Source organism: Lynx canadensis, chromosome C2 (genome assembly GCF_007474595.2).
Source record: "Lynx canadensis isolate LIC74 chromosome C2, mLynCan4.pri.v2, whole genome shotgun sequence".
NCBI classification, from domain to species: domain Eukaryota; kingdom Metazoa; phylum Chordata; class Mammalia; order Carnivora; family Felidae; genus Lynx; species Lynx canadensis.
In genome coordinates, this window is record NC_044311.2 from 147,098,661 (window position 1) to 147,168,948 (window position 70,288).

At 48.9% G+C, this 70,288-nt stretch overlaps 2 protein-coding genes across 8 annotated transcripts; both read left to right on the forward strand.

The window, feature by feature from the left end:
- Positions 1–3,023: 3,023 nt before the first annotated feature.
- Positions 3,024–32,632, forward strand: IFNAR2 (interferon alpha and beta receptor subunit 2). 7 transcript variants are annotated; one of them, XM_030328523.1, is made up of 10 exons: positions 3,024–3,236; positions 10,173–10,280; positions 11,159–11,246; positions 12,343–12,384; positions 14,474–14,597; positions 16,420–16,592; positions 19,106–19,266; positions 23,813–23,981; positions 27,537–27,667; positions 31,315–32,632. In XM_030328523.1, exons 3-10 carry the CDS (start codon positions 11,192–11,194, stop codon positions 32,017–32,019), a joined length of 1,560 nt encoding a protein of 519 aa, XP_030184383.1. In that variant the 5' UTR covers positions 3,024–3,236; positions 10,173–10,280; positions 11,159–11,191; the 3' UTR covers positions 32,020–32,632. The 7 variants fall into 7 exon arrangements, with proteins under 7 accessions (XP_030184383.1, XP_030184384.1, XP_030184382.1 ...); XM_030328522.1 differs by lacking the exon at positions 3,024–3,236 and adding an exon at positions 9,133–9,323; XM_030328524.1 differs by lacking the exon at positions 10,173–10,280.
- A 2,494-nt stretch (positions 32,633–35,126) lies between these two features.
- On the forward strand, positions 35,127–60,333 carry IL10RB (interleukin 10 receptor subunit beta). Its single transcript, XM_030329253.1, has 7 exons — positions 35,127–35,239; positions 36,856–36,979; positions 40,564–40,721; positions 43,070–43,236; positions 47,376–47,523; positions 53,127–53,281; positions 59,648–60,333. Exons 1-7 carry the CDS (start codon positions 35,191–35,193, stop codon positions 59,960–59,962), a joined length of 1,116 nt encoding a protein of 371 aa, XP_030185113.1. The 5' UTR covers positions 35,127–35,190; the 3' UTR covers positions 59,963–60,333.
- Positions 60,334–70,288: the final 9,955 nt, after the last annotated feature.

Sequence of the window (70,288 nt, forward strand, 5' to 3'; positions counted from 1 at the left end):
TTTGTCCTTGGTTTCCTATAGTTTGAATACGAAAAGCCAGCATGTAGACTTTTCGGTATTTATTCTTAGTATTGTCTGAGCTTCCTGAGTCTATGATTTGGTGTCTGTCACTAACTTTAGAAAATTCTCAGCCATTATCGTTCCAAATACTTCTACTCCGTTCTCTCTCATTCTTCTCTTTCTGATATTCCTTTCCCACTATGAATGTGATACCTTTCGTAATTGTTCCCCAGTTCTTGGACACTCTGTTCCTTTTTATTTATTGATTGATTTTTACTTTTTAGTTTGGGAAGTTTCTAATTTTTAAGTTTTATTTATTTATTTATTTTGAGAGAGCAAGAGCGAGTATGTGCATGAGCAGGGGGAGGTGCAGAGAGAAGGAGACAGAGAAAATCCCAAGCAGGCTCCATGCTGCCAGCACAGAGCTTTATGCAGGGCTCAGATTCACAAACTGTGAGATCATGACCTGAGTCCCAGTCAAGAGCTGGATGCTTAACCAACTAAGCCATCCAGGTGCCCCTAGTTTGGGAAGTTTCTATCCACATATCTTCACACTCACTGATTCTTTCCTTGGCTATGTCCAGTCTACTGATAGGTCCGCGAGAAGTGTTCTTCACTTCTGTTACAGTGTTTTGTTTTGTTTAAATTTCTGGCATTTCCTTTTGACTCTTTCTTAGAATTTTCATCTCTCTACTTACATTACTCATCTGTTTCTGTTCTTGTTGTATTTTTCCTCCCGACACCAACCAACTCGAATGCCAGCTGGTGTCCTAGAATTCAATTCAACGCTGACACTAAGTACCCAGAACTCACATCAGACTTGGCAGGTGTAAGGCTCAGTCCTCTAAGACTGCCCTCACTTCAGATACCAGTCACAAGTTTTGCGTTCCCGGTCCACCCACCCTTCTCTCCGACTTGACTACAGAGTCAGGGGTTCCCATGACCACCCTGCCAGGTTTGAAAATTCGCTAAACTGACTCACAAAACTCACCAAAGTGCTTTAGTTACCATTGCTGGCTTACTGTACAGGATACAACCTTGGAACAGCAGGAGTCAAGTGCAGTTTAACTTTTCCTACGGTTTCCAAGACTCCGGCTCCCTGCACACCACTTCTCTCTCTACATTGGTCTGCCTCTCCGGGTTTCCGGCTGCAGTTTGTGCTGTGATCAAAGAAGAGATTCACTACTGGATCGAAGAGATTTCCAGGGGCGCCTGGGTGGTGCAGTCGGTTAAGCGTCCGACTTCAGCCAGGTCACGATCTCGCGGTCCGTGAGTTCGAGCCCCGCGTCGGGCTCTGTGCTGACGGCTCAGAGCCTGGAGCCTGTTTCCGATTCTGTGTCTCCCTCTCTCTCTGCCCCTCCCCCGTTCATGCTCTGTCTCTCTCTGTCCCAAAAATAAATAAACGTTGAAAAAAAATTAAAAAAAAAAAAGAGATTTCCAGTTGGCTCAGCTTTTCTCTTGTGAAATGTGGAGTGACAATTTCTAAGCACTTTACATCTTGGAACAGACTGTGTTTGTTTTTTAAAATCTCTTTCCATGGGACACCTGGGTGGCTCCGCCGGTTAAGGGTCCAACTTCGGCTCAGGTCATGATCTCACAGTTTGTGGGTTCGAGCCCCGTGTCGGGCTCTGTGCTGACAGCTCAGGGCCTGGAGTCTGCTTCAGATTGTGTCTCCCTCTCTCTCTGCCCCTCCCCCACTCATGCTGTGTCTCTCTCTCTCTCTCTCAAAAATAATAAAATGAACATTAAAAAAATGTTTAATAAAATCTTTTTTCTGATTATATAAGTAAAAATATTTGGAAATTAGACATTTGGAAAGTGAAAAGAAGAACCTAAAAATCACCTTGAGCCGCCCAGTCTATAATTAATCATTGTTAACATTTTTATATATTTCTATTTGTCATGTTTCTATTTGTGGGCATATTTATATTCATAACTATGTTTTTATAAAAGGATGGAGTTCTGTATTGTCTTTCCCCCACTGTCAGGGACTATTTCTGAAGCTTCTCTAAAACTGCTGCTGAACATATTTCCAATGTTGAATGTCTTCTGTGGGGACCCTGACCCGGTGGCGAGTTCCCTTCAGGTCTTATGGGGCTGGTGACAATTCTCCTCTTGAAGACTGAGGGTCACACATGAAGCAGACTGACATTCTCTCATGATCACCTCGGTGCCTATTGTAGGGAGGAGGGTCAGCAAACATTAGTTGACTGGACGGGTGCAAATGTCCCCTTTTTCAGCTACAAAAACTATGAAACGTCCTCCTCCCCCTTTCCTCAGAGTCCAGAAAGCCGAAAGTCAGATTGGATGCTCGATGAGAACTTACGGGGTTCTTGTATTTCTTTTCCTTCTCCTTCGAGGGGATTTTCAACATTTCCATAGGAGTAGCTTTAATGTTCCAAGCATACATACATTTTCCTGAAAGTTACCTTATATTCTATTTTGAAAATCGCCAATATAAACCACAGATACGCAAAATAACGGGGGACTATCTTTCCTCTCCTACCCGGAACACTTTGATCCGTGGGGGACTGGGGAAACAGGAACGCAGAGGGGAGGACTCACCGATGAGGAGGGAAGCTAATTGACAATATCGGCAAAGGCCTGCTCCAACCTGGAACTACACCAAGCCTTTGCAGCTCGATGGTGGCTACTTTTATCCCTGTTTCATCGACGGGAGCACTGTGACCGGAGTGGCTTAGAGAACCGGCAGGTGCGGGAGCCAGGAGAGAACCCATCCACTCCTTCATTCGTACACTCATTCATTCATCCCACTTTTACTGAGTGAATAAAAGGTGCTAGCGAGGCTTTGTTCCCAGGGCCAAGCACCGCTCTAGCCCCTGAGGATCCCGCAGGAAACCGAAGCGCACACCCCTTGCCCCCGGGCCCCACGCAGCCCGCGAGGGGAGGCCGCTGGGGGGAGTGGTAAGAGCTGGCTCCGCCCCCGGCCCGCGCGCTCCACCTCCCCTAGCGGCCGGAGGCCGGCGCTCGGCGCGCGCACCCACAGCGGGGACTTTCGCCACCCCGCGGATCGACCCCGGTGTCTTCCCCCGGCGGAGTCTGCGGGCAGCCCCTCGGCCCGCCGGCGCCCGCCGTCACTGCCGCCGGGGCCGCCCGCAGCGCGCATCCGAGCCGCGGGGCTCCCGAGCCCCGTCCGGAGGTGCGAGGGCGCCGGCCGCAGGGGGTGGCTCGGAGGCCGGCACCCCCGCGGGAAGCGGCGAGGCGATCCTGCCGAGGTAAATGGGCTGGCGGGGTCGGGGGATGGGGACCGCGGGTGCGCCCGCCACCCTGCAGCCGCCACCGGGCAGCCGCTTCCCGGCAAACGCCGCCACCCTGCAGCCGCTTCCCGGAATCCCTGCACGCTCCTCGCCTGCCCCGGCTCCTCCTCCTGCTCCTCCTCCCCCCGCCCGGTTCCCGGCGCGCCCCCCCCCCCAGCCCCCCGCCGCCGCGCAGGGCGTGCCAGGCCCCGACCGCTGTGCCCCGCGTCGTCTGTTCCTCGCCGCCCCCGGGAGCCTTCTTTCTTTGCACCCGGCCCTGCGCCCCACTTTCCCACCAGCGGCGCCGGGGACACCCGGGCACTCGCGGCTGCAAGATGTGAGCCGTGGTGAAGTGTGAGGGTCACACGCCTCAAGATCCACCGGCCTTGCGAAACTGGGCTACCCTCTCGGGCCTCGAGTTCCATCCCCCACCCCGCCAAGAGAACCCCTGGAATTAACCAGCTTTTGTGGCCTAGCGGGAGAGGGTCACCGAGGGGCGACGGGGGTGGCGTGTCCGGCGCCCTTCCAGACTCACCGCTTGGAAGCTGGGAGGAGGAGAGGGCGGGGAGACAGAGGAGCGGGCTCGCTGCGGGGGGTGGGGAGGGGCCGGGGAATTAGGGGAACCCGGTGCGAATCGATACTGGAGTTCACCCCGGAGAGATCAGCCGGTTGTGTGCAGTTAGGAGTTCGATTCCTCAACACGCTTAGGAGGTGAGCGGCGGCGTTGTTGAAAGACTCTAGACACCACGCCTCATTTTTTTTTTCCTTTTATTATTTGTTTGATGTCCTTGCTTTTGTTTGGGAAGAGGTCTTGGAAGCTAGTATTACGCGCCAGAGGGCTCTGATCGGAGCCAGAAGAGCCCGCCGGGAGGGGCAGACTCCGGGAGCCCTGGAGACGTCCTACTGACTGTCCCTCGGGGACTAACACCCTCAGGCCACCCCCTGCCCCACCCCTTGGCGAGGTTTCTAAGCACCCTCCCCCGCCCCCCCCGGCCCCGAACTGTTCGGGTTTGGGGAGCAAAGGGGTTCAGAAGGGGAAGCCACACCAAGATGGGCTCTGAAGAAAACATCTTTTAAAATTTCCTAGTAATATGCGCACGTTGATAAAGTTAGACCCGTTTGTTCCAGGAAATGGCTTGAACTTTTTAAGTCCTGTAGTGCACAAGCTGGTTTTTCATTTTAAAGTATCAAAAATCTGCACGGCCCTTTTGGTCTTAGCTGTATTTCCTCTCAAATTCCTCCTGTATTTATTTAAAAAAAGTTAAAATGTGCCCGAAATTGGGTTCCTGGTGCTTTGTCTAAAAACATTTTAGGAGAAGCACAGCCCCAGAAGTAGTCTTAGAAGTGAAACTTTTTTTTTTAATTGTTGTTCGTTTTTAGAGAGAGCGCGCACGCGGGCACAAGTGGGGGAGGGGGAGAGAGAGAGGGAGACACAGAATCCAAAGCAGGCTTCAGGCTCTGAGCCATCAGCAGAGAGCCCCACGCGAGGCCCGAACTCACCAACCGTGAGATCATGACCTGAGCCCAAGTTGGGCTTAACCAACTGAGCCACCCAGATGCCCCTAGAAGTGAAACTTACCTCATCCCTCCTACTTGCACACAGAGCCTTGGTGAACTCATTTTCCCATTATATTGATAAACCCTCGACCTATTAAAGAACCAGCAGCATATATATTCTTGGCTACCAGTCATCCTATTTTACTAAAACTAAATGCCACTGAGTATAGGATGCGCTTTTATGTAACCAAGTAAGAAAAAAAAAAACATGCATTCTGATTTCGGAGGGGTTTGGATGTCAGAAAGAAATGCACATTTTATAATCTGTAAAAGGTAATCTGCACGAAAGCAGAGCCTGACAGTACTTTCCCTGAGGACTCTTCATTCCTAACGAGAATGAAACCTTGGAGACATTCATGACTCCCTGACGACCAATGATATGCCAGGCGTCAGGCCAGATAGAAGAAAAGACCGTTAGGTTCTCCACCAGGGGACTGGAGGCAGCAAGTTCCTTGAGGGCTGTCTGTCTGTCTGCATGTTCTAAATGGCACGCGATCTGGGAAGAATAAGAGAACAATAGTTCCCTGGGAGAGCAGGTGGGCTTTAGTGACAGTCATGAGAAGTCCAAAGAAGAGAAAAAAGAGAGAGAAATGTAGAAGGGAGCAGTTGAGAGCCACTGAACATTGTCTCTGGAGCCAGGAGGAAAACGAGGGCACTTAGTTTCCCCATAAGCCAGGGTACATAGGCGAGAGATGCTTAAGCATCATTCTTGTTCTAATGCTGAGGGTTTAAAAAAATTTTTTTTTAATTTGAATGTACCCATCCACCAGAAACTTTCCTGGTAAGTCAACAACAATCTTAAAAAGGCTCCCTAATACACAGGAAGGAAGCAAACAGGGCCTTCTGAGCAAGGGGCAGTGGTCAGAGGCAGTGAGATGGGGATTGTCAGCTAGGGGAGGGGGTCTCGGAGAAAGGCAGTAGCAGAGGCAAAACCATTCCGAGGACCCTGCGGTTGGCCCTGCCTCGCCTCCCCCTCCCCCCACCCCCACCAGAGGGAGGCCCTACCTCACCTTCACCATCCCAGCGTCAGGCCTTGGGGCTCTAGAAACTGCCCCGTCTTTACAGAACAAACTCGAATCTGGTGTGGAAGGCAAGGAGGTTAAAATTTCAGTCCACTCTATCACAGTAACCGATGACAAAGCCATCTAAGTACCAGCAAGGTGAACAGAAGTGGGGTGTGGTGGCTGGATAAAAAGGAAGGGAAAAACAAAAACAAAAACAAAAACATAGTCTGCAAGGAGTCTTACTAAAAAAATAATATTACTCCTAGATTAGTAGAAAATTGTTTCCAATAGCCTTATATCCTACGACTTGGTAAAAATACGAATTCAGTAAAGTAAACTCAAAGGTTAGAATATTTTAAAATGTGATGGAGACGGAGTTGCAAACTTAAGCAGATAATTTGAGCACCCTAGAAACATAATTGCAGAAGAAATAAGAAGAAAGAACAGGATACTTTTGAAAATAAAGACATTTTTAATAGAGGAAAGGTTTGATTTAAGCCCAATGAATGCAAATGAAAAGAAAAAAAAAAGATCAAGTCAATTAGGAAGAATCTCCATGTAGAAATTTAAAAAAAGCACAGTCAAACATTAGGATAATTGGGATCCCTGCCACACAGAAACCAGCAAATGGGACAGAAGATGCAAATAAAAGTAAGATAAAAGAACTTTTGAAATGAAGAAAAAAATGGCCTGTAGGTCAAAAGAACATTTTTTCGGGAAATTGCCATTTTCCAAATATTCATATGGGAATGCTGAGCCCCAAGATATCTTTAGTGATTTCATTTTTTTTTTTAAAAAAAGAAGAATTCTTTTAGGAATCCAGGAAGAAAAAGTAAATAAAAGAAGGTCAAGCCAAATCAAGCTGGCCTCAGACGTTCTAGTGCTAAATTCCAGAATATGATGGTTCTGAGAGAAATATTCTAAATGGAGGACACTGTCCCCAGGAGGGTATTTTCATCCAGCTTAGATGTCACTCAAGATAATCAATAGGCAGGCCTTCTCAAATATAGAAGAGCTAAGGGAATTCAAGACCCAGTGAGCTCTCTTTGGGGGAGGGAGGGACTACTGGATTAGAAAAATCCAGCAAATAACAAGTTAAGAAATAAATCAAACTAAAGACCCCAGACGTAGAGAACTCACGCTCAAAAGGACTGTTGATGAGTATTGATCTAAATGTAGAATTAATACCAGACATGTTTGGAAATTGTAGGTAGAAAAAAATGTGATCATTATATAAATCTAGACACAAAAAACAATAAAGCAAAAAAATAATAACAATAGGAATAAGGAAATAGGGGAGGCAGATGGGAGGAAAAAGGAGAGTGGCAACATTCTCATCTTTGAAAGCACAGATCAATAAATACGGTTTAATAGTAAACAGTGCTGGGGGCGCCTGGGTGACTCAGTTAAGCATCTGACTTCAGCGCAGGTCATGATCTCACGGTTTGTGAGTTCAAGCCCCACGTCAGGCTCTGTGCTGACAGCTCAGAGCCTGGAACCTGCTTTGGATTCTGTGTCTTCTCTCTCTGCCCTTGCCTGCTCACGCTCTGTCTCTCTCAAAAATAAATAAGGATTTTTTAAAAGTAAACATAGTAAGCAGTGCTGGGAACATAGGATATCCTAACTTCCCAATGTCTTCCATAACCGTTTTTTCTAAACCTTAGAAGAATATTTTAGGAAATTACTCTGTCTTACAGAAGAAAATAATTTAAATTTCAACCATCCCTTCGGTCTTTCCTTCAGTTTTGTTCCAAGTACAATTAAATTTAGACAGAAGTGTGTGTGTGTGTGTGTGTGTGTGTGTGTGTGTGCGCGCGCCCACACACGCACATGCGCATAGAAAGATGTCTGGGATTATGTTCACCTAAAGTTAATGATGGAAACATCTGGATGCTGGAATTTGTACTTTCATACATTATTTTTAATGTTTCTTAATGAGCACAGAAAAGAAATTTTACAGAAACAAGAGAGACGTTTGAAAAATAAACTGGAAACCAACATGCCAAGATGCTACCAGTGGTTGATGCTGGGTGGTGGAAATAAGGATGATTGTTACTTTCTTCTTTGTGCTTTTTTGGGGTTTTTTTCCCCTAATTTCCAGGAAAAAATTATGTAATTGTGTTTGCGTAGCATTTCTGAATTCAGTTCATTCATGACTCCCTGACGACCAATGATATACCAGGCGTCAGGCCAGATAGAAGAAAAGACCGTTATGTTCTCCCCCAGGAGACTGAGGCAGCAAGTTCCGTGAGAGCTGTCTGTCTGTCTGTCTGTCTCTGCCTAGGAGGAGCTGGAATTCAGAGAAGGGGCCCTGGACATCAGCAGTGTTTGTTGACATGCCAGAGGCAAGGGTTGCTCTGGGCGAGCCGCACCCAGAGCTGGCTTGCAGGGGACAGTGAAACCTAGAAAGGCTGATGACAGCCTTGAATTCAACCTGCGACACTTGCTTGATGCCTTGTTAGGTGACAGTGAGCTATAGACGGGGCTGGCCACAGAATTTGCAGGGGCCAGAGCAAAATAAAAATGCAGGGCCCACGTGTTTAAAAAGCAAGAAGGCATCACCGAAGGCATTAAAATACAAAGCTTTTTCTTTTCTTCCACCTTCTCTGTCTCTCCCCTGGTCACTTTGGTATTTGCCATTTAAATGTCGTCCTGAGTAAAAAAATAAATAAAATTTGAAATTATCAGCAGGAGCTTCAACCTTTCTGCTTTATAGGGTGCAAACGCACAGATCTAAATGCAAACGTAAGCGCGTTTAGTTCATGTGGGGAGTCACCGAATTACACAATTGGCATCTCAAGCACATTTTGAGAGGGTACCTCGAACTAGCCAGGAGAAGCAAACTCAAGCCAGACGAGGGAGGGTGGCAAGGAGAAGAGAGGTCCCCCCCAGGCACACAGCCCAAGAAGCATTCCCTGGGTTACTGTCAGGGCCAGTGAGGCTCCCTGCAGGTGCCCGATGCCACTCTGCCCCTTGCGACTCTGGGCCCACATGCACTTGGGCCTGAAAGTTGCCAGGATCGCTCTCTGCTACCCGCCCTGCACTCCAGCCTGGGGTGGGCTCTGGGAAGTCCAGCCCTGAATCTCTCCTTCCCAAGGACCTGCTATCTCAACCCATAGCTCACTGGCAATGCCCAAAGGTCTTTAAACCTCTGCCCCTGGACATGCTAGGTACCTGATCAAGGCTGACCTAGATGCTTACCACCCCCAGTCCAGCTAGTCGCCCCCCCACCCGGGCAAAGCAGGGCCCTGCCAGCCTGGCACAGGAGCAAATTCCACTCTGCCTGTCCCCTTCTCTGTCTGCTTACACACCAGGAGGGCGTCAGTGCAACGTGGGACTTTCCAACAATGTGACCCAGCTGCCACCCCACACGAAGGGCATCAATGGTGCCCAGCGTCCAGAGGCGGCGGGGGGCGGGGGGTGAGACCAAGCGTGAGCTGAGACTACAAACTCACCATGTGTCCAATGGCCCATCAGACTTCACTACCAAAACAGAAGTTCAACGGTACAATTATTAAGAATTTCAAGGCAGCCATTGGAGAGCAGTAAACCGAGGGTGGACCCTTTTTCGTGTAGGACCTGGGCACAGAGATGGGGGAAGAGCAAAGCCAGCCCTTCCTAATGGCAACAGCTTTGCCCTAGAAAGCTGATTTGTAGTCAGGGAGAGGTTTAAGGCACCTCATTAACAACCCCAGACAGGATGCCAAGACAGGAAATGAGATTTTCCAAGCAAGCAGGAAATCTAGTTACTAGTCATTGGATTGGAAGTAGAGTATGGGTCATCAGGAATAAAGGGGAGGCGATATCCCCTGGCCCACAGGGGGTGAGGACTTATAATTGTGTAATTGTGTGTGTGTGTGTGTGTGTGTGTGTGTGTGTGTGTGTCAGCCATTGAATAAACCTGAATGTTCCACAGATGTAGAACAAAGGTGAAGACGTACTGTCAGGCAAAGACAGAGGGTTGAGAAGCCGCAGGGCAGATGTTCAAGTGTAAGGGAGTCCCGTTCCCCCCAACCCCCCTGTGGCATTCTACACTCTAGCTGCGGCCAGCTTCTAGGGAGTATCCACAGCTCTGCAGGCCCTCCTTCGGGGAGTAATGGTGGGAGATGACGTCATGTGTCTCAAAGATCCCTGTAGACACTCTAAATGGGTGCAGTCTTGTGGGACAGGTTGTAAGCAGAGGAGCCTAGGTAGCTCATGGGTGGGGGAGTCTGCAGCAGGGAAGCCATCTTTGACTTGGAGTCTCTCGGATTCCTGTAGAATACCCGGATGGGACCTGTTACCTCATAGTCGAGAGGACTTTTTCATGTTTTGAGCTTGAACTCAGGTCTGCCGCCCTGTGGCCCTTTTCCAGTTTCAGCGCGGGGGCTTGATGCCTGCTACAAGTGTTGGGAGGACAGGACACCCAGAACCTATGGGGCGCAGTTGCTTGGATGGAGACAAAAGCCCTGAGGCAGAGAAGGTAACTAGGACTCACAATGCAGATGCCAAGAAACAAAATACCTTTAAATCTGAAAACAGACAACTCAGAAACGAATGCATGAAACTAATGAGTGAACTTGGGATTCTGTGTCTTCCTCTCCCTCTGCCCCTCCCCTGCTTGCACTCCGTCTTTCTCTCTCTCTCAAAAGTAAACATTAAAAAATTTAAAATAAAATAAAATAAAATGGAACACCTAGGGGCGCCTGGGTGGCTCAGTCAGTTAGGCATCCGACTCTTGGTTTTGGCTCAGGTCGTGATCTCAACTGTTTGTGAGTTTGAGCCCCCCATCAGGCTTCATGCTGACAGCATGGAACCTGCTTGGGGTTCTCTCTCCTTCTCTCTCTGCCCCTCTCCCCGCTAGCTCTCTCTGTCTGACATCTCAGAGCCTGGAGCCTGCCTCAGACTCTGTCTCCCTCTCCCTCTGCCTCCCCCCCTGCCCCTCCCTCCCGCGCACGCTCTGTTTCTCCCTCTTCTCTCTCTCTCTCAAAAATAAAACATTTTTAAACAAGAAGGAGAAATAATATATATTTGGTTTTGCTTATACATAAAGATGTTGTGAAGGACTCACCAAAAAATTAATAGAAGTAGTTTTCTGAAGGAATCAAGACCTTTTGCTCTTTGCTTTTGTGTATTTTTGGAAGCGAGTAACTCTGTCGCCTATTCAAAAATTAAATTTAAAACTTCTCCCGGAGCTAGATAGGGAACTGGTCCCAGGTCCAGCTCCTGGGAAGGCAGAGGAAGCCTGGAACAGGAAAATTCCTGTTCCTCCCACGTTGTCCTGTCTTTGTCCTTTTTTATCTTTTGTAATTTAAGTAAACACTTCAGCATTTGGATCACCTGATATCTATTTCCTTTCAGATGTGAAAGTAAAGAAAAGACTTGATACCAAAGATGCTTTGGAGCCAGAATACTTCCTGGATTAGACCTCATGATTTGTATCCCGTGGGTAAGCGTCACTTTTGTCCCAGTGCTCCTAGGACCAAGCCAGCAGTCACCCCACCACCCGGAGCCCTGTTGGGGGTAGCAAACGGCTTTCCCTGATGAGGGGCCCAGTATCAGCCCATCCGGTGCCAAGAGCCAAATGGAATGTAGATAGGAAGCCTGTGCTGACTGATGGTCTGGATTCAGTAGGAGCACCTGCCCTACTATTAATTTTAGGAAAACAAACAACTAAATAAGAATGACTTCAGGCTCCACAGTGATGGAGAATATCCTCGTGAGCAACCTGAAGAGCCATTTCTCTTAATACCCTCATTCTAATCCAGGGAGGACTTTATCACTCGACTCCCATACTTAGGAGGAGGCCAAACCCCTTATCTCCTAACCATGTCACCAGACTGAGAAGTCATTCCTGAACTTTGGCTTCCGTGTATCTATCATTGATTTTTTTTTTCTCACTCTGTCATCCTGGTCCACTTTTTCTCTACCTTTCTTTTGATTGTATTTCACTATCACCGTGTCGTCTGTTCCATAGCTCCATGGGCGGTATACTTCTCCCCTGAACAGACCGCCTAGGCACGGGGGCGTGTAACCTCCTTGGCCTCCGCGTCCTAAAAATGCCTGCAACCCCTCCCCTCCCAAGTCACTGTGTCATCCCGAAAACAAATGAGGGCCCCCAAATCCCATCAGTTTTCTTCCTACACCTCCTACACCACCCTTGGCAAACACCTTTACCTTTAACGTTTCTTAACCAACAACATGCCTGTGTGTTCATATTCTGAGACTTTTTCCAGGCAGGTAAATGCTTCTCGGGACATTCTCTCAACCAACCAGCCCTGGTATTAGCATCAGCTCCCAAGCAGAGCTTATTTTGGATTCACTCAGGTTGAAAGCCTTGGGCCATGTGCTGCTGATACAGACAGTGACCTTCTAAGAACCCTTTACTGGAGCTTTTTTTTTTTTTTTTTTTTAACACATGGATGTCGCAATCCAACGTTAATTAAGCCATGTGTACAAAAGAATGCCAGACCCAGAGCAATAATTACAAATTGAGCCTGGAGAGAGTATTTTTGCTGGTCTAATATTTTTTTTCTTCTTCCTAGTGTATATCGGCCTCATGGTTGGTGTGGTATCGGCGTGGCCTGGTAAGAGATTTTCTTGGCTTGGCTGAATTTCGTGTAAGGGACAGAGGATTGGGGTGACCATTCAGAAGTCTAAAATGCGGGGAGCTTGATTTCTGATCCCAGATCTGTTGCCCATTTTTGTCTGAATCCTTTTTCCCAGATTTTCTCAAATACTCTCCTTTTCTCTGTCAAAGGAGCCAACAGTAGCCACATTTTCTCATTTGTCTCTCAAAACTCTTACAAGAAATTAACACCAGAGATCATTTTACTTATTTTTCTTAATGTTTGTTTATTTACGTTCAGTGGAAGAGAGAGTGCCTGTGAGCAGGGGAGGGGCAGAAAGAGAGGAAGAGAAAGAGAATCCCAAGCAGACTCCACCCTGTCAGCACAGAATCCCACTCAGGGCTCAAACCCACCCACCCAGGATGACCGTGACCTGCAAGGTCACAACCTGAGCCGACATCGAGTCAGACCGGTAACCGACTGAGCCACCCACGTGCCCCACACCAGAGATCATTTTAAAACTCCTTAAAAGAATTTTCAGGGGTGCCTGGCTGACTCAGTCGGCAGAGCGTGTGACTCTGGATCTCAGGGTTGTGAGTTCGAGCTCCATGTTGGGTGTGTAGATTACTTAAGAATAAAATCTTTAATAAAATCTTTAAAAACATTTTTAAAGGAATTTTCAACTTAAAGCCCTTTCATCGAAGGTTGAGGAGACAGACTGTGCCAAACAAAAAACAACCTGGACATAATTTCCCTTTATTTTTTTTTTAATTTTTTTTTTCACGTTTATTTATTTTTGAGACAGAGAGAGACAGAGCATGAGTGGGGGAGGGGCAGAGAGAGAGGGAGACACAGAATCGGAAGCAGGCTCCAGGCTCTGAGCCATCAGCCCAGAGCCCGACGCGGGGCTCGAACTCACGGACCGCGAGATCGTGACCTGAGCTGAAGTCGGACGCTTAACCGACTGCGCCACCCAGGCGCCCCCATAATTTCCCTTTAATTTGCATTCTTACACCTGTTATCTGGTGCCAGGTAAAGGAAAATAATTTTTTTGAACTAAACACCTTGCCTACATATAGAAATCCGCCCCCATAATCTCACTGTGCATTAACTATATATCCAACCTTGTGATGAGCACAGAGGACGAAGAGTTCAAAGTCAAGAAGCAAAGGCCCTAGGTCCTAACTACTGGAAGCTTCAAGAATCATAAAAAGTGAATTTGGGAAAAAAAAAAAAGACTTGCATTTAAACAGGATTTGACAACTATAGCTTTTTTTTTTAATGTTTTTATTTATTTTTGAGAGAGAGAGAGAACAAGCGGGAGTGGGGACGGGAGAGCGGGGGAGGGGGAGAGAGGATCCAAAGCAGGTACTGACAGCAATATGGGGCTCGAATTCACACACTGTGAGATCTTGACCTGAGCCGAAGTTGGACACTTAACCCGACTGAGCCACCCAGGTGCCCGACAGGTATAGCTTCAGAGTCTCATTTACCGCTGCCTCTTGCCAGCTGCATAATATTGTATAACCCAACTCTCAGCCTTACAGTTTGTAGAATGAGTCTCTTAACAGCACCCGCTTCAGCATTGCTGCCCGGATTCAATGCCTGGAAAGGGCCAGTCTAGGCATACATTTATCTGTCCCTTCCTTCCATGACTGGGGGACAAGTGCGGTGGGAGATTCAGTGGAGGGAAGGCAGGCAGAGGGCTGAGCGAGCTGCGTAGGGGACTCCAGAAGGAGGTGGAGTGGAGTTGAGAGAATGAGGTGGCCCAGGACAGGATAACATAGATCATTTTGATTCAGCGGGCCACTGAGAGTCCATGATAATTAAGCGTGAGCCGAAATTCTGTTTACACAGTGCCGAGTTCCTGCATCCTAAGCTTGCCTGCCCTAACAATGTGTTGTTCATCAATTAGTTATATGACTTCATTTTTCATGTCCACCAGAACCATTTCCTTCCTGTGGTTCCAAAGCCCCTGGGGCTTCTGTGCTGGGAGTGTGGGCTCCAAATCCCAAGGAACAGATGGGATAGGAGCCATGCTATACCTTGAGTTCCACATTCAGCGTTTCTTTTTCTTTTTTTTTTTTTTTTCTCCTGTTTCCTTTAGATTTGTCAGACGAATCTTGTACTTTAAAGGTGACATTTCGCAGTTTCCGGCTTATCTTGTCATGGGAATTAAAAAACCATTCGATTGCACCAACTCACTATACGTTATGGTACACAGTCATGAGGTTGGTTTGACGCTTAGTTTTTTTCTTGCTAAAGGTCTTATCTTTCTACTAATTGGGGGGTGGGGAAGAGTCGTCATCTTACTTGTGATAAAGCCTCTCTCTCCTCCTTCTCTCTCTGGTTTGTATTCAGAGCTTTAAAAGTCCAAAGACAAGACACAAGTCCATTTTTAATTAAGCTGAGTAATGTCATATTCCAAAACCACTTCTAACAAAACTTGTATTTATAACCATTTCTACAGGTCAAAGCCTCAGACGCACAATAATTACGGCGTATGGTTTTTATAATTATTTCTCTGACTCAGTAAGTCTGAATGTTTAAAAGCACTGTTTTCTGAGGACAGGAGTCCAAAGATCTGGTGACCATATCGATGTCGTGGTCACTTTTCTTTACTCGGTGGGGGCCGGGGGGGGGGCGGTGGCACATCAGAGAGCTGCCTGGCCCAGACCAGGTCCACGGTCTGGCTTAATCACTAATCAGCCATGACCTTCAGGCACAGAGCTCGGCTTCTCTGAGCTCAATATCCTACTTATAGGTTGCCGCAGAGATTAATGCCATAATGGAGGGAGCCTTCTATGGCTCTCTTTTTCCGACGTCTGACATCACCCTTATAAGTTGTCACTTTGATCTAGTAGCTGCGTTCTTTTGTTTGCTGTTTATCTGGCTAACAGCTGTTACTACCACTGACTGGCGCATGGAAGGCCTCTTGTGAGTTTCTCTGGTGCCTGCCAAAGTCTTAGTTTCTCTCTGCGTTAGGTGGTCACGTGTATCACCTACTTACCTTTCTGAGGCTCAAGACATCAGACATCTGTGTTGTCCCTATAGAACAGGCTGATTTAGGCCTGGACCATGTGATCTTCAGCTGGAGAGAGAATGTGTCTCAGGGAGGACACTCCTGATGGTCTTGTAGGGGCAGAGAGATCTGGGACTTCTGTCATGAAAGTGTAACGTTTGCTCATTTATTCACCCAGCAAATATTTACTGAGCACCGACTACATTGCCAGGGGACCAACCATGAACCAAAGCCCTTGGTCTCCTGGAGACTAGAGCAGACATTCGGAAAGTAGACAGAAATACCAAAAAAACAAATAAAGATATAATGTGGTAGGTGATGGTAAAGGAATGCAGGAACATGAAGACAAGCGAGAGAGGGGGTGGACATGATGGGGTAAGGTGTTCCTTTTTTTTTTTTTTTTTAAGCTTATTTATTTATTTTGAGAGAGCGAGTGGCACAAGCAGGGGAAAAACAGAGAGAGGGAGAGAGAGAATCCCAAGCAGTCTCCATGCTGTCAGTGCAGAGCCTGATGCGGGGCTTGAACTCATGAACTGTGAGATCATTACCTGAGCTGAAACCAAGAGTCAGATACTCAACTGACTGAGCCACCCAGGCGCCCCTAGGTGTTCCATTTTATTTTATATATAGATATTTTTTTTATTTTAATTTTTTTAATGTTTATCTTGGAGAGAGAGAGAGAGAGAGGGAGAAAGACAGAGTACAAGCAGGGGAGGGGCAGAGGGAGAGGAAGACACAGAGTCTGAAGCAGGCTCCAGGCTCTGAGCTGTCAGCACAGAGCCTGACGCAGGGCTCGAACCCAAGAACCCGCGAGATCATGACCTGAGGGGAAGGCGGACGCTTAACCGACTGAACTACCCAGGCATCTTCCAAGGTGTTGCATTTTAAATAAGGTGGTTAGGGCAGGCGACCTGATACGGTGATGCTTGAGCAGAGACGTAAAGAAATGAGGAAGTGAGGCATGCAGTTAACGGAATCTCCGTCACATAAATACTAAAGTTTGCCTTTTCTCATGTCTTTTCCTTTCAAAGTAAACCAGACGATATGAAGATCGTGGAGCACTGTTCAAATATCACAGCATCATTTTGCGACCTAACCGATGTGTGGGAAGTCCTGCCAGAGACATACATCCCCAGAGTTGATGGATTCAGGGGAAACACAATGCTGGTCAGCTGTATCAGCGATTTCTTCCTGGCAACACACGGTGAGTTCATCTCTGCTTATCATTTTCATCATCATCATCAAGATCATCATTATTTGCTTTCCCGTGACATAGGCAGGTCTGCAGAGGTGTCTGAAACTCAGGGCTATGTTTACCAGCTGGCCTTGCCCCTTCGCGGCTCTGGACCTGTGAAGTGTTTGCTTCTCGGAGCCTTGGTTTTCTTATCCAAAAAGTGGGACGATAATCTGTCCTTTGCCGGTGATTCCTCATTGCCTGTCTAAGGCAGGCGTTCCGGCAGCAATGGTTGGTTTGTTCCGGTTCATTTCCTGTCACAACCTGACAGGAAGTAGGTCGGGAGGTCCAGAAGGCCTGTATCTGAGCTGTCCCAACTCTTTGGGCCAATGTTTTCCTTAATACGGTACCCCCTCCCCCAGATCATAAGCCAATAGTTCTTATCTATGTTAGTTCCCAAAACACATGTGCACCCGGGGCACTCGGAGACTGGAGCCCGAGAGTGGGTCTGCCTGTCTTTCTTTCCCTATGACTGGAGGCAGCTCCCTGTGGCACTTGTGTTAAACAGCTCCAGGGCGGCTGCTGGTGGCCCTCGGCCAGACTCCAGCTCTTCTTCGAGGTCCTCATTTGCAACTTGTTTCCAAGAGAAAGATTTGGTTTCAGCTCCCTGTTAAAGGCTGTGTGGATGTGCGTTCACACATTCGTGCTTAGCAAAGTGACAATAACCGAATCCCACTGTCGCAGACAAGATTCCCTGGGTTTGTGTGTGTGTATGTTTATGTGTGCGTCCAGAAAAGAAAAGAAAGAAAAGCACAACTTATAGATCGTGGCGCTCAGACGATTACAGAAAGTACATTACAGTAAGGATGAGACGTCATTTGTCAAGACTCAAAATGGTAAATGTCAAACACATGTAAATACCCAGGCTTAGGGGAAATGCGGAGAGTGTACTTTGGACATCTGAAAATCTGCAGCAGGATGTATTCAAATCTTGCCGTGTCCCTGCTCTCATCCAGAATTCCTCTTTAATGGTTTGTCCTACAGAAATAATTGTGGACAAATGTAATGATTTAGCTCTAAGAATGCTCATTGACACAGTGGGTCTATTCAGAAAATGTAGAGACAATCTAAATATTCGGTCTACGGCCATACCACCCTGAACGCGCCCGATCTCGTCTGATCTCGGAAGTTAAGCAGGGTCGGGCCTGGTTAGTACTTGGATGGGAGACAATCTAAATATTCAAAGCAACAGATCCGGGAGCCTGGGTGGCTCAGTCGGTTAAGCGGCCGACTTCGGCTCAGGCCATGATCTCGCGGTCCGTGGGTTCGAGCCCCGCGTCGGGCTCTGTGCTGACAGCTCAGAGCCTGGAGCCTGTTTCAGATTCTGTGTCTCCCTCTCTCTGACCCTCCCCCGTTCATGCTCTGTCTCTCTCTATCTCAAAAATAAATAAACGTTAAAAGAAAAATTAATCAAAGCAACAGATAGTTAAATTATAGTGCAGCCAGACGCTTAGTGGAATAGAGTCACCCCTAAAAAGTTAACAATGAAGATCCAGGGTCAGCCAACTTTCTGTAAAGGCCAGAAAAGAAATACTTTAGACTTTATGGGCCACATATCATACACCGTATCACCTGTCCTTCTTCAGTTGTTTTACAACCCTTTTATTATTTTGTAAGTTTATTTATTTATTTATTTATTTATTTATTTATTTTGAGAGAGAGAGAGAGAGAGCAAGCAGCTGATGGGAAGAGAGAAAGGGGGAGAGAGAGAATTCCCAGTAGGCTCCACGCCGTCAGCATGGAGCCCAATGCTGGGGCTCCCAAACTCATGGCTCATGAGATCATGACCTGAGCCAAAATCAAGAGTTAGGCTTAACCAACGAAGCCACCCAGGCGCCCCACAACTCTTTAAAATATAAAAACCATTCTGAACTGGCAGGCTGTGCAAAACTCCAACCCACAGGCCCATTTTCCACCCCTTGATATAGACAAATATGCATGGATATGTTTGTGAATTAAGTGAAATATATACCATGGAAAGCTATAGGTAAGAATGATTTAATTTTAGATGAGATGTGTGTGTGTGTGTGTGTGTGTGTGTATGCACTAGTTCAGTTTATATACGTGTGTGTATATATTTACACTGATACGATATAGACAAAACACGATTAACCACATTCAGGGACACTTGCCTACTGTATTTTCTGATATTTCTGCAATGGTTGGGTATCATTGTTACTGTGATACGATAAGAAGTCATTTTGTTTAGAATACAGGCTGAAAATTCCGAAAGGACTGACTTCCATCCTGGAACCTTCCGTTTCTTGTGGTAATAGTAAGCAAATCACATCACTTTTAGTCTCAGTTTTTCACCAATAAAAAAAAAAAAAAAAGAATACAACCCATGCCTCACCTAAGACCGTAGGTTAGAGAGAAGATGGTTGTCAAGAGGTCAGGTTGTATTACAGCCACGGGAGCGTTGCTGCGATGCAGTCATTGGCTGACATCATTGGGGTCTGTTTCTGGTTTCGTTTTCTCCACAGTGTCTTTGGAACCACCGGACTTTGATATTGTTGGCTCTACCAACCATATCAACGTAATAGTGAAATTTCCACCAGTCATTCCCAAGATACTAAATGGCGAGATCTTAGAGTATTACTTGCCGCTCGTCATCGAAGAACAGTCAGGGAAGATTGTTAAGAAGGTAAGTGGCTAAAACAGTTCTGAGCTGGCAGTGAATATATTTGACCGTCTTCTTAAAAAAAAAAAAAACAAAAAAAAACAAGGAAAAAGACATTTGTAATGATTTGAGCAATTGAGCCTAAAGGGTCTGAATCCACGGGGTCTGACTTTAAGCAAAGAAGTCTCTATAGTTCATTCATTGTGGAAATATGTTGACTTAGCCTAGCAGTGTGGTCTTCTTTCAAAGAAGAGGCCGCATGCGCAACATCGAGGGGCACACAGGAAAGGGATGTGGTGTGGACAAAGAGAACAGGCTAATTTCAGCACACTAGGGCGAAATTCCGGGGTGCTGGGATGAGTGGAAGTGGGCCCTCCCAGAACAGCAGCTGACATGTGCATAGCTCTTTGCCGATTAGAAACCCTTGCAGGTACCAGCCCACAAGTCACCAGGGCCAGGGGCATGTCAGGCAGAGGGCACAGGAAGCAGAGGTCCTGAGGCTGGAGTGGACCCAGTAGATTTGAGAATCAGGGCAGGGAGCTGGAATGGAGTAACCGGGACAGGAGACTAGAAGGAGGTGAGATCAGGGAGGCAGTGGGGCCCAATCTTGTTGGGCTTTGTGGGTCTGAGGCTTTGAAGTATCATGAAGCTGCTGGAGGTCCGGAGGCTTTAACAGGGCATCCTGGCTGGTGTATTGAGAATAAACCACAGGAGCCAAAGGTGGAGGTTGGGAGACCAGTTAAGAGGCTGTGGAGATGGTAATTGCTTAGTAGGAAATGGCAAATTACAATTTTCGCTGTAATATCTACCTGGATATAATCAACGCCCTAATCAAAACAAAATGGAAATAACAGAGGGAAAAAAATCAGCTTATGTAGCTCAGAGACTGTACGAAGCTTCTTTAAATATCATAAACCAGTCACATCTCATTGGTATTCAACCCGTGAGCTACTAACTCTGTTTGAGATTATTATTTTTAAAATAAGAAAGCTATGGGTATTAGGATATTGACAACACCATGAGAGGAAAATGACGGTTAATAAGCATCTTCTTCATTAAAGAAAAGTAATCTTTATTTATTTATTTTTTTAACGTTTATTGATTTTTGAGACCGAGAGAGACAGAGCATGAACGGGGGAGGGTCAGAGAGAGAGGGAGACCCAGAATCCGAAGCAGGCTCCGGGCTCTGAATTGTCAGCACAGAGCCCGACGCGGGGCTCAAACTCACGGACCGTGAGATCATGACCTGAGCCGAAATCGGAAGCTCAACCGACTGAGCCACCCAGGCGCCCCAAGAAAAGTAATCTTTCGATTAAATTAGACCAAGAAAAAAAGAAGAGACTACTGGTGTAATCCAGGTGACAGATGGTGGTGGCTTGGACCACTTGGCAGTAATGAGAAGTGGTTAAATTCTGCATATATCTTGCAAGTGGAGCTGACAGTATTTTTGGATGGGTTGGATGTGCCATGGGGTGAAGAAAGAGACAAGAGCGTCTGGATGGATGGAGTTTCCATTAATTAAAATGGGGAAGATTACAGGGGCACCTGGGTGTCTCGGTTGAGCGTCCAACTTCGACTCCCTCTCCCCCTGCTCCTCCCCCATTCACACTCTGTCTCTCTCTCTCTCTTTCTCTCGGTCTCAAAAATAAATTTAAAAAAAATTTAAATGGGGAAGATTACGGATGGAGGAGGTGGATAATTGGGTATCAGTAGCTTGGATCTGGATATGTTAAGTTTGAGGTGCCAATAAGGCATCCAGGAGGATATAGTGAGCAGGAGTTGGATGCTCTGAGTCTGGAGTTCAGGGGAGAGCTCCTCGCTGGAGAGACATCCCGGGGAGTCGTTGGCTTCTTGGTGCGTATTGATACCTTGAGACGAGGTGAGATCACCTGGAAGTGGATATGCAGAGAGGAAAGAGGACGTCCAAAGTCAGAGCCCCAGAGGCCCAAAATAGAGAGATCTGGCAAATGAGGAACCAGCAAAAGAGACTAGAGGGGTGCCTGGCTGGCTCAGTCAGTACAGTGTGCAACTCTTGATCTAGGGGTTGTTGTGAGTTCAAGCCCCACGTTGGGTGTGGAAGTTACTTAAAAATAAAACCTTAAAAAAGAGAGAGAGAGAGAGACTGGGAAGGAGCAACCAGCATGGTAGGAGAACAACTAAGTGAAAATGATGTCCTGGTAGCTGAGAGAAGAAAGTTCCAGAAGGAGAAAGTGATCTACTGAATCAAATGCTATAAATGGGACACGTTAGATGAGGACTATGGATTGGGTATTGGATTTAGCAACATGGAAGTCCTGGTGACCTTGATAAGAGTGATTTCAGTGGAGTGATGGGGTGAGGACCTGGTAAGAACGGATTCCAGAAAGAGAAGGAAGAGAGAAATTAGAGACAGTGAGGAGAACTAATTCTTCTAAGGAGTTTTTCTGTAAAGAGGAGAGATACTCTGTGGTAGCTATGGGAAGCTGGGGTCAAGAGAGAGGGATTTTATTTTATTTTATTTTATTTTATTTTATTTTATTTATTTTTAAGTTTATTTATTTTGAGAGAGAGAGAGAGAGAGAGAGAGAGAGAGAGAGAGAGGGAATGAGGGAGGGGCAGAGAGCAGGGGACAGGGAGAATGCCAAGCAGGGTCTGCACTATCAAAGCCTGAGTCGGGGCTGGAACATGAACCATGAGATCATGGCCCGAACCAAAAAAATCAAGAGTCAGACATTTCACCAACTGAGTCACCCAGGTGCCCCATAAGAGGGACATTTTAAAATGGAAGAAGTTATGGGGTGCCTGGGTGATTTGACTCTTGATTTCAGCTCAGATCATGATCTCACAGTCGTGAGTTCGAACCCTGTATCGGGTCGCATGCTGGGTGTGGAGCCTGCTTAAGATCCTCTCTCTCTCTCTCTCTCTCAAAATAAAATAAAGAAAAAGAAAATGGAAGAAGTTACAGCATGTTCATATGCAGATGGGATGTTCCAAAGGGATTGCTGGACCATGTGCTTGAGGAAGTGAGGAGGGATGGAATCTCATAAGCACAAGAAGGGATTGACCTTGGTGCAGAGCAGGGACTGTGCATCCAAGGCGAGTGCAGGGGCGGGGGGCAAAATACTCAGGCCTGCTTCTGTTTGCCTGGTGAAACAGGAAGTAAGTGTGGCAGACTTCATCAGGATCACACAATGGCAACACCAGGTGTGAAACCCAGATAGTCTGATTCTCAGCTACTTTTGGCTATTTCTCCTGGAGGCAAGAGCCCTCCCTCCGTGACAATGTTTCTACTTCTGCCCCTTTTTCTTCTTCACTGCTTATTGGCACTGCATGAGAGTTTAGTTTGATAGAGCTTGCTTGCTTTCTTTCTTTCTTTCTTTCTTTCTTTCTTTCTTTCTTTCAATTCTTCCTCCTTCCAAATAGAAATTTGCAGAAAAACGTTATTACAGAAGGCCGTATATGAACTGCTGGAACATCTTGATTCGTAGAACTGTTAGTATTTTGAAAACCATAAAACTTCACGCAGAAGTTGTTTTTCTTTTTTTTTTTTTTAATTTTTTTTTAATCTTTATTTATTTTGAGAGAGAGACAGAGTGTGAGCAGGGGAAGAGCTGAGGGGAGGGAGACACAGAATCCGAAGCAGGGCTCCAGGCCCTGAGCTGTCAGCACGGAGCCCGACGCGGGGCTCGAACTCACAGACCGCGAGATCGTGACCTGAGCCAAAGTCGGACGCTCAACCGACTGAGCCACCCAGGTGCCCCGAAGTTGTTTTTCTTGAAAGAAACTTCATATCATCTCTCTAATTCCAAAATGGAACAGAACTACCTAGGAACAGAAGGGGCAAGGTGTCTAAAGGGAGAAGATGAGGAATTAGACATCAGCCACAGTTCTGCCACACCATGCTGTGTGGCCTTGGAAAGTTACTTAACCAGTCTGAGTGGTAGTTTCCTCATCTGGAGAATGGAGATCGTTGCAACTCTGCGGACTGTTTTCATAATCACATTCGTTAATATGTATGAAGGCACTTCCTGAAGAGTAGACACATGTCATTAATGAAAAAAGATAATCTCATTTTTTTATGTTCTTAGTTTTGCAAGATTATCTTAATGCATGACAAAATAATCTTGTAAAAATGACATCATGGAAACATTTTCTTTTTCTTTTTTTCATTTTATTTGCCTGAGAGAGAGAGCACAAGTGGGAGAGAGGGGCAGAGGGAGAGAGAGAGAGAGAGAGAGAGAGAGAGAATCTCCAGGAGACTCCATGCTCAGTGTGGATCTCTCAACCCTTTAACCAACTGAGCCACCCAGGTGCCCAAACATCATGGAAACTTTTATTCCTCATTGGAACTTTTTCTACTCGTTATAAAGTGCAGTTGCTAGACTAGATTTCATGGTTTAAAAATGTGCATCTAGTTTTGTGCTAAATTGCTGGCCCCAAATGACTTAAAAATACTTTTTCTTTTCAAGCCTGAGATCTTTCTGTCCCCATTTAAGATCTGAAGACAAATCCCCAAGGAGGCTCGAAGGGCCTGCCTCCAAATGAAATTCTCACTCAAAGCCTTCCTGATTTTTTTGCTTCTTTTTTACAGCATCACCCCAAGCTAAATGGAAACATCATCGGAAATGTCACTTATGTCATCGACAAGCTGATTCCAAACGCAAACTACTGTGTATCTGTTTATTTTAAGTCTAAAGATATGGGAGCAATAAATAGATCTCCAGTCAAATGTACCTTCCTTCAACCTGGACAGGATACAGGTATAAGTGTTTGAAAACTCATGTTCTGCTTTCACTCTGAGGGAAAACCTGGTTAATGAAAAGAATCTGAAAGTCGTGGAGCCCTGAAGGTATTCCTTCCACGAAAAGCCCATCACAGAGACGCTTTCTGTTGGTCTCTACTATGCGGTGAAGTCACTTTTAAGTTGCCATAGCAGAGGGACAATCAGGTGTCTGTCTTTGTAAAGTCAGATCCTCTGAAGTGGCAACGCTTCTAGTTTAGCTCAGGGAGTCGGGATCGAATTCAGTTCTGGGTGCCCTTGGGTTGGCCATTATTCAAGCTAGCTGCTGGAGGAGGCAGGGTTACCGGGACCAATTGCACGCACAGGTATCAGAGGGTCAAACTGTGGAGGCTGGGTGTGGCCCACGGACGTGGCCAGCTTGCAGGAAAGTTCGCTATAGCTTGTAGATGGAAGGGAAGCTCACCAGTGCGTATGACATAGTCCCTCATGAAGACTAAAAAGTCCTGTTGCGAAGGCATCAGAACGGGAAACAGCCTAGTCCCCGAACCTTCCTCTGAGTGGAGAAATCTGCAGTGAGAACAGTCAGGCTTAGGGACGTTCATTGCTGATTATTTGCTTGGGAAGTAACGAGGCCCCTAATTGTTTTGCCAAAAGTGAAAGTCTCCACCAAAGAAGCCTTTCTGAATTTCCCAACCCTGACGAGAGTTTCTTTAATGGTCTGACTTACCAGAGTACAGACAAGATCAGGTGGGACAGAAGAAAGCAACCGCAATGGTATGGCTTCCTTGGGGATTCAGTGGACACAGGCCTGGCACCTAGTGCTTGGAGATGCTCAGTGTGATTTGACTCTCCCGTGTTCCGCAGGGTCCAACGACGCCCGGAGCGATTTTAAAGGAAAAAGTAGCTCCTTTCAAGTACCTTTTTTTTTTTTTTAATTTTTTTTTTCAACGTTTATTTATTTTTGGGACAGAGAGAGACAGAGCATGAACGGGGGAGGGGCAGAGAGAGAGGGAGACACAGAATCGGAAACAGACTCCAGGCTCTGAGCCGTCAGCACAGAGCCCGACGCGGGGCTCGAACTCACGGACCGCGAGATCGTGACCTGGCTGAAGTCGGACGCTTAACCGACTGCGCCACCCAGGCGCCCCTAAAGTACCTTTAAAGGAAAAAGGCATTAGCTTGAATCATTAGTATAGGGTCAGTCAAATATGGGCAAACCTGAACTTGCCTATAAATTCCTTATGCCTGTAGCTCTTAGGAAAATGGGAACCCCAAACAAATCTACATACCTATGCCCTAATACCAATTCTCCAACACCAGCCTGGTGTCCAGTGATTCGATTCCTTTCTGACACTCTCTGGAGTTAGCAGGCCCCACAGGTTAAGGGGCTCAGACTCAAGACTGCCCCCTCTTCGGGTACCAGCTGCAAGTCTGGCCGTCCAAACTTCTGTGCACTCTAACTACAAATTCAGAGGGTCCTACACTCCCCCTTCAGATTAATAACTCACCAGGACTCATGGGACTCAGGAAGCACTATACTTAGGATTACTTTTTTTTTTTTAATGTTTATTTATTTTTGAGAGAGAGACAGAAAGACAGAGCGTGAGCAAGGGAGGAGCAGAGAGAGAGGGAGAATCCCAAGCAGGCTCCGCACTAACAGCAGACAGCCCAAGGTGGGGCTTGAAATCACAAGCCATGAGATCATGGCCTGAGCCAGTCTGACACTTAACTGGCTGAGCCACCCAGGTGCCCCAGGATTATTGTTTTATCATAAGAATACAATGAACGGCCAGATGCCGAGGCACAGAGTCTGGAAGGGTCCCGAGTGCAGGAGCTTCTGTCCCCATGGAGTCAGGGTGCACCACCCTCCCAATACGTCCGTGTGTTCCCTGACCCCGAATCTCCCCAAGCCTTGCCGTCCAAGAGTTTATACTGGGTTTTATTACGTAGGCATGATTGATGAAATCGTCATCCACTAGTGATTGAACTCCCATCCCCAGCGCTCCCCCCTCCCCAACAGTCAGGGGCCAGCCGTTCCACTCTCTAAACACCAGGTTGGTTTTTCTGGTGACCAGCCCCCTTCCTGGAGCTATCCAGCACCCTCCCTTGGTTCATTAGCATAAACTCAGGTATGGTCCCCCAAAGACACTCCTGTCGCGCAGGAAATTCCAAGGGTTTTTAATGGTCTGCGCCAAGAACCAGGGGCAAAGACCAGATTTTTATTATTATTATTTTATTTTTCTTATTGTTGTTACTATATTTATATTGTTATTATTATTATTAGACAACGATCTTACAAACAAACGAAGACAACCTGGGACCAGTGTTATGGGTACAATACCCATAAAATCTCCCCAAGCACACTCACCACCCCCTAAACAGCCCAGTGTTAACTTCCTCAGACTCAGTGGCGAATACCACTAGCTTAGGGCATCACTCGTATGGGGGGAGTTTAGTCCAGAGATTGAGAGAAATGTCTCCCCTTTGGTCAAGTCCCAAATTAACCGGTTGGTTCTTTTGCTAAGGCCCTGAGGGAAAGCTGTGCCCGTCCATTTGACAAATATTTATTGGGGCCCCACTGTCTGCTGGATCCTCTTGTAGATGCTGGGGAAACAGCAGTGAACAAAACAAATAAAAATAACACTTCCTGACCACGTGGAACTTACATTGCAATAGAGAGACAGAAAAACAAAATTTAAAAAGCTACTTGCAGTCAGAGGGTTGCAATTCTCCAAAAGGAATTTTGACAAGAAACTTGAGGGGCACTCAGTAGGACAAAGCGGTCTCTGTAGAGCCCTGGTGTGGCCAAAGTCCAGCCTCAGAATAACCCAGTTGTTTTTCTCAGACAAACTCCCCGCTTCCACTTCTTTCTGCCCGTCATGTCTACTGTTCAATCGCAAACTTTCGAGTCCCTTTTGAAGATCTAATTAGCTTTATTGACCGATTTGTGCATTGAGCAGCATCCCATCTAGCAAGTATAAAGGAGCTCCAAGGGGCTGCAGAAAGAGAAATGCTTTTAAAGGCCGAACGAGGAAGTCAGACCAAAAATAGGATTATTTTCAGGTGAGGTCACCTCCCTTTGAGGGACAAAAGGATCTTATTCTGTTAGGTGGATTACCTCATGGTGCTGAGTTGGAAATTCCAGAATGACCAGTGAAGATTACAGTTTGGTGATGTGGGCCAGGCATAAAATGACTCCTTTTTGGGCCTTGAGTTTTCTTCTTAACCGTATTAACAGGTGGCTGTTGAGCCTTTGAGATATGGCCAGTATGAATGAGAAACGGGTTTTTTTTCGATTTTGATGATTTAAATTTAAGTAGTCACATATGGCTGATGGCTACTGTATCGCAGGGGGCAGTCATAAAACATCATTATAAACTGGAAGAAATTTCACTTTTAAAAATAAATCTGCCATTTTCGTCATTTAAGAATATGTATGCTTGGATTCCTTTCACTCTTTTGTCTGTAACAATAGTTTTCCCATGTTTGTTGTTCTTTGATATCTTATTCCACTCACCTGTGATAATTTATTGAATTTATTTTGAAATAAAGTCATTTCATTTTTCATCAACAGAGTCATCAGAATCCGCCAAAATAGGAGGAATAATTATTATGTTTTTAATAGCAGCTGTCTTCATAAGCACCATATTAATACTGAAACGGGTTGGTTATATATGCTTAAGAAATGATTTCCCCAAAGTTTTGGTATGTAGTCTTTTTTTTTAATTTCTATCTTTATTTTATAACTTAAGAATTTTTATTATATTCTTAACTATTTTCACAGAAGGAAAAAAAAACGTTTTCTAAAAACACTAAGATGTATTATCACTCTGGGTGACTTTTCCATCCCTATAAATATATATTTCCATTTGATGCTTTCTGTTTACAGAAACACTTGGCCCACGTGTTACTTTTAATGGTCACATAGTATCCCATTGTTATTAATGTCTTATTTTCCCCTTAATCATTTGCCAGCTGTAGGCCATCCGAATTGACTTCTTTTTCCTTTCTTTTCCTTCCTTTTTATTCTTTGGCCTTTATGAATAATGCGGTATGTTTCATTAACATTTTATAAAGATTTTCTTTCAATTTGGATTACTTCAGTGGAACATATACACAAGGTGGATTTATCTTTTTTTTTTTTAATTTTCTTTTAACGTTTATTTATTATTGAGAGACAGAAAGAGATAGAGCATGAGCATGGGGGGGCGCGGGGGGGCGGGAGCAGAGAGAGGAGGAGACACAGAATCTGAAGGAGGCTCCAGGCTCTGAGCTGTTAGCACAGAGCCCGACGCAGGGCTCGAACTCACAAACCCAGCGATATCATGACCTGAGCCGAAGTCAGACGCTCAAACCGACTGAGCCACCCAGGCACCCCTGGATTTATCTTATAAAAAGATAAAAGAATTAATCTGCCCCTCATTTGTCATTTTCTCCATCCCATTGCTGTCTTCCTGTATTCATTTTATCAGTTTCCATTCAGAGGTATCTTATTTTTCTCTAAACTCATTTCATCTTTTTCTTCTCATTTTTATAAACAACTGCACATTTAAATATTCCTCCCCAGTTGATAAAATTGTACTATTCTTTTTCTTTGTGATTTTACTCCTTCGGGTTGGGTTTGGGGGCTGTTTAGGGGGTGGTGAGTGTGCTTGGGGAGATTTTAATTACAATGGGTATTTGAACCCAGCCCGCATTTGGCCCCGCCTTAGACGCCTTAGACGTAGAGGACTCTGTATCGGGTTTCATCCACACTGTGATCCCTGCCTTTCAAGTACGGACAGTTTTGATCCTTCAGTGTAAACGTATCTTTCAGTCTTTTATGTTAGCTGTCAGTTGCGGCCTTATCGCTGCCTTAATCCACCTCTTCCTGTCTGCCAAGTATTTATTCCTTTGGCCTTGAGGTCTTAGACAAATCCTACCCCGATATGTCTCACTGTAGCCTTGAGATATAAAGGTCCTTATGACCACACCTACTCCCTTCTAGATAAATTCTCTGCCTGACTTACCTAAAATGGTTACTATTCCCCCCGCCAGGTCTCCCTGGGGTTCCTCCCATCCCGAAGGCGCGTCCAAATTATACACCAATTATAAATACGCCTGTTATTGTGTTGACCCCAAGTACTGAGAGGACGTGTTGTTATTGTGTCTTTCTCATACTTCTTCATGAAAAATTGTTGCTCTGTGTTTAAGTAAAAACTCTAGGAATGGCAAAGCAGAACACTCTAGGCCTCGTGTATTTGTGTGTATATGTGTTTCATCAAGAACAGATGTTAAAGTTTTTTTTTTTTTTTTTTTTTTTTTTTTTTTTTTTTTTTTTTTGCATTTAACAAATATTTACCGAGTACCTACCATGTGTTTACATGTTCTAGGTGCTGGGGATATAGAAAAGAACAAAACAAACAAAAACTTCCTAGATCTTAAAGTCTGAGGACTAAGGGTAGGGACTGTGACAATTTATAGATGATATAACTGGCAAAGTAAAAAATTCACATGAATCTAGAGATAAATGATTAGGATTAATAAGTTTAGTGACGTTGGTACATACAAAATAATCAATATAAAAAATGCTTGCGTTTTTATACACTAGCAATAATCAGAAAACAAACATGAAGCTGCTTTTCAACCTCCAAGAAATTAAGTAGGTTCACAATTCGTAGTATAAAGCCCTGTGAATTTTCGCAAACTCAATGCACCCATGTAATTCATGCCTAAATCAAGAAAGAGAATATATAATCAGCCTCTCCAGAAGTCCCTCTCCTGCCACCTTCGAGTAACTAACCCCCACCGAGGATAACCACTATCCTGATTACTAACAGCATAGATTAGTTTTATCTGGTTTTGAACTTGAAATCGTACAGTTAAGTGGAATCATATAGTTGATTTTAAATACCATTGCAATAGTAATAAAAAAATATTTTTTAAACATTAAAGAATGAATTTAATAGAGGATGTTACAGGTCGTTTATGGAGAAAATGGCTTCTTGAGAGACATTAACAAAGATTTGGTCAAATAGGGAGCCCAGAAACAGACCCACACGTATGGAAACATGTTTAATGATGAGTAGCTATTGCCATGGGGACAGGATTGGCTGGGTCAATAAGTGTATCTATATGGGAGAAAATGCAGTTGGAACTTTACCTCACGCCACACACAAATACCAGTTCCAGGTATATTAAAGGTTGTCCTATGAAAGGCACTGTAGGAGATTCTATGTGACCTTGGGGTAAGGAAGATTCTCTCAGACGCAAAAAGCAGACACCATAAAGGCTCGACATCCATACGTTTTCTTACGTTAAAACTAAGAATTTCTTGTCATCAAATGTCCTCACAAAGAGAGTAAAATGGTGAACCACGGGCTAGGGGAAAACACATGTGACATAAATAATCAGCAAACAATTAGCATCCAGGTGATCTGAAGCGCCCTTAGGAATCCTGTGGGAAAAAAGACGAACAACCCAACAGAACAATTGTCCCTACGCCTGGCTTGGGTAGAGTAGGGGAAGAGCAGGTTTGCCCAAGTGGGCAGCCCAAGTAGGCCTTAGGAAAATAGGAAGATGGTGCTGATGACGATTCCAGGTCTCTGAAAGGAGTCTCCTGACCACCTCCTCGTTCGCCCCACCGTAGTTAACCTAGAGACAGACCCACCGACGGGGCAAGACTCAGCCTTGTTCTCCTGTGTTCTCCCCAGCTCTCTGCTCAGCTGGTGTCCCGGTGGTGCTTTCTTCCGAGAGCTGGAATAGAGTGAGCTCCAGTCTTGCCATTCCTCTAACCCTCCCAACTCTTTTAGGATCCCCTCTTCATCCTGAAGATCCTCCAGTCCAGGGGGCTGTGACCCGGATACAATGGGCTCTCCAGAGTCTCTCCTCACCCACGGTTCCCTGACACTCCCTAGGAGAATTTCAGTGGACAGATTTAGATGGCAATCCAGAATCTAAGTGGCCAGAGTCCCCTGAGCAGCAGGAAGCGATGAGGGGAGCCCCGCGGGAAGGAGTGGAGGCCAGAACATAGCCTCTGCCGCAGGCAGCCTCCGCCGCTCAGTGTTCGTGCCCCCTGGGCACGTTTCTTAACCTCTCTGCCTCATTTTTGTCATCTGTGAAATGGGGATAAGAATAGTAAGCCTGCTTCGTGGCAGGGCCGTGAGGGTAAAACGAATGATGACACGAGTGAGGCACAGAGACCAGTGCCCGGCAGGTGGGAAACACTGTGTAACCGTTAGCCGTTGTTGTTGCCGTTGGCCTCACTGTCCTCATCCTCATCACTGAACAGTTCATCTCACTGAGTTTTATTATGTCAAAAAATAAAGAGCAAACACTCAGAATTGATTCTCTCTCTCTCTTTTGTTTTTAAGAATTTTAATAACTTGTCATCCTGGGTCTTTCTCGAGAGGCCACCCTTGGAAACAGTGGCTTTCGTGGAGGTGATTCACGTTAACAGGAAGAAGAAAGTGTGGGATTATAATTACGACGATGACAGCGACAGCAATGATGAGGTGGCCCCTCCAATAAGCGGAGGTGGTTATACTATGCACGGGCTAACGGGCAGGCTTCTGGGTCCGGCCTCCGCCTCCTCGGCCACCTTGGAAGACTGCAACCAGCCGGACGCTGAGGAACCGGATCAATCCGAACCTGAGGCTGACACCGAGCCCCTGATGGCAGCATGGCCCAGCCCCGGGCAGCCGGAATGCTGCAAGAGTGGGGCCTACAAGGAGAGAGGGAGGCTGCCACAGGACCCCGTCTCCGAGGATGATGACAGCGCCACCGAGGAGTCTGGGGACAAAATTACCTTCAATGTAAATTTAAACTCTGTGTTTGTGAGGATCCCCGATGACGACTCAGAAGTACCCCCGACGTCACCATCTTTTCTAGAAGAGACAGCCAACCTAGAGGATTCAGATGAAACAGAAATAAGCTTTCTGGCAGCCAGTGGGGAAGGAACACAGCCACCCTTCGCCAGCCCCTCTGCAGAGTGCCCGTGGCCTGAAGACGCTCTTTCTGACAAGAGTGACAGTTCCGAGGCAGATGCGGACATCAGGGATGGTTATATAATGAGATGACTCCCAAGGATAGTTAATTAACAAGGACCGATGAGGTTCTCCCTCCGCGTACGGTCACCAGCCCCTCCGGGGCCTGCCAGCGATGTCGGAGGGAAGGTGCTGGAGACCGCGGTCTGCTGGGTGATTCCTGGTGACATCATCTATGCAGATTCCCAGGACGGCCACATGGGACCCTCCTATCCTGCAGTGTATTGTTTACATGTCCCAAGGGATGCACTTTGAAGGGAAAGTGTCCTGTCCATTTCCTTCCCCGCATTTATAATGGTTCTGCATCCTGTCTCCCAGAGTAAGAAGCAGGGTCCCCTGCATCTTTCCTGGGTGGTCCAAGACCCTGCAAGTTAATGAAATTAGCCAGGGTGGGAGTGGAGAGTGAAAAGGAAGACACTCAGCAGGGTTCCTAGCAGGTACAGTCAGCAGTGGTGGGTCCAGCAGGCTTAAGGAAGGGGCCAGGAGGGAAAAAGCAGGAAGGGAAGGCCACCAGAAGGAAAGAAAGGGGACCCACAAAGAAACAGAAGCACAGGTTCTGAGTTGGAAGTGCGGAAAGTGGAGCCCAGTCTTGGGCTCCTCCCCGATGTCACATTCTGTCACCTACACGCAGAATTCAGCTCTCCTCAATTTGTTTTTTGTTTTTTTTTTTTTTTAATTTTTTTTTTTTTCAACGTTTATTTATTTTTGGGACAGAGAGAGACAGAGCATGAACGGGGGAGGGGCAGAGAGAGAGGGAGACACAGCATCGGAAACAGGCTCCAGGCTCTGAGCCATCAGCCCAGAGCCCGACGCGGGGCTCGAACTCACGGACCGCGAGATCGTGACCTGGCTGAAGTCGGACGCTCAACCGACTGCGCCACCCAGGTGCCCCAAGCTCTCCTCAATTTGAATGAGGAGGACACATTCGCACACAGAAATAACTCTAGGAAGTATCTGCTTGAGGGAGAGGGATAGAATCTCAGTGCCAAATTTTAAGATTAAAAAAAAAAAAAGCGAGAGAACAAATGCAAAATCGTTTCAAGGTCTTCGGAGGAAATAAGGTATGAAATAAAATTCCTGGAGGTCCTACTTAGCAATTTAAGAAGAGCTGTGTGCACGGATTCCAACTGTCCTATGTGTGACCACAGTTCTGTGGAAGGAGGTGGGGGGGGGCAGGGGAAGAGAAGTTCTAGAACATCATGTAGCAAACAGTACAAGAACTAGGACTCAGAGGTCTGACTCTGCTATTTCACTGTGTGACCCCAGGTACTTTGCTGAGCCTCTCTGAGCCTCAGTTTCTTCATTTAGGAAATAAGGGGATTGGACTAGGTAATCTCCAAGATCCTGTGGTGCTAGGAGAAATAGAAAATACACAAGAATTGGGGCACCTGGGGTGGCTCAGTCAGTTGGGCATCCGACTTCAGCTCAGGTCATGATCTCCCGGTTCGTGGGTTCGAGCTCCACATCGGGCTCTGTGCTGACAGCTCAGAGCCTGGAGCCTGCTTCAGATTCTGTGTCTCCCTCTCTCTTCTCCCTCCCTGCCCCCCCTCTCAAAAATAAACATTTTTTAAAAATTAGAAAATACGCAGGAATTGAAGACTCCGGTGAAGGTGCTGCAACCCTGAGAGGCCCCCAAGGTGAATAAATTGTGCGGGGCCTCCTATCCCACTCCCCTCACCCCAAGAGCAGGCTTCTCAGATCTGCTAGGTCCATCCAAAAGGGGGAAAACAACAACTATGAGTCCTAGTTCAAGGACTTTGAAGAGATTATTTTTGTAACTGCTCAAAAGTAACTCAGAGGGGAGCCCGGTCAGTTAAGCATCCAACTCTTGATTTCGGTTCAGGTCATGATCTCATGTTTTAAGGGATAGAGCCTGGTGTCTGGTTCCATTGCTGGCCAGGGAGCCTCCTTAGGACTCTCTCTCTCTTCCTTCTCTCTGCCCCTCCCCTCCTCTCATGCGTGATCGCCCTCTCTCTCTCTCTCTCTCTCTCTCCCTTTCTCAAAAACAAAAGTAATTCAAAGGAGAGGGATGTGAGAGGGGAAGGGGTTATTTAATAACCTAATGAAATCACCTAGGGAAGGAACTTTATGATGGAAAGTGCCCATTTCTCCGTCCTCTTAAAGCAACTATCATATTTTGAAAGATTTCCAGAGTGGTCTTTTGGGATAAACTTTTTATGGCTGTGTTTATGTATGTGTGTGTGCTTCAGTTTTGTATAATTGTCATAAGTTGGTGAAGGATAATAAATACTTTTTAATAAAACTGGGTAGTGCCTTCGGAATTATTTCTCATTAGAGGGGGTAAATACACAGATGATTTGTGGCTCTGCCGGCATCTCTAGGGTTGCACGGAAGTCCCTCTGTGTGCGGTGGCCTGTAGGGACCAAGGGAACATTCCTCGCCCCTTGCTGTGCTCATGGTGGAGCATTCTAGGGTCAGACGTCAAGCAGTGCCTTACATCACCACGTACTTTATACCCTGCTCTGAACTTTCCAACCTCACCACTGCCAAGCCTTGAAAGAGGAAATTAAACGTTTCTCAGCAATCTCGTGAGAGAAACCAGTTTTTGCCCAATAAATAACTTGGTTCTCTGTCGTTTGCCCCTAGGTGGGAGGGGGTGACGTAGACTCTTTTAAACCGTCTTTGCTAATAGAGCGCCTTAAAATCAGCTTACTTTCAGGGAAAGGGGGTTCTAGAGAAACCCTGGAGGCAGTTTTCACTGGAGAAAACTTGGGGGGATACGGAATGGTGTCAAGAAAACCCACCACCACCCATGACCCCAGATAGAACCTCTGGGTGGGCGTTGTAAGCTACTTATCTAACTTGGAAGAGCACGCCTTTCATGCTGGCGGGGTGTCTCCCCCAATCCGGGTACCTTACGTACAGTTTTGCAAACGGTTTACTACCGGTGTTTTCCACCCACGAGTTGGGGGTAGCAAGTCCCCTTCCCTCCGCGTCTCCCGTCGCCAGGCCCCACCAATATCTCTCTCTGCCCGGGGCGCCCGGGTGCACAGGACGCCGGGCGGGCGAGGGCGGCACCCGGGCCGGGGGCGGGGCCTCGGTTCGCCCCGCCCCACCAGCCCCCGGAAGCGGCCGCGGCGGGGGCGGAGGAGGAGCTACGGGCGCTTCGGGGTGCGGGCACCGGGGCGCTGGCCCGGCGGCTGCCGCGGCCCCCCGAGCGCCCTCCCGGCTCCCGGCGCGGCCATGGCGCGGGGCCTGCGGAGCTGGCTGGGCGGCTGCCTCCTGGTGTCAGGTGAGGGGTCCGCGGGGAGGGGGCGCGGGCCGGTCCCTGCGCCGCGCCCTCCGGGGCTCCTGGCCGCCGCGCGGCCCGACGTCCGCTGGGGACCCGGAGGCCGGGCCGCGACGCCGGCAGCGATGGCCCCAGGGTCAACCCTGAGCGGACCCCATGGGCGCCCTGGAAGTGACCGAGTGCCCGGTCCGGCCGCCAGGGTCTCCCATTCAGTCCTCAGCACCCCAGCACCTGAGCTCTGCTCCTCACCTCCACAGCTGCGGGGCTTCTGAGTTCAAAATCCACTGAAACCTTTTGTGCCCGCCCCTAGATTTCTTGCCCGGGTTGCGATAACCATGGACCACCCCCCCCACCCCCCTTCCTTTCTGATGAACTCATCCCCGGACTTCCAGGATACCACAGTGTCCCGGTTTTCCTCCTGCCTCTCAGGCTGTTTCTACCTAGGATCCTGCCCCTCTGCCAGATCCCTGTCGGGGTCAAGTTCTTAACCAGGCCCTCTACCCCCTTCCCCCGCACTATCCCTGTAGGGGATACCAGCAGAAGTCTGGCGTTCCATACCAGCTATCCGGCCTGTGATGCAAACATGTATCTCTATTGGCACCAGCTGGGTGGTGGGCCCGTGGTGGTTTATCATACCCTTCCCTCTGCTTTTGTGTATGTTTGCTATTTTCTATTAAAAAGTTTAAAAATGGTTTCTTTCTTTTGGGTGGGGGGAGAGGGACAGAGCGAGAGAGAGGGAGAGAATTGTAAGCAGGCTCCACGCTCAGCCAGGAGCCCAATCTCACGACCCAGGGATCATGACCTGAGCCGAAATCAAGAGTGGTCTCTCCACCGACTGAGCCACCTAAGCACCTGTAAAAATGTTTTCTGTCTCTGGGGCGCCTGGGTGGCTCAGTCGGTTGAGCGTCCGACTTCGGCTCAGGTCACTATCTCACGGTCCGTGAGTTCGAGCCCCGCGTCGGGCTCTGGGCTGATGGCTCAGAGCCTGGAGCCTGCTTCCGATTCTGTGTCTCCCTCTCTCTCTGCCCCTCCCTCGTTCATGCTCTGTCTCTCTCTGTCTCAAAAATAAATAAACGTTAAAAAAAAAAAATGATTTCTGTCTCTAGCCCAGCTCTCTCCTCTGTGCACCAGGCCCCTTCCTCCAGCTGTCCTGAACGTCCCTGCTCGCATAGCTCTCCAGCATCTCAAACCTAATGCAGCTAAAAATGGGACTCTCGGTGTCCTTGTCCCCAGCCCCAGTCAGGGCATCAGGTGCTTAAGCCGGGAATGAATATTAATGTCTCCACACCAAACGGATCAGAACATCTCAAGTCTATACCTCTGGAAATATATCTAAAAAAACCCGTGTACCCACCCCCCCTTACACCGTTTTCCCACCACCCAAATCCAGGTCACCCCCATCTGTCCCTTCTTCGTGCTCACTCTCTGCCCCACCCCACCCCCAACCTCCCAGATAAAATCCAGACTCCTCGGCACAGCTGATGTGGGTCTTTTCCCCTCGCCCGTGTGCCCATTTGAAGGCATGGAGCCATAAGGGAGACCTGCATGTTGGACGTGGTCATTTACTTGTGCAACTCTTGAGGAACCAAGTTGCAAAGCTTTTCCTTTTATTTTTCCAGCCTTAGGAATGGTGCCACCTCCCGAAAACGTGAGAATGAACTCAGTGAATTTCAAGAACGTTCTGCAGTGGGAGGTGCCTGCTTTTCCCAAAGGGAATCTGACTTTCACAGCTCAGTACCAAAGGTGAGTCTGGGGCATTCTTGGGCAGGAAGGCCCTGAGCTGGTCACTGGGCTGGACGACAGGAGAGGGTCTGACTGCTGTCACCTGCATGACCGTGATATCCCACAGGGAGCCTCCCGGCTGGCCTTCGTTCTGTCCGGGACATTCTCGTGAAAGTTCTGTTCTCTGAGAAAAGACAGGGAAAGCCCTTTTTACTTTCTCTTGTCGTGTTGGTCCATAGCTTGACAGTCGCAGGGCCACCGGTAGATGATAACCTTATATCACACGGCTATGGATGTCACTGGCCACAGTGGTAGCAGTTGCAATGCGAATGTATCAGGTTTGTCACATTTGATGCTTTTTAAGAGAAAAACGTCACCGATACCATCTCCACTTACTAGAGTAGCATTGCTAGAAGTCGGCCATTTGGAGGAGGAAGCCATCCAGGAAAACTGAGGTATGTGGAACAGGAAAGCCCTGGCCATCCGGCCACCCACGCCCTCCAGCAGATTATAACAGAACACTCCCGTGCTATGGGGTGCCGATCATTTGCACAGTGGGTGCTCAGTTACTCTGGCTGTGTCCCCAAATTGAAAGTCAGCCACCTACTGACTGTGAAAAGCTCTGGCCTCTGAAAACAGCACAGAGGCTTATGAAGGAAGGGTGAGTTTCACCAAGACTATTATCTCAGTGGGGCTCTGACTTCCCAGCACCTGCCCTGCCCGCCAATTTTTCCCTCTGCCAGCCCTCCCTCAGCAGCCTGCCGTCACGCACCACAGTCTGGACTGCAGGTGACGCACCTTTATGCCAAGTGCAAATAACCGCGAGAGGCCAAAGGGTGATGAGTCGGCACACCTGCCTCCAGTGTGACTCAGAAACATACGGAGACAGCGCCTTCGGCGAAGCAGGAGGAAACCCAGGTCCCAGACCCCATTCATCCCACGCTTCTCATCCGGCTCTGTTTTGCAAACCTATCCCAGGCCTGCTAAGTCAGAGAAGAAGTAGGAAGATGGATAAGACAGTCTTTACTTGTCTTGTAACTTGTGAATCCCAAGTAACTCCCAGCTCACAGAACATTTTAAGATTTTGAGTTCAGTACAAAGGACTCCCGAATAGCCTCCATCCAGTTCACCGTTTTTTAAGGCTTGCCTTCCTTTAAGGTTTCTCCCTCTCTCTCTATCGTATATCATGCCCTTTTGCCCCTTAATGTTCCACGGTGAACTTCCTAAGAGCAAGGATAATCTTTTACATCACCACAGGGCAGCTGTCAAGGTTGACAGCTTTAATGTGGGTACTTCCCTCTGACCTCCAGTCTGTAGTCCAGCTTTGTCCATTTTCTCAAGGATTTAGGAAGGGTCGTCCTGTGTCTCCTTTTTCCCTGCTGTCTATTTTCTCCCACTGACATTGGTTTGATAATTTCATGTCTGTTTCTGTGGTGGTGACAGCGGTAGAGATTTCACTGTGGAAAAATCACCCTCCCTCTCCCTCTGTCTCTCTCCCCCATAGTTTGTTATTTGGCGTTCTGTTCTGTGCCCTTGTGGTAGAGGCGTTTGGTTTCGATGTTCCTCTTTTAGGTGCGAATTCCCAGTGGCTTCCCAGTAAACAAAGGTCAGTCCCTGGGCTCCAGGTGTCCTTAGCATGGAAGTGTAGACCGAGCACGGGATGTGCTGAGGAAAACACAACATGTGCTGGGGGTGCCCTTGGGGAAGAAATTTGATCCTGAAAAATCTGATGACTGTTCCATGGCTTGTGAAAGGTTGGTTCGAACTTAGCCTGAGGGGTTAGATACCATAGACTCTCTCATATATGTGCGCTGGGTAGGGGTGACCAGAGGAGGGGCACTTTCAGAGGATGTATGGGTGATTCGAATATGGAATCGTCTTTGAAAACTAGATGTAAATATGGAGAATGGGTCATATTACCTGTTTAACGGGGAGAAAAATATTTTTTTTTAAACGTTTATTTATTTTTGAGACAGAGAGAGACAGAGCATGAACAGGGGAGGGTCAGAGAGAGAGAGAGGGAGACACAGAATCGGAAGCAGGCTCCAGGCTCTGAGCTGTCAGCACAGAGCCTGACGCGGGGCTTGAACTCATGAACCGCGAGATCATGACCTGAGCCGAAGTCGGATGCTTAACCGACTGAGCCACCCAGGCGCCCCGAGAAAAATGTTTTTTAAGTGCAATAAAAATGACTTGTGAAGGAGAAATTGTTGCAGAACAGATTTTGAAATACCCTGTGTTCCAGTCAGTTGATGCATTAGTTTATTTTTTTTAATATTTTCTTAAAGTTTATGTATTTATTTTGAGACAGAGAAGGAAAGATTGAAGGAAGGAAGGAAGGGCAGAGAGAGAGGGAGAGAAGGAGAATCCCAAGGAGGCTCCACGCTGTCAGCGCAGAGCGCTAAGTGGGGCTCCAACTCACAGATCGTGAGATCCTGACCTGAGCTGAAATCAAGTGTCAGATGCTTAACTGACTGAGCCACCCAGGCATCTCGATGCGTTAGTTTAAGTGAAGGAAGTGGCCACATATGAGAAAGCCCCCTTAATGCAGTGACCCCTGGAGTTTCCAAATGGTGGGATGTCAGGCAACCGTGAAGAGTCAATTGACCAAAGATTTGTGCTATATTAAGTGAAAAGAGCAGATTGTAGAATAGTATGATCCCAATGATCTCTGCCTACTTTTAGTAGGAAATTGTTCTGGGCCCCGTCGCCAAGACTGTGGCGAGATGTAGTGTGGCTCCTAAGACTGTGGGCTCTGAAGTCCAACAGATCTGAGTTCCGTTGGGCGAGTTTCTTAGGTCCTCCATACCTGTGCCTCATCTATAAAATAGGAGTGGGGCGCCTGGGTGACTCAGTTGGTTAACTGTCCGACTTCAGCTCAGGTCATGATCTCGCGGTTCGTGAGTCCGAGCCCCGCGTCGGGCTCTGTGCTGACAGCTCGGGGCCGGAGCCTGCTTCGGATTCTGTGTCTCCCTCTCTCTCTCTCTGCTCTTTCCCCCCTCACGCTCTTTCTCTCTTGCTCAAAAATAAACAAACATTAAAAAAAATTAATAAAAAAAGACATCTGTATAAAAATGAATTGTTTTATGGTTTTTCCAGAGGAATTGCAGCAAGAGTCATTTGTAGGACATTGTTTGAAATTATTGTAACATACTTATTTTGGCTACTCTGGGTATATCAGTATTCACAGACTGTGTCCCACATAATCAAGGAGGGAAGCTTTCTTCCTCAAATGTATTGAATACTCAACCCTGTTTTGGAGAGGTACGTGCTCATTAAGATACAAAGGTCACTGAGAAGTTCTGTTATGAAGACAGATGCCTCTTTATGTTTAACCTAGTTTCTGCCCCAAGTCGTTTGACTTTGGACAGATTATTTTTGAAACAACTTATGATATCTCAAGGATCACCCAAGTCCCATGGAGCACAGTTTGGGAAATGCTCTTATAGACGAGGCAGGCTACTCATCCAAACTGATGATTTCGAATTTGGTGTATTTTTCTCACGTTATTCTCCGTTATCCTTCAGTAGTGGGGATTAATAAAGTAACAGTCAGACTCAGACCAGAGTGAGAACTTTCATGATTTTATTTTTCTGATTTTACAGTTATAAGAAATTCCAAGATATGTGCACAAGTACTGTCTTGATGGAATGTGATTTCTCAAGTCTTTCCAAGTATGGTGATCACACCTTGAGAGTCAGGGCTGAATTTGCAGATGAGCACTCAGACTGGGTGAACATCACCTTCTGTCCTGTGGATGACAGTAAGTCGCTTTGTTTTCCATTTCATTACAATGCCATCATCATGCCTTGGGTTTTTTTCCCCATGGGGTAGCCCATCAGCAAGAATTCTTTGAGCTCCCACAAAGTGGGTCGCCTTGCACAAGGAGCTTAGGGAATATAAGAAGGGCTATGGGGGGCACCTGGGTGGCGCAGTCGGTTAAGTGTCCGACTTCAGCCAGGTCACGATCTCGCGGTCTGTGAGTTCGAGCCCCGCGTCGGGCTCTGGGCTGATAGCTCAGAGCCTGGAGCCTGTTTCCGATTCTGTGTCTCCCTCTCTCTCTGCCCCTCGCCCGTTCATGCTCTGTCTCCCTCTGTCCCAAAAATAAATAAAAACGTTGAAAAAAAAAATTAAAAAAAAAAATAATAAAAAAAAAAAAAAAAAAAGAAGGGCTATGGTCGTAAAGAAGTTTATGAGAGAGACAGGAAGGCATAGTCACAAAGTCAACACGATAATTAAATATAAATCTAAGAATGTCAAGGCTTGTGGGTAAAGAAGGAGTTGAGGCCAGTGTTGTTAATGAAAAGAACTGGAAAGATTAATGTAGTGCATTTTCTGGGAGGAAATCAGTTAGAAGTTAGGACGTAAGGAAATGTGACATGGCAGGCAGAAGAATAAAGGTTATTCAAGGCAGGTGTGCAGACAGGCTGACCGGATGCAGAGAGCCAGCTTGCGCAGAATGAAGGACAGAGCAACGGATTCAGTGCATGTCCGGTACATTGAGTCAGGCAGGCTGGTAAACATCAAAAAGAATGTTCCCAGGTTAGATCTGGGGGGTCGTGGGGACTCACCAGAGGTCACAAGATGAACATAATTAGAACATCAGGAATTGAAAACTAATTAAACCACCTTATAGCAATGGAGAGAGTAAGAGGACAGGAGGGGCCGGGTACCCTCACTAACAAGACTCAAGTGCAGTCTTCCGAGGAGTCCTGGAGAGAAGCATTGGAAGGCTTGTGTCTGTGCGGGGTGGGGCCTTTATTCTGCTCCCTGCTCTGGACCCCCGGGGCTCCCACAACTTTGCCCCCCCCTCGCCCCCTTCACCCCCCCCCCACCCCTGGTGGGGAATGCAGCTAGGACGCCCTTCCACTCTTTCCCAGTTCTGTCCCAGCCTTGGACAACAGAACTCTTATTTCTGGAGTCAGAAGTCATCAAAGTTGTATTATCTTTTCTAAAGGTTATCTTTATGAAAGTTAAGAAAAAGAAACATTGAGGAATACAAGCAGCTTGGGGCGCCCGGGTGGCTCAGTCGGTTAAGTGTCCACCTCTTGATTTCAGCTCAGGTCATGATCTCTTGGTCTGTGAGATTGAGCCCTGAATTGGGCTTGTGCTGGCAGCATGGAGCCTGCTTGGGATTCCCCATCTCCCTCTTTTCTCTGCCTCTCCCTGCTCATTCTCCCTTCCCTTCCCTTCCCTTCCCTTCCCTTCCCTTCCCTTCCCTTCCCTTCCCTTCCCTTCCCTTCCCTTCCCCCTCTCTCTCTATTTTAACAAAAATAACAAGCAGCTTAACAGTAGTCAAGTTTTCAAAACATAGTCCAGTCTTCTGCTCCTGTAATTGCTAAGGGACTGACCGGGTCCTGACGGGTTCCAGTTCCCGTTTGGGGACCCATCTGTGGAAATTCCCTTTAGAAACTGATACACAATAGCTGAGCAGCTTGCCCAAAGGTCATGCAAGTAAGGAGTGGCCCAGCAAGGATTGAGAACCAGGCTGCTCTCTTCACACTCTTAGCAACAGCCGCCCTTCTCTGGGTATTTGCCTCTTGAAGTTGATATGACAGGAAAGTGCTGCAAGATGTCACGTCGAATCTATTTACACATTTTGCTTTGAAAGCAAATAATAAATTTTCTTATCTGGTTTTCAGCTACCAGCAGATTAAAAACAAGAGTAGAATGCTGGAAGCAGGCCCACTAACAGCCTCAAAAGAAGTAACAACAGCCAGAGAAGAATACAGGATATGACTCAAATAGCACAGTCACCGAGAGATATTTATTATTCACGGTACAGTTGTTAATGGGCACCTACTGTGTGTCAGGCACATTCTTAGTGCAGAAGCTGTAACAGTTAACAAGACAAAATCCCTGCCCTCGTGGAGTATACACTCTAATGAGGGAAATCAGACAATAAATAGACACGTATTTTATGACAGCTTTGACCGTGGAGCAAACAAAATCCGACCACCCTCCTTGGCCACCTCAGTCAATGTCATAGCCATCTTACATCCAAGAGCAGAGCCCTTCAGTAGACCATTGGTCTGCACCGTTATGAAAAAGAAACGTTGACGTTTTTAAATGGGATTTTTGACAGCCATTTTAATTTGTTCTCTTCCTTAGCCATGATTGGACCACCTGGAATGCAAGTAGAAGCACTTGCTAATTCTTTACATATGCGTTTCTTAGCCCCCAAAATAGAGAATGAACCTGAAACATGGACCATGAGGAATATTTATAACTCGTGGGCTTATAATGTGCAATATTGGAAAAATGGCTCTGACGAAAAGGTAAGCTCAGCAAATCATATGCATTTCATGTGCAGCCTCCCCCTCTTTGCCTAGTATTAGTCTGAGGCCGTGATTATGGAGAAAGGGAGCTAGGAGGCCATCCAGGTCAGGGTCTTGCAAGGTGGTAGCACCTTATGGTCCAAAGGGTTTAAGGCCAGTTCCTCTGAGTGCCAGAAGCTTCCCAGTCTGAAGGGTGCCTAGTATCTGGCTCATGCTTCCCGGGCCCCAAGGGAAATGACTTCCAGGGTACTAGCTCAATGAGAGGAAACCTTCCTCTCCCTGAAGGGAAGTTGTAGGAAAATACAGAACTGACTCAGCAGTCACCTGACAGAAGTTGGAGTCAGCTGAATAGGGTGACGTGCTACATAACTGCTGTTCCACGGTATGAACCCCTGTGCCCCATGTACACCACAGAACAGTCAAGGCCGTGGTCACGGCAGCCCCACCCCTGGATGCTAGATGAAGAGTGTCACATTTTACCCATCTGACCCCACTTTTCCCCATCACTCTCCTCCTCTCCAGGGGATGGTTCCTTTAAAAACATGAGCTAGGAGGGGGCGCCTGGGCGGCTCATCAGTTAAGCGTCCGACTTCGGCTCGGATCGTGATCTCACGGTTTGTGGGTTCGAGCCCCACGTCAGGCTCTGCGATGACAGCTTGGAGCCTGGAGCCTGATTCGGATTCTCTGTCTCCTTCTCTCTCTCTCTCTGGCCCTCCCCTGCTTGTGCCCTCTCTCTCTCTCTCTCTCTCTCTCTCTCTCTCTCTCTCTCTGTCTCAAAATTAAAATAAACATTTAAAAAACAAAAAAAAAAGGAGCTAGGAGTTTGACCTGGTTGGATGTGGCTCCTGCCATTGTGACTCCGGTCACATTTTGTACCTCAGCTCCTTCCTGTCTGCAGAATGGGCATGAAAACCCACGTCATTAATACAGTGGGACTAATAACCTCCTTCACAGGATTTGGGGGAGCTTAATGGCATAATGAAAAAAAATAAACTTGTCCCATTACCTGAACAATGATATGGTCAATACATGGGGTTCCCTTCCCCTTCTGTAGATGCACTAAGGCTATTTTCATTCATCCTTGGTCAGCTTTTGTTCTTATACTTACTGCTTCCAAGCTGAATGCCATTCGTGGTCCTAAACTGACATATGTATATGTCATATAAGTTAGATTATGTATGTGTTATCCCTTCTATATTAAATGGTGCTTTTATCACTTAATTCTCAAGCGTCTGGGAGGAAAGAGTCACCTATGTGTATTGTTTTAGGAATTGTGTAATTAAATTTATAGGTACATACTGCTCGGCCCCCCCAGAATCTCAAGTTAATTTTTCCCTCAAAAAGTGCTCCATTAAATGGCGCAGGATATCAGCCTTCTTCACAGAATAGATGATTTTGCTTATAGCCAAGATCCCAGGAAATGTATGCCTAGAAAGCAATACAGAATAATAAGGGCTTTTTTTTTTAAGGTTATTTATTTATTTTGAGAGAGAGGGGAAAAAAAAAAAAGCAAGGGAGAAACAGAGAGAGAAAGAGAGAGAGAGAACCCCAAGCAGGCCCCATGCTATCAGCACAGAGCCCAATGTAGGGCTTGACCCTACCAACTGGGAGATCATGTCCTGAGCCGAAACCAAGGGTTGGGCACTTAACCGACTGGACCACCCAAACTCCCCCAGAATAATGAGTTTTATAGCCACTTATCAAGTGCAGGCGTCTCTGTTAAGCTCTGGGATGCAAAGATAAGACAGGAGTTAGCGAACCTTTATTAAGGATCGGTTTCCACCGCTGTCGTGCCTGAGTGCCTCCTGCACCAGGCATGAAATGCAACACCTCGTTTATCTTTAGCTTCTCATCCAGGATGTGCCCACAGGATAGGCGTCTGGCTGCACGTTTGTCTGTCACTTCTGCCTGTTGTTGTTGTTGTGACATGCCGAGTGTTGGGGAGGCTGCCTGCTCCCCCGCTCCTCCCTCGCTGGTGTCTACCCTGTCACCATTACTGGTGTATACGTGCTGTAGACTCAGTGTTTGTGTCCCCCACCAGACTCATGTGTTGAAACCTAACCCCCAAAGTGAAGGTATTAGGAGGTGGGGCCTTTAGGAGGCTTGGGATTCGTGCCCCTATAAAAGAGACCTCAGAGAGCCCCTTCTCCCCCTCTGCCATGTGAGGACCCAGCGTGCAGATGGCTGGCCGTGAATCAGGAAGCAGCCCTCCCCGGACACCAGATCTGCCCGTGCCTCGATCTGGGACTCTTCCGCCTCGAGTACCGCGAGAAATAAATGTTTCTTGTTTATAAGCCACCTGTTCTGTTACAGCAGCCTGCAAGGAATAGGACAGTGTGGTTCCCTTCTCGAATGCAGGCTTAAAAGGCTGCCATGTTAGATCCCTAAGCAAATCGCCTAAAAGGCTTCGGGAAATTCTATTTCTTCCTGCTGGGAGAGAGTGGGCAGATAAAGTGAGAAGTTGCCCAGGTGTGAAAGACAACTGGAAAAAAGCAGTCAGAGGGGACTTGAACAGGGCCCTCCCTATCTGTCCTTCCCTGCCTGCCACTGTGAGTGAGCCCTGAGTTTAGTCTTTGAAAAAAAAGAGCACCGTAAGGTCTTGGGGTATTGGAGTTCTAGAAATGAAAGTCAGGGTTTTCTTATTTTTAGTTATTGGAAGTTACGGGGCTCCTGGGTGGCTCAATCGGTTGAGCGTCTGACTTCGGCTCAGGTCACGATGTCACGGTCTGTGAGTTCGAGCCCCGCGTCGGGTTCTGTGCCGACAGCTCGGAGCCTGGAGCCTGCTTCCGATTCTGTGTCTCCCTCTCTCTCTGCCCCTCCCCTGCTCATGCTCTGTCTCTCTCTGTCTCAAAAATAAATAGAAACATTAAAAAAAATAAATTTAATTATTGGAAGTGACACCATGCTTTTCATCAGTCGATGGTATAATCCGGTTCTTGTCCTCAGTGAGCTTAACTTTCTCGTACAATAAAGGAATAGAGACAAGTTTTCAACAAGCCCAACCCTAAAAGAAAAATAACCAATTACTAAAGCAAAAGAAGAGTCTGTGCTCACTTTCTGTGGAAGTTCCTGTGCCTGGAACGCGTTTTAAGTAGGAGCCTTCTACCCAGAAACGATAACCGTGATGGAGGTGTGGCTGGTAGATGCTCTTCTTGTTTCCTTTCTTTTGCCGGCAACTGTCTTGGTTTCCCAAATTCAGGAATATATCAATTATGATACCTTCTATTCAAACTAAGCTGAGTCAGGGATGTCCCTGCAGAGGCAGGCTGTGATGTGTGCCCTGCAGGGGAGGCAGGCCGCCGCTGGACGAGAGCATCCCAGGGGCTCCAGTAGAGAAGCGATTCGAAGGAGAAGGCTGGGCAGCTAAGGGTCGGCCACCTGCCCTTGACTTAGAAGGAAAACCACACGGAGTCTCACTGTACATGACCGGTGGCAGCAGTTCTGGGGCTGCTATACCAAAGTACCACAGATTGAACAGGAAGGCGTCGGCTCAAGGTTCTGGAGGCCAGACGTGTGAGATCAAGGTGTCAGCAGTGGTGGCCAGTCCTTCCGAGGAAAGTGAGGGAGCCTCTGTTCCATGCCTGTCTCCTAGCTTCCAGCTTGCTGGCTCTCTTTGGTTCCTTAGCTTGTAGAAGTGACAGCCCAATCTGTGCCTCCGTCCTTCTGTGGCATGTGCATGTCTGTGTCCAAATTTCCTCTTGTAAGGACGCTGGTCATACCGGATTAGGGCCCATCCTAATGAGCTCATTTTAACTTAATCACCTCTGGAAAGACCCAGGCTCCCACTAAGTCACTTTCCAAGGTACTGAAAGTTAGCCGTTCAGCATATTGAATGTGTCGGTTACACATATTCAACCCCTACAACTTAATTCTTTTTAAAAAAGGAGTAGGATGGTTTAGATGGCATCTAAACTAGAGAACTCAGGAAATGAAGCGGTTCCATCGGGACCACAGTCCATCCTTGCCCCGTGCCTTAAAATGCTCTCGGGGCCCCTGACGTGAACTGGGAGGAACGCCCACTTCCTTCACCTGCCTGCTTTGAGCCCAAAGTAAAGATTATAACTGGCAAATAGGGGAGGAAAAAGAGCTGGTGTCCTTTCACTGCGGAGGCATGTTTTCACTTTTGTCTTCGTTCCTAGTGGCCGATTACTTGTCAGTATGACTTTGAGGTCCTCAGAGATCTTGAGCCACGGACAACTTACTGTGTTCAAGTTCAAGGGTTTCTTCCTGATCGAAACAAAACCGGGGAATGGAGCGAGCCTGTCTGTGAGCCAACAACCAATGCCGGTGAGTCTTGAAAATCACCGTCTGTAGTTCTGCCTCCTCTGAGCCTCCTCTGAGCCTATAGACACCCACCGAGTGTTAGCGTTGGAAAGTTCCTTAGACAGGAACACGTCCAGCTCAAACTGCAGCCCAGGTCAGCTCTCACCGATCTGCTTCCCGCCGGAAGGAGACCACACCACCTTCCGAGGCAACTCGTACACTCTGAGACCAAAGGGACGGATGGACACGTTTTCCGTTCATTGAGCTGGGCTCTGCCCCCTCGCACCCACCCGCACCGTGTCCATTCTGTGCCCTCAGGCCTCCTGGTGCGAGTCTCATCACCTCCCCCCCCCACACACAAGATCACCCAGCAGGGCCAAGCCCCACCCCCAGGAGCCTTCCCTTCCCAGGCTGCATGTCTCCAGTCCCTTCAGATACATGAGGGAGAGTTTGGAGACCTTTATCACTGTCTCCAGCAAGGCTACTTGTCTTGGCTACCAGGATCGCAACACCGTCCCTCACAGTGCCTCCATGCTCCCTGTTTCTTAAAAGAAAAGAGAGAGGGAAGGAGGAAAAGAGGGAGAGGGGAGAGTACCATTGGCCCGGACGCTGTGATCATTTACATACAGGCACATTGCATACGGGGTCATGCAAACTTGCGGCTGCGTGTCTGCCCCCAAACGGCAGGCCTTTTTATTATTCAAAGACATCGTTGAGAGGCTCAGCCAGCTCAGACCACGGAAGGGTGAATACAGGCAGGTCCACTCCTGGCCGTTTTCATTTACCGAGGCCCTCCTGGCAGCAAGGCGCTGATCTGGGGGCTACAGAAATACCAAGGAGAGTCAGAAAGAGTTCCCTCCAGAGAGAACAAAACTTTTCATCTTCCGGGTCACAGTGCAGCGGACAAAACTGCGATGCAACAACAGTCTCATTGATTCATCATCTCTGCTCCTCATCAACTGTGTTCCAGGACTATTTATGAATGTTTCTCAAAACAAGAGCCCTGTAATCTTGAGGGTGCTTAGAAGCGATGGGGCGCTGGATTGCATGGTCAGAAAAGCCACCCTGTATATTAGGACTTTTAGCGTATTTGACCTTTCACCACCTTTTCTTGAGGACTAGCATTCTGAGGAACACAGCCTGGGAAAAACCAGCCCATCATATGCCGTAATTTACCAACGGGTTACCCTGCCCAAGAAAGGAAAGGCAGCCATTTTGAACTAATTGCTTCTTGGTGCCCTAATGTTGTTTTCAGTTATCATCCTTATCCTTTTTTGTTGTTGTTAATTTTTTTTCAGCGCTTATTTATTTCTGAGAGAAAGGGACAGAGTGTGAGTAGGAAAGGGGCAGAGAGAGAGAGAGAGAGGGAGACACAGAATCTGAAGCAGGCTCCAGGCTCTGAGCCATCAGCACAGAGCCTGATGCAGCGCTCGAACTCACGAGCCGTGAGATCATGACCTGAACTGAAGTCCGGCGCTTAACCAACTGAGCCACCCAGGTGCCCCCATCCTTATCCTTTTTAAGTGTTGATAACTAACCCTTAATTTTCCATTTGTTTTCTAAATGCACAAATTGCCTGAATCGAGGATTCTTTTTTTTTTTTCTTAACACTTATCTATTTTTGAGAGAGAGAGAGAGAGAGAGCATGCACGCGTGCGCACAAGTGGGGGAGGGGCAGAAGGAGGGAGACAGGATCTGAAACAGGGTCCGAGCTGTGAGCATGGAGCCCAATCCAGGGCTCGAACTCACGAGCCACAAGATCATGACCTGAGCCAAAATCAAGAGTCAGTTGCTCAACCGACTGAGCCACCCAGGCGCGCTCTGCCTGAATCCAGGATTCTTTCACATCTTCCAGGTCCATGATCTTTGCGGTGTCATCCAAAGATCTGCAATTGTAGTAGGAAGTTTTCTCAGGCCTACAGAGCCACACAGAGAATGAAAGTCTTGCGGTCTCCCTGAAGGGCATTCTCTGTCACTCTGTTTTTTTCTCTAGCCCCCAGTTCAGTGCCTCGCATCTATAGGCCCAAGGTCAGTACCCAAGTCTGCCTGCCTGTGTCCCTGCTTCCACGGTCTGAGCTGGCTGAGCCTCTCTGCAGTGCCTTTAAATAATAAAAAGCCTCCTGTCTGTGTGCTACAAGTTATTTGCTAGCTCACACGTTGTTTCTATAGACCTCCTCTAAGTCTTTTCTCATTTTATTCCCCTCTTGAATCATTTTTACTTGATTTGGAATTCTGTACCTTGGGAGCCCCCATCCTGCTTGAATCACTAGAATCGCTGGTCTAGAATCATCCTTTGCTCTGAACACCTGTCATCTGCTTTCCCAAAACCTTGAGTACATTTCGGGATCACCTGGTGTCCCTTCCTTCCCCCATTAACATGACATGGGCCATGGGACAAGTCCCGGACTGCCCTCTGCCTCAGCCATCTCATCTGCAAAATAGGGACAGCAGTATGTTGCCACCACACGCGGGGGTTGGGGGACTTGAACAGTGCCTGGGACAAAGTGAGGCCTTAATACGTTAGATATTATGGTTACTAATAATGACATTATTACAATCACATTGTCAGGTGCTCCTCAAGGTTTATGTCATGAGACACAGTGTGAGGCCTACAATTTGACCAACAAGAAATATTTCAAATATTTTGTGACTGTAAGTGATTACCCACAAACTGACAAAATCCAAACATTTTATAAAAGAAAAGTGTCACCCACTGAAAACCTGCTTTTGTCAAACATCATCTTAGGTTTGTTTAAACACAGTTATCTCTCTTTTTTTTTTAATTAATGTTTATCTTTGAGAGAGAGAGAGTGCAAGCAGGGGTGGGTGGGGCAGAGAGAGGGGGACAGAGGATCCGAAGCAGGTTCTGCCACTGACAACAGTGAGCCCGACTCGGGGCTTGAACTCACGAACCATGAGATCGTGACCTGGGCCGAAGTCAGACGCTTCACCGACTGAGCCACCCAGGTGCCCCCAAACACAGTCTTCTCTTCTAAACCTCACGACAGATTTTCCCTGAGAGCTTTGGGCCCTGCCCCTTTTACAAACTGGAAAATCAGGGTTCAGAGAGGGGAAGTAACTTGCCCACGGCCGGTTGCTCAGCCAGTGAATGACCAGGGATGGAGCAGGTTATCTTCCCTGTAATTTTACTGCCTACAGATGAATTCCGCAGGCGAGCGCAGGCAAGACTTCCCTGCAGGTAACACAGAGGAAGGGAGTCCTTCCTGACCCACAGCAGGTCGGAGAGCAGAGGGTTTTGACTCACAGATCCTCCTGTAATTCTCAGCCCGTGTGACACAGTGACCTGTCCTTACCCCTTCTCTCTCGGGGTGAGTCACAAGTGCATCTTTTGAATTTTGTCACCACCAACCAGATGTGCCCATGGAACGTTCTCCAAAAAGATGCCGGCACATCCTGGCTGGATCACAAGGAGCCCAGGCGCTGCCCTCGGAGGGGGGCGTGGGGGGCTCGGCACAGTGTCATCGACGGCGCAGGGTCTGGGGTCGAGACCAGCAGTGTTTAGTCAGCACTCAGTGAGTAAGCCTGCTGCGTGCCACACAGAGAACTGCCAAAATGCTAGATGGAAGGACAGGTGGACGAGTAGGGGCCTGGGGCTTCCCTAAGAGCTGAGATAGCAGATCCCAAGTCGGCCTCCTGTCGTTCACTGAGGTGCAGCCCCGGGACCATCGCATCCAGCTCGATCGCCACGTGACCCTGCATTCACCGAGAAAGGACCTGTTTGAGTGCTGAAACTGGGGGCTGGAAGGCACCACCCCTGGGTCCAGCAAATGAAGCAAGAATTCACCAGGGAATTCTGGGAGGAGTTCCCCTCGGCCAGGAGGAGGATGAGGCCACTGTTGTGAATGAAAACACAGGGGGCCGAGGGAGGAAGGCAGGCTGGGCCCAGCCCCTGCGCCCCCTGCAGGCGCCACCCCGGCGCAGATATCTGAGGACGGTGCCTGCGGGCCTCATACTGCTAAGTGCGGGGGTGGGGGGGGCAGGGTAGCAGCTGATGAGGCTCCAGCAGGCTTGGTCTGCCCCGTGCCAGCATATTCTCGACAAATAAAATGACTCTCTTTAAAATGACTTGCTCTTAGAGGGCAGGGTTCACTTGCTTTCCTCTCTCAGCACCAGATGCTTTGGGTTTTGATCGGAGGGTGGCGCCAGTTGCCAGGCGTTGGGCACTGGGAGGGTAGGTGGCCCGGGCGACAGAGGAAGGCTCCTGGTGCTGCATGAGGGGAGCCAGGACCACAGATACCCAGGTCAGAGGTAAAGCTGGGCATTAATTGAAGCAGTAAAAACCTATTCAGTGAGGACTGCAGGAGAGAAAGAGCTGCCTGGACAGGTTATCTTTTTTGTTTGTTTGTTTTTGAGAGAGAGTGATCAGGGGAGGGAAAGAGAGAGAGAATCCCAAGCAGGCTCCGTGATGTCAGTGCAGAGCCCAATGCACGGTTCGAACTCACAAGCCGTGAGATCATGACCTGAGTGGAAATCAAGAGTCAGACGCTCAACTGACTGAGCCACCCAGGCGCCCTGAGCTGCCCGGCCGTTTTAAAGGAAGAACAAGGGGGCGCCTGGGTGACTCAGCCCAACTTCGGCTCAGGTCATGATCTCACGGTTCGCGGGCTCGAGCCCCGCCTCGGACTCTACGATGACAGCTCAGAGCCTGGAGCCTGCTTCGGGTTCTGTGTCTCCCTCTCTCTCTGCCCCTCTCCTCCTGCTCACACTCTGTCTCTCTCTCAAATACACATTTTTAAAAATTTTAAAGGAAAATGAGAAGAGAAGAGAGAATCAGGGAAGAGGAAAATTACAAAAAGCAGGTGAGAGGGTCGGTCAGCATCAATGCAGTTAGGCCATCAGTGTCTATCGCTAACTGGCATTAACAGGTCAGCTCCTACCTTCCTTCGGAGGCTGGGGGACAGGGACCTGCCTTCCTGATGGCTGCAGTTTAGAGGAATGGCCTGTGGGTCCTTGAGAAGGACACCCCTGGGTTTCACGAGATACGTATGCATCTCAGAGGGGCAGAGGAAGGATTCACAGTCATAAACTTTTTATGGTAAATGCTCTAAGAAAGGAAGGCCGGGTATTGGCAGCCTTGAGTTTCCCCCGACAGAAACCCAAGGCAGATGCTGGGGCGTCCCGTCCCAGCAGCGTGGCCTTAGTCCACTAGGAGACAACGTTGGAGTTTGGGCGCGTCTCTGGGCGCAGAGGCTCAGGTGGAGACGTCATGCCAAGACCTTTTGCTGTTCTCAGTACAAAACGCTGCAGTGCGTGTGTTTTACTGGGGCTCTGGGGCCCCAGGGAGTCCCATTTCCCACTTCAAGGCAGAAGAGGTTTCTCAGAATGGGGAGGCTCACTGCCCAGGGTTCTTGCTTACTCTTACCCTGCCTGTCAGCAGTCCTGCCAGAAACCAAACCTGGGAACAGATAGGAGGGGGTGACCCTTGCTGGAAACGCCTGGATTCTTGAGCAGCTTTCCCGTGGTACCTCCTCACCCCTTCCGAGATGAGCGGATGGCCCTGCTTGCCGGGATTTCCACTGGATGGTGACGGTGGGATGGTGTTGAGGTCACGTGACCCGTGTGTACTTGAGCAGCAGGTAACGCAGCCCTCTGTCCCGTCCCCACAGAGACTGCCCCGTCCTGGACTGTCGCCGTCGTCCTGGCCGCCTCGGTGTGTGTGGCCTTCCTGCTCCTCGGCTGCTTTGCCCTGCTGTGGTGCCTATACAAGAAGACCAAGCACGCCTTCTCCCCTGGGAACTGTCTGCCTCAGCACCTGAAAGAGGTAGGCCTACGAGGGAGCCTGACTGGAAGGGGACCTCTTTTTTTTTTTTTATGTTTATTTTTGAGACAAAAAGAGAGCACGCAGGGGAGGGGCAGAGAGAGGGAGACAGAGAACCCTGGCAGGCTGCATGCTGTCAGCGCAGAGGCCGATGTGGGGCTCGAACTCACAAACTGTGAGATCAAGAAATCAGGGTTTGGACGCTTAACCGACTATGCCACCCAAGTGCCCCGGAAGGGGACTTCCTTTTAAGTCAGGGCCATCTCTTCCCACGTGGCGGACTGTCCTGGAGAAGGACACCACTGCAGGGCAGTCTGTGGTCACAGAACAGCCCACGGGGAGGAGGCAAACCATCCCTCCAACCTGGACGTTGTTCCTTCTCTGACCTTCCCTGCCTGAAGCCCCAAGTCGTTAGGGGGGCACTCAGCTGTGAGACAGCTGCCAGCAGTGCCCCCCGGTGGCCAGGGCAGCGAGGGCCTCCTTCCAGAAGGAGATCCGGGGGGGACACACCTCAGCGTCTAATACAGTCCACCCCTTATACAGGAACCCACCAGAGCAGCACCCCCGAGACTTAAGTCACTCTCTTCCTGGGGAAAGTTACATGAGGAAGGTTAATGGAGCCACTCTGGGCCTGTCTCAGGAGCACAGGTGACACGGTCTGACAGCTCTGCTGGCCCCCCAGTGGGACCCTCTCCCCACTCCCCTCCCATGACTGCTGTTTGTCTCATTGGTGCCCCAGGCCCTCAGCCCTGAGTAGTTCTGAGTCTCTAGTCACGGGGCACCAGAAGTCTGGGCGGCTGCACTTGTCCACTTGCCATCATGGCACAGAGACCACCCTGAGACACCCAGTGACTCACTTACCATTAGAACTGCACAGGGGATGGGGCACCTGGGTGGTTGAGTCAGTTAAGTGTCCGACTTCGGCTCAGGTCATGATCTCTCGGTTCATGAGTTTGAGTCCCACATCGGGCTCTGTGCTGACAGCTCAGAGCCTGGAGCCTGCTTCCGATTCTGTGTCTCCCTGTCTCTCTGCCCCTCCCCCGCGCTCTCGTGCTCCCTCTCTCCCTCTCTCTCAAAAATAAATGTTAAAAAAAAAAAGAACTGTGCAAGGGACACCCTGAGACATCCGGTGTCGCCTTTCCTTGCCAGCTGGGTCCTGACATGAAGAAGTGGTGGCCATAATGTAAGTTTACCAGGACTGTCCTACTATGTCCCCTGGTAAGAAGGCTCCCCCTTTGGGAACTCTCTAGACCAAAGGTCAGCAAACTTTTCCTTTAAGGACCAGATAAGCAGATGCTTCAGGCCTTGTAGGCCAGGAGGCAAAAATCAAGATAGCATGCAGGTATTTATACAACCACTTATAGGTAATCATTTAATGGTTTAACTTTTAAACCATTCTCTCTCTCTTTTTGTTTTTTTAATGTTTATTTATTTATTTATTTTTGAGAGAGAGAGAGAGAGAGAGAGAGAAAGAGCATGCGCACACACACAAGCAGGGAAGGGGCAGAGAGAGAGGAGATAGGGAGAATCCCAGGCAGAAACTCCATGCTGTCAGCACAGAGTCCAATGTGGGGCTCGAACTCGCAAACCGTGAGATCGTGAGCTGAGCCAAAATCACGAGTTCAACGCTTGACCGTCTGAGCCACCCAGGCGCCCCTGAAACCATTCTTAATCCGTGGGCTTCCCCACAGTTGGCAGATCCTGCTCCAGACTCAGCCTAAAACTGAGCGCGCACCCTAAGTGGGTCCCTGAGAGCGATGGTAAGCGCGGCCACTCCGGTTTCTCCCCCTTGGTGCCTGAACCCTTGTTCTCTATCGAAGATGCAGCGTCACGTAACGGTCCTTGCTTCTGGGTGCACCCCGGGTGCCGCGGGACGATGCCCCGTTCTCGCAGGGCACCGTTTCCCGGCTGGCGCGTCACCCGCCCCTCCCGCCGGTCGGTCCGCCGCCCCTCCGGGCTGGCCGCGGCTGGGTCATGTGCCACGCGGTATCACCAGTGGGCCCCTTAGACGTGTGCCCGCTCCAGGCCTTTTTTGCTGTCAGCGGGCCCCCGGTCTCACGCGATACTAGGCGGGGGCCGTGTTAACTTGCCGGAGCGTCCGTAACAAAGCCCCACAGGTTGCGTGGCTTAAGCAACGGAAGGTTATTGTGCCTCGGTTGTGGGGGCCAGAGGCCTGACATCGGGGCGCCGGCAGGTGGGTGCCTTCTGCGGCTGTGACGGGGAGCCCGTTCCCAGCTCTCCTCTGGCTTCTGGTGGTTTCTGGCCGTCGTTACCATCCCTTCGCTTGTAGATGCGTCGCCCCAACCTCTGCCCTCATCGTCACGTGGTGTCCTTCAGGTGTGTGCCTGTGCCCGTGCCCACGTTGCCTCTCCTTATGAGGACCCCAGGCATACGGATTAGAGGCCCACCCTGAGGAGGTCTTTTTAACTTGAATACCTCCGTGAAGACCCCGTCTCCAAATCGGGTCACATTCTGCGGTGGTGACACCAGAAGGGGCCGTAAAGCACTTGACTGTAGTGGACGCTTGTGGGAGGAATGATTTGCCGTCCTTGACTGCCAGGGCCTGGGTCAGCGCCGCTGAGGTCTGACAGAGCGTGGGCTCGGTTGGCACGGGGTCCCGTGGCGGTCTCAGAGTCCACACACGACACGGAGCCACTTGGAGCCGCTCCCCTGAGCCCAGACACACACCTCTCCCGCGGGCTCGCTCGCCCCTTCTGGGTCCCTGACCACCAGCCATCGACCTCCGCCCGCGAGTCCACGGGGAGCCCGGTCTCGGGGCCGCTTTTCTTCCAACACGAGAGGACGACCAGATGCGCGGCCGAAACTCCGCCGACGGAGGGCTTTCTCCTCTCCACTGCCGTTCAGGGCCCCCCGGTTCGGGCCGCAGTGCCGCCACAGGCCGTTTTGGGTGTGTGCCCACGCGCCACGCCAGCCGCCCTGTGAACCGCGTTTGGCCTTTTCCTCCTCCTTCGGCCGGCCCCCCGCGCGATCGTGGTGCGGACCGAGGCGGAGGCGCTGGTGCAGCGGGGGTGGGTGGCGTGGGAGGCCGGGCCCCGGGTACGTGCAGCCTCCGACCTCGCTTCTGGCCACGGGCCGTGTCCCTGCTGGGTCCCTGTAATGTCCAGGAGCCGTCTTACAAATCGGGCATAACTCTCTGCGGCAGTGGCCGGGCCTGGCCCCCAAACGGCAGTCATCCGCGTAGCGATTCTCCTTGTAGGATTTGCCGTCCACCCCACCCGGCGTGGCTCCCCACCACAGACCCGTCAAGGATCTGCCGGGCCACGCGCACCTCGTGTTCGTTGGGTCCAGTGAACACGTCGTCACTGACAGATAATGCCGGGCCTTCGTGCCCCTTCGTCGGCCGGTCACGAGATGCGGCCAGGGCGGCTTGCTCTACAGCCCGTTCGTCCTGCGGGGGCCTCTCCTGCCCTTGGCAGCCGTCCTGTGTCCCTCTACAAACACCCTGGAGTTGGGTTCCCAGGTGTGGAATGTGCTGCCTCCAGACCCAGAGAGGCCCACTTAGCAATGGTGCCAGTTGTTAGCGGTGGGAGGGGTGAGACACAGCCATTGGCCCTTTACTTTAGAGAAGATGTCCAGCGGGTCCTACTCCAGGGGACCCCTAAAACTTCACTGATATGGCGGGTCCCTGAATGTCCACGCGGTGAGTTTCCCAAGCTCCGAGGTGCATGTGTCTTACCGAGGCCTCGCCATCTCTTTCTCTTCTGGTCCCGTTACCATATTGTCGTGATAGCTGGTGTCAGGCCCCGCCCCCACACCACCCGGTCAGTTGGTGGCAACTGCCCCTGGGAAGGACGCGGTCCCTCGCGTCCCGCGCCCTTCTGTATAGGGCAGTTTCCGGACGCTGCTGTGAGCCAGGCCAGCCCCAGTGTTGCCAGAAGCTGCGGAAGAAGCACCGTGAGGGCTGGTCCAGGCCGCACGCCGTCCACGGTGCAGGGAAAGTGAGACACGTGACCACAGGCAAGTGTTTCCGAGCAGTTAGAACCTTCTCTCAAGATCGTTAATCAGTTCATCAAGACCGCCTCAGCCAGAAAGAGCCAAGAGGCCTCTGTGAGCTCCTGAGAAGCAGGAAGAACAAAGAGGGGCAGGCCCTTTGTTCTGGGCAGAAGGCATTTTGTAAGTGGAGACCCAGAAGGAAGCAAAACTATTCACCTGCTGTTTTTGCTTGTGGCTTGTCGTCACAGACTGGTCAGACAGGAAAGGACAACTGGGACCACCTGCCGCAAGGCACATCAAAGCCAGATCTGCTGGAACGAGCCCCTGCTCCAAGACTAGAAGACTTGCCCCACCTGCCTGCTGAGGCAGCCCCTGGGATGGCGGAGAAATGCGGGCAGGGGAGCTGGAGAAGGGGGCCAGCGGGGAGAGGGACGAAGGAAGCACCGGGAAACTACACAGATTGGGATCATTGCATCATGGGATGCTGCAGCCTGATGCGTGATGTAAAGGTTCGCCAACCGCGGCCCAGAGAGCAATTCTGGGTTTCGGGGGACTCAGCAGGGACAGGGACTTGGAGTTAGAGCAACACGGAGGCTTATCCAACACCAATCTGTTGCGTTTCTGTATGTGTCCCGCCTGGACACCAGCCTGACGTGTGCTCTCCTGAGACTCAGCCCATCTTCCTCTGTTCTTTCCTGTCCCCTTTCCCAGGAGAATCAAGAGCGGCCCTGGCCCATTCTTACGAATCCACTCGATCTGAGAGTTTGGGGAAGTTACTCCTCTCCGCAGTGTCTTCCTTTGCACAAACTGAGATCTGGGTGTAATTCCTCTTGCCCCTCCCCTCCCTTCCATCAGGTGGGAGGTGGAAATCCTGCGGCATTAAACCAAGTCCCATCAAAGGGTTGAGGGAAACTGCAGAGCTCTGAGACTGTCTCCACCTCATCCTGAAGATCCAAGGGCATCGGTGGACCTACGGGGAGGAAAACGGCAAACATGAAGTCGGCAGATATTCCAGGAAACACCTGGGCATCTTTCATGCTTCAAAGGGCAGGAAAGCCCCGGATGGTTAGACCAGGGTTCCTGCTCGTAACTAGCCCCATGCCCTAGGAGAGAGAAATAAACAAGGCCATGTGCATTCGATGCGCTAGACAGAAAGATAGCACAAGCCACGTGTATTTGGAATTGGCTAGTAGCCACATTGTCGTTTATTTGTTTTTAAGTAAAAAAAGGGCAGACGAAATTAACACTGACAGTATACTTTCTGTAACCCAGTATTTACAAAATATCATTTCAACCGGTCATCAATGGTCTTTATAATTTTGGAAATATTTGCATTCTTTTTTCATACAGCGTCTTCGAAATCTGGCATTTCTCACGTGTTGATTCGAGTAGCCGCATTTCAGGTGGCCAGAAACCACATGTGACTCGTGGCTGCCAGGCGGCACAGGGCTGAGGGCTGAGACTAGGGGCTCATCGGGTACTGGCAAACACCAAAGAGAGCCCCTAACCCTGCCTGAAGACAGACGGGAGATTCTCTTCGTTATTCCAAGACACGTTCATCCTGTGCCTGCGACATCCTGCTTCCTAGAGGGAATGACACTCAGGCCTGTGTTAGTGCCACAGCGCTGTGATTGCTCTAAATCCCAGTTTAAAAGAGGAACCATCGGGGGCACCTGGGCGGCTCAGTCGGTTAAGCAGCCAACTCCTGGTTTTGGCTCAGGTCATGATGTCACGGTTCGGGAGATCAAGCCCCGGGTCAGGTTCTGCTCTGACAGTGCGGGTCACATTGGTGGGCAGCCATCGCCACCATCCGTCACCAGAACTTTCTCATGATCCCAAACAGAGTCTCTGCCCCCATTAAACAGGAACTCTCCATCCCCCCCCTCCTCAGCCCCTGGCACCCCCGTCCTGCTTTCTGTCCATGACCTTGACTACTCTAGGGATTTCGCGTAAGTGGAACCATGCAGCATTTGTCCTTTTGTGCCTGGCTTCTTCCACCCAGTGTAACGCCCTCCAGGTTCATCCACGTAGCATGTGTCGGAACTTCATTCCTTTTTACGGCTGAATAATGTTCCACTGTATGAGCGGACCACATCTTATCCATTCCACCGTTGACGGACACTCGGGCTGCTTCTCCCCCTGGCTCTCGTGAATAATACCGCTGTGAACATGGGTGTGCAGATATTTCTTTGAGACCCTCTTTCAGTTCTTCTGGACGTGTATCCAGAAATGAAATTGCTGCATCATATGATAATTCTATTTTTAACGTTTTGAGGAACTCTCCCTCTGCGACTGTCACATCCTTTAAACTCGCATTCTCTGGCCAGGAGTTCTGTATAAAATCTGTGTAAGCCCAGAAAAAGAAATGGGAAAATTTGATCATGAACTATCTTTTTTTTTTTTTTTTCCCTGCAGTTTTTGGGCTGCCCTCATCACAATACACTTCTGTTCTCCTTCCCGCCCTCTGATGACAATGAAGTCTTTGACAAACTGAGCGTCATTACGCCAGTCTCTGAAAGCAGCACGCAGAATCCTGGCAACGGCTGTACCCCGGGGACCCTGTCGGGGCGGGGCTCCTCCAGGCTGGTCCCCGAAGGGGAAGTGCACCCAGCTGAGTACAGCACCCCCCTGCTTCTCTCGCCTGCGTCTGAGGGTAAATGGAGCGGGAAACCACCTGGGCAAACCCCAAATCTGGATCTCGAAGATTCCGAGACAACATCTAAACAATGAAAGAGCTAGATTTTTAAAGACTCACTTGGCAAAAATCACTCCACGTTGGGAATTTGCTGCTTTATAAACACCTCAATAACTTTAAGAAAAAAATTGTTGACCACTGGGAGTATAATTTTCAGCCTCTTAGGGTCACTGATATAAGGAATAAGTTTTAATTATAAGAAACAAAAATATTTTAAATGAGGAATAAAAACCGAGGTGCTGTAAAATCCAACCAGACTGCCGATAGACTGCCTCCAAAAAACAGCCTCAACTCAAATGTGGTCAGCAAACTTTGGGTTCTCAGAGATACTTGGCCTGGATTTATTTTTCTACTGTATACGTTTTCTATAGTGCTGGTGCTCTATTAAAGTTTTATTCTCTGTTTAGTCTGTCTGCATTAATGGTACTACATTTGGGTAATCGTCAGATATTGAATGAGGCTTTCATCTGCCATTTTTGGTGTCCATTCATTCGCCAGGTAATCCTTCGTCCCTTCCTGCCATCATCCAGGAGCTGTGCCGGGTGTGAGGGTCTAATGGCATCTGGGAGCTATCAGTCTAGAAAGCTTTAAATTCTACCTCAGGCAACTTCTAGCCTGTGACCCCTCAGTTTCCTCATCTGTACATGGAGATGAAAAGACCTAAGGGGGGCGCCTGGGTGGCTCAGTCGGTTGAGGGACCCACTTCGGCTCAGGTCATGATCTCACGGTTCGTGAGTTCGAGCCCCGCGTTGGGCTCTGTGCTGACAGCTTAGAACCTGGAGCCTGCTTCAGATTCTATGTCTCCCTCTCGCTCTGCTCCTCCCCTGCTCATGCCCTGTCTCTCCTTCAAAAATAAATAAAAACAATTAAAAAAAATTTTTTTTTAATTAAAAAAAAATGCTGCTCCCAGAGCCCGCACATAGTAGGCACTCAGGAAATGGTAGCTGTTCTTACCAGCAACATAACCAGTCATGGGTATGACTTTAACTCCTAACTTAGGTCAGTGGCAAATGTCCCTTCCTCTGTGCCGGACTGCCCAATAAACAGCTGTGTCGAAGGCCACAAACAAGAGAAACAACTCTTCAAATAACTCGACATTTTTAAAAAGAAACATCATGGGTGGGGGTCGGAGGGGGGAGGCGGAGGGAGATCGGAGGATTGCTGACCTTCCTGGCTCTCACTTGACGTTTCAGTGTGATTTCATTGTTTTCAATAGCCTTGTGAAGGAGCGAGCAACATATTCTCAGTTCTCGGTGCCCCCAAAGATCTTCCTCTGGTGTGAGGCTAGTCTCGTGACAGGGGAGACGTTGATTCTCTTCCCCGGTTGAGTTCTTCCTCCCTACACGTGGAGTAGGGGGGAGGGGGCGACTGCCAAGTTCTGCACGGGTGGAGGCATCTGGCTCAGGAGGGAAGAAATGAGACACCCCGTTGTCGACCCTCTCTTACTGCGGACACTTGGATTCTTTTTGCCCACCGGACGCCTGAATCTCCCTCACCTTGCAAATGTGAACGCCTCCCCTTTTCTGGGGTCTCTAAATGCCGCACGCTTGCTTCCTAGTTCCCTCGCCGCTGGGCTACAGGGCACACAAGCCCGGCTCCAGCCCAGCTTTGACCTAGGAGACGGGCAGCAGAAAGAGGCAGGCCTCCTGGGAGACGTAGCCAGTGGCCAGGGGAGCTGACACCATCAGCAGCGACGTGCCCATCAGACTGGGTCTGATTTGGACCTTGTTCCTGCCTGGGTCCCCACTAAGTCTGTTTCCCCCAAGCCTTCCGGAGAATCTGTGAGCTCCTCTAGATCATATTGAGAAATTCCTTTCCTTCTTGTATCGGCCAGAATCGTCTTCTAGTGTTCGCATCTAAGACCCGGAGGGGACCTCCAAGAGTGAAATGGACTGGATGTCGATTTCCCAGTCCTGAAAATCCACCGAGCAAGCGCAGGGGGCAGGTGGGAATGAAATCTCTCTCTGTCTGGCTTCTCAGCAGAGGGAGTTGACGGTAATAACACCTTCCCTCTAGAGGTGGGAGGTCCTGAAGGGCTTCAGGGGAAGGAGTTGAAGCCCAAGATTGGCTAGCTGGAGTCTGGGGGGCTCATCAGCCTCCTACCTCGAATGGGAGAGAGACACAGGGAGGGAGGACAAAGGGAGAGCAAAGCGGGGGTTCTCCTGGGCCAAGAGCTAACAACGGAGCCTCTGCCCCACGCTGCTGGGTGAGCCCCCCACCCTGCCCCCCGCGTATTTTGTGTGGTGGCGGTGGAACCAGAGGCATCTCTGGGACCGAGGACTCTAAGCACTCTGAGAAAAGCCCTGTTGTCTGCTCCCCGGACCCTCCACACACGCCCCAACCCCACTGCTGGTCGATATTTGGTTGGTGCTGAAAAGTCCTCCCACATAGTCCCCATCCTCTTAAGCGCTCCGTTTATCTCTTGTCCACCTCGCTAATGATGCGGTTGGCTCACGTCTCTGCAACAGTAAATAGGGGACACATCTGTCCTTTGGCAATCTTGGTGATAAAGAATGCCCATTTAGACTTCCATTTCCCGCAATATGGCTGACTACGCAATGTCCCTGACCCTCAGATGAAATCAACTGAAATGCTGGATGTAATGGGTATTTTTAATATACTTTATTTACTTTTTATTGCTTTAGAGATTATTATGTATTTGAAAGACAGAGCGTGGGAGGCGCAGAAAGAGAGGGAGAGAGAGAATCCCAAGCCGGCTTTCAGCTGCCAGCGCAGAGCCCGACTCAGGGCTTGAACTCATGAGCTGTGAGATTATGAACTGAGCCGAAATCAGGAGTCAGACGCTTAACCGACTGAGACACCCAGGCGCCCCTGGATGTAATGTTTTAAAAAAGCGTTTCAAGTGTTTTCCTAACAAGGAAGGAAGGAATATTCAGAGACCAAAACCCACAGAATCTGACCTAGTGCCACCTTTCCCTTTGAGGGCGTTTGACAAGCCCCGTAGGTATCAGCTCCTCACGAAGCCTCAGGGGACAGAAGGCAAAGATCGGGGCTTACCCAGGGTGGGGTCTAAAGGAGCCCTTCCCCTGAATCTGAAATCCCAAAGAGCCGGCCTTCTGTGTCAGGGTGACTAGGAATAAATGAATCCCATCCCACCGCCATATTTGTTTCCCCGGGGTTGCCATGACAAAGTACCACAAACTCCTTGACTTAACAGAAACGTATTTTCTCACAGTTCCGGAGGCCAAAAACCCAAAATCAGTATCACTAGGCCTAATTCAACGTGCTTCAGAGTTTTGGGGGACAATCCATCCCTTCTTGCAAATGCCGGTGACCCTTGGTTCATGGCAGACTTACTCCAGCCTCTGCCTCCGTGTCCACATGACCTTCCCCCTTTCTGTGTGTGTCTTCCTCCTCCTCTCTCTCTCTCTCTCTTTTTAAGTTTATTTATTTTGAGAGAGAGAAAGAGTGTGGGGGGGAGGGACAGAGAGAGAGAGAGAGAATGGGCGGGGGGGGACAGAGAAGGAATCCCAAGCAGGGTCCACACGGGCAGTGCAGAGCCTGAAGTGGGGCTTGAACTCACAGAACCGTGAGATCGTGACCTGCGCCGAAACCAAGAGTGGACACTTAACCGACTGAGCCACCCAGGGTCCCCGCTCTGCCTCTCTCGTATGAGGACACTTGTGTTTGCCTTCAAGCCCCACAAAGATAATCCAGGACAGTTTCCCCATCCCAAGGTCCTTAATTTAAGCACCTCTGCAAAGACCCTATTTCCAAAAAGAGTCACATTCACAAGTGTCAGGGATGAGGACCCGGCATCTTTGGGCGTTATTATTCAGCCTACCGCATACCCCTACGAGGGATTACAAGGGAACCTTTTGGGCGTTGGTTGTGTTTTCTGAGTGAAGGGGCAAAACACTTCTTCCCTGAAAGGTTATCATCTCAAACCAAAGCTTCGCAGCCCCAAATCACACTGTCTGGGTGGTCAAGGAAAACTCGTTAGAAATCACGAAACCCAAAAGGAAAGCATCATGAGCAAGAACCAGCAAACAAGCAGCTGAGCCAGACCCACAAAGACTCCATTCAGATCATCGTATAAACAGAGAATATACAGCAGAGAATATTACAGGATAGTTAAATACAAGTAAGAGGGCATTGATAATATCAGGAACCGCAAGAGGCTGGATCATTCCGCTTTATTGTGGTAACACATGAATCCCAAACCTCAGTGACTTGTAACAGCAACGACTTGTTTCTCACTCATTTGATGTGTGGCTAGAGGTCAACTGTGAGTCCGTTCCAATCTCAGTGGCTTCATTCTAGGATCTAGGCTGACGGACGTGCCAAATGGGGAAAGGAATGCCAACCCTACAATAGTTCTTAGAGCTTCTGGTTGGACATGTAGCATGTCACTTCTGTCCACGTTCCTTTGGTCAAAGACATGGCCAAAGCCAAGGTCAAGAGACTGGGGAAGGACTCCTCCTGAGGGGAACTGTGAGTCATAGAGCAACAAGCAGGAATTCACAGTCCTCTTGGAAGGGAGAGAATTGGGAGCAATAATTATAATCTGCTACAAACTGAGAAATGACCAGATTGGGGGGGACGGGGCGGGGGCGGGGGGAGGGCATCGTGCAAATAGACCCTCTAGAAATGCAAACTATAATAGTTGGAGTTGAAAAGTCAGAGGATGGGGGACGCCTGGGTGGTTCAATCAGTTAAACATCCAACTCTTGGTTTCGGGTCAGGTCATGATCTCACGGTTTGTGAGTTCAAGCCCCGTGTCAAGCTAGTGGGGAGCCTGCTTGGGATTCTTTCTCTCCCTCTCTCTCTGCCTCTCCCCTACTCGTGCACACACACTCTCTCCAAATAAATAAGTAAACATTTTTTTAAAAGCGTCTGTGTGGGGCGCCCGAGTGGCTCAGTCGGTTGAGCGTCCGACTTCGGCTCAGGTCATGATCTCTCGGTCTGTGAGTTCGAGCCCCACGTCGGGCTCTGTGCTGACAGCTCAGAGCCTGGAGCCTGTTTCGGATTCTGTGTCTCCCCCTCTCTCTGCCCCTCCCCCACTCGCACTCTGTCTCTCTCTGTCTCAAAAAAATAAACAAAAACATTAAAAAAAAATTAAAAAAAAAAGTGTCTGTGTGTGTGTGTGTGCATGCGTGTGTGGAGAGAGAGAGAGACAGGGAGGAAGTAAATGTGACAAAGTGTTAATAGAATGCAGCGTGCCTAGACATTCGGCTTTTCTGTAGGTTTAAAAGTTTTCACGAGACATAGTTGGGGAAAATTATAATAAATATACAAATACTTACAAATCAAGTATTCGATTTCCACATATGTTCAAAATACATAGAATTTGCTCAGAATGAGGTAATGCGTCTTTGTCTCAGAAAAAAAAAAAAAAAAAATCTGGAGGCTTTAATCTTATCAGTGACTCTGTCCCAGTATCTTCCTGTCTGATAGGTAACAGGGAAGGTTTGACAGGGAAGGTGTTGCTGGGAACCTTCCTTGAGGGGCTGCTGTCTGCCTGTATGGAGAGGTGGCCCCCAAACTGGGAGAAGCAGAGGATACCACACCCTGAGATGTGAAGGGTCCACACTGGTGGTGAGGGGGAGGGGCTGAGCCGGGGTCCCTGCAGAGCCTTCTGGGCTTTCTGGTGGAGTCCCAGAAAACAGCGGGGCTCCTGACATTCACGCCACATTCACACGCCACACGGATGCAGGTGTGGACACTGGGCAACCGAGTCCGGTCCTAGCTAACTGTCCAGTTGATTCCTTTCTCTTTTTTTATGTTTTATTTATTTATTTTGAGAGAGAGAGAGAGTGAGCAGGGGAGGGGCAGAGAGGGAGAGAGAGAGAATCCCAAGCAGACTGGCTACAGTCAGCGTGGAGCCCGAGGCGGGGTTCCATCCCACAAACCATGAGATCATGACCTGAGCTGAAATCAAGAGTCAGGCGCTTAACCATCTGAGCCACCCAGACGCCCCTGGTCGATTCCTTTTTACTTGCGTTCTTGCTTTTTGTTGGCTCAGGCCCCCAGAGGCTTTTCTCCCCAGAATTGTTCAAATCTCTTTTTCTCCCGTGATGGAACCGTTTGAGGGATCTTCCTTTCAAACGGACTTGAACCTTCTTTTTTTTTTTTCTTTTCTTTGTAACGAAGAAATAATATTGACCAAGTCATCATGTATTAAGGGCTTACTGCGTGCCAGGCTTTGTGATTTATTATCTCACGGATCCTTTGTGGTTGAGCCTTCAGCAGGACCCTCTGAAACTATGTGACAGAAGGAGTTCCTCCAGGATGCGCGGAAAGGGTTGTGGCCCCCGAGCCCTGCAGGTCGTTCGGGGGGGGGGGGGGTTTGCTGCCTTGTCGAGGGTCTGGAGCCCGGCTGTACTGGGGCAGATGTGGCCGAGGCTGCTGAGGCTGCAAACCTCACAGTCAGGAAGGAGGGAAGAATCCCACTTGGGAGGAAAATGTCCAAAAAGTCTGAGACCAGAAGGGGATTCATCAGATCATCTTGTGGGCCAAGATAATTCTAAGACCCTGTGGCAGAAACGTGTGTCCTGTTTTTGTTGAAAAGGCTCCCCTGAGGGAAGCCAGCCCAGCCCACTTCCCCTCCCCACCCCCATCCCTCCCCTTGCCAGCTCTTTCTGAGAGACCCACCTTGTGGGAAAGGAACTCACTGCACTTCCTCAGGGGGCTGCTACCCTGCTGCCCTTAGCCTCCAAGGCATTGTTTCCCCTCTTGGCATCTGTGGCTGCCCATTGTGGCCACCTGGAGAGCTTTAGAAATGTCAGTACCCAGGCCTTGCCCTGACCAGTTACTTCCAGCTCTCTGGGGCAGGATTCGGGCGTCTCTATTTTATAAAACTCCCCTCTGGGTTATTCCAGTGCGCAACCATGATGGAGAAGAGCGGCTCCCTTAGAGCATTTATGCTACTACTGTTCAAAAGGAGGCCCGAAATGGCGTCTCCTAGGCCAAGTCCCCAAGCTGGGGCTTGATACATGACCCAATTGCAGAAACCTCCCCCAGAAACGCAGTCTTAACTGGTCAGTCAGGAGTTCTTCCACCAAGTGTCAAGGAGTCTGCCACCTGGCCCTCTCCATCCCCCAAAGGAAGATGAGGTAATCTGCTTGATAAGAACCCATGCTCTCCCCCCACTCTCCCCCCCCCCCCCCCCCCCCCCCCCCCCCCCGCTGAGGGAAAGCCTGGCCTGGAACAGTCCTTTGCTTCTGCTAATAATTGTCTTGCCCCGCCTCCTTCTATAAAATCCCCAGAGCACCCTCCTGCTCGCTAGATGGGATGCTGCACCATTCACGAATCATTTAATAACACCGCTTAGGTCTTCCAATTTACTTGGTGGAGTTCTTGTTATTTAACGGTATGACCTACGTACCCGCTGACCTCCCTTTGTCTTCCTGGTCTCCAGCCTTCAAAAGGGTTAATCTTGCTTTTACTACCCAGCTTTTGTAGGCAGGTCAGAAGTCGTCTGGGGTCTGGGGTCGTGAGCATCTCTGGGAAGCCGACACCTTAACCCCGGGCCCACACTCCAGCCCCACTTCAGGTGTCTGATCGGCTCGCCAGGGGTCACCTGGGAAGCAGTTCTGGGGCTGTTACCCCTGTCTCTGGGCCAGCACCCGTCACGGAGCCTCGGACCAAGCGACCTCTATCGAATTAATGGCGAATAAAAAGTGGTAACCTGAAGCCTTCTTGAGTACGTGACAATGACACGTGTCATAAACACGCAGGTTAAACAGAGCTGACTCTGCTCACGTGAAAGAGGCTAACAAGACGCCATAAAACGCGTCAAAGAGCCCAACAAAACCAGTGAAAATGTTCCAGGTGAAAGAAGAGGGTGGTGTTCTGTCAGGGGACCCCGACTGCTTTTAAACGGAGTCGTTGGTCACGTCCAGCTGCGTATCAGAAGTCACTCAGAAGTTTACAGCAGCTCCATTCCGTTCCCCATTTTTCATCCGTTTGTAGCTTGTGGCTAAAATGTAGCCTGTATTGTAGTCAGAAGCGGTAAAGTCGTTAGGAATCACGCCCTCAATGCCAAACTCTGTTTTTTAACTTATTTTTCAATGTTTATTTATTTTTGAGAGACAGAGAGTAAGTCGGTAGAGAAGGGGCAGAGGGAGAGGGAGGCACCGGCTCCAGGCTCCGAGCTGTCAGCCCAGAGTCCGACGTGGGGCTCGAACCCACGAACCGTGAGATCGTGACCTGAGCCGAAGTCGGACGCTTCACCGACTGAGCCACCCTGGCGCCCCATGGTAAACTCTGTCTTAGTATTAAAAGCCATCCTTAAGCTTTGGCCGTTTAAGATGAGCCCAGTGTCAAGGAGTTCTCTAGAGTCAGTGTTTAGTCAGGCGTTCTCAGGCCACGTCGAACGCTCTGATCACCCTTAGAGGCAGATGTGAGAATAAGGTGTTGCTGTGCCCCCCAAGTTTGTTTTTTCCTCAAAGATTGGCTCTGAAGCTTCCTCCCAAGACGGGATCCTGAGACGACCATCATCACCTGGTGTTTGCTCGAGCCTCGGTCACCAGACACGCCATTTAGCTTATACCTTCACTCTCGCCAAAAACAGAGCTATGATGAGGGAGGATCAAATACTGCGGAAGAACAGCTCAACAAGAATCGCTGCTTTCCCTGTCTTTTTCTAGCCTTCCAGACATTCTGTGTAGAACTCAGTCTTAAGAAAGGACAACAGGTTGCATTTGCCAAATACAACCAGGGAACGTTCATACTCGGAGGGTTCCTATTGGAAACTGGAGGACGTACCCGTGGCTGATGACAACCTGGGAGGGCCTCCAGGAAGCCGCGCAGACACCCAATGCTAATAACAGTGCAAAGAGCACAGGAAGTTCTCCGTGAACCCTCAAGGGAGTCATTGGCTCCCCTCCGTCCCGCCTCCGCATCCTGTGTGTACTGCAATCTCAGCACTTTGAAAAATAACAGTAATACCCGCTTTCCTGAGATGTAATTCAGTACATCGCGCCCGTTAAGCGTACGGGGCAAACGTTTTCAGCGTATTCACAAAGTTGGGCAGCCAACACCCCTATCCACGGCCAAACAGTTTCATCTCCCCAAGAAAGGGGGGGCCCCTCCCCGTTCTCAGCCCCTCCCCATTCTCCCCTCCCCTCTGGCCCTTGGCAACCGCTAATCCACTTGACGTGTCAATGGATCTGCCTCTTCTGGACATTTCATACAGGAGGAATCATACACTACGGGATCCTTTGTAACCGGCTTCTTTCACTTAGCGCAAGGTTTTCCAGAGTCATCCAAGCTCTGTAGTGTGTGGTCACAACTTCATTTGTTTTTATTACTGCTTGGTTGTCATTCCATTGTACGGAGAGACCCCACTTTGCTTGTCCGTTCACCAGCGGACGAGCAATCGGGACACTTCCATTCTTTTTTTTTTTTTTTTTTGATCCCCATGAATAAAGCTGCTATGAACATTTGCGTACGGGTGTTTGTGTGGACGCGTGTTTTCAGTTCAGCTCAAGAGACACCCAGGAGCGGAACTGCTGGGTCATACGACAGTTTTATGTTTAGCTGCTTGATGAACGGCCAGACTGTTTTCCAGAGCAGTTTTGCACTTTGTAACAGTCTTTCTGAAACCATGCCCCGTAGGGTTAATGAGGTCAAACCTGTCACCAGCAAGACCCCCCGCCGACCCCTCTTCTTCTTCACGGGTGTGTTAACCTCATCTTTTAGGGGAGAACAAGTAGGGTTCCAGTGGCCTGGACCATTTTGAGCTCGACCACCGACTCACGGCTGCACAGGTGACTGAGTGTCTCAGTTACCAATTCCTCATTATAATGTTATAATCTCCACCCAAAGGGCGCCTGCGTGGCTCAGTCAGTTAAGTATCTAACTCTTGATTTCAGCTCAGGTAACGATCCCAGGGTCATCAGATCGAGCCCCATGTCAGGTTCCACACTGAGCATACAGCCTGCTTGGGATTCTCTCTATCCCTCCCTCTGCCTCCTCTCCCTCTCTCATGTACGCCCTAGAATAGAATAGAATAGAATAGAATAGAATAGAATAGAAAGAATAGAATAGAATAGAATAGAATAGAATAGAATAGAATAGAATGGGGGGGGGGGAATCTCCACCCAAAAAGGAGCACGAGCTTCTTTAACATAACATAGGATGTGTGCATAGGCATGATTTCTAAGCACGCCTGTTGAACCTTACACCCGCTTTTACACACGATGACAAAACCCCGCTTTCTGAAGATTCATCCCAACCCTAAATAGAAGAAACCCACCCACCCTTACTCAGGGAGTCACTGCTTTGGAAGTTATCCCCCACGATCTCCTTATGTGCCGCAGATAAAATGTCCTTTGCACGACAATTTCACCTGGTGTAGTCTCTACCTGGAACTCACCAAGGAGCGAACTCCCGTT

Bases quoted from the DNA above. Each gene is read 5' to 3' on its own strand.
- IFNAR2 (XM_030328523.1), top strand. From the start codon at position 11,192: ATGCTTTGGAGCCAGAATACTTCCTGGATTAGACCTCATGATTTGTAT. The intron at 23,982-27,536 runs GTATAAGTGTTT...TTTCATCAACAG, and splicing joins TCAACCTGGACAGGATACAG to AGTCATCAGAATCCGCCAAA. The intron at 27,668-31,314 runs GTATGTAGTCTT...TTTGTTTTTAAG, and splicing joins ATGATTTCCCCAAAGTTTTG to AATTTTAATAACTTGTCATC.
- IL10RB (XM_030329253.1), top strand. From the start codon at position 35,191: ATGGCGCGGGGCCTGCGGAGCTGGCTGGGCGGCTGCCTCCTGGTGTCA. The intron at 47,524-53,126 runs GTGAGTCTTGAA...CCGTCCCCACAG, and splicing joins TGAGCCAACAACCAATGCCG to AGACTGCCCCGTCCTGGACT. The intron at 53,282-59,647 runs GTAGGCCTACGA...TTTTCCCTGCAG, and splicing joins TGCCTCAGCACCTGAAAGAG to TTTTTGGGCTGCCCTCATCA.